Source organism: Aythya marila, assembly GCF_965140915.1.
Source record: "Aythya marila genome assembly, chromosome: 4".
Lineage (NCBI taxonomy): Eukaryota > Metazoa > Chordata > Aves > Anseriformes > Anatidae > Aythya > Aythya marila.
The window spans coordinates 47,071,693-47,143,531 of record NC_139045.1 but is presented as its reverse complement, the minus strand read 5'-3'; the positions used below and the strand labels follow the sequence as shown (position 1 = coordinate 47,143,531).

General features: G+C 39.9%; 3 protein-coding genes across 7 annotated transcripts; 2 read left to right on the top strand and 1 right to left on the bottom strand.

Moving 5' to 3' along the window:
• The first annotated feature begins 78 nt into the window (after positions 1-78).
• Positions 79-10,644, top strand: LOC309877628 (albumin). The gene is made up of 15 exons (XM_082759174.1): positions 79-217; positions 1,208-1,268; positions 1,991-2,123; positions 3,036-3,250; positions 3,791-3,923; positions 4,671-4,768; positions 5,531-5,660; positions 6,646-6,860; positions 7,387-7,519; positions 7,904-8,001; positions 8,158-8,296; positions 8,824-9,047; positions 9,557-9,689; positions 10,154-10,210; positions 10,451-10,644. Exons 1-14 carry the CDS (start codon positions 133-135, stop codon positions 10,202-10,204), a joined length of 1,848 nt encoding a protein of 615 aa, XP_082615300.1. The 5' UTR covers positions 79-132; the 3' UTR covers positions 10,205-10,210; positions 10,451-10,644.
• Positions 10,645-19,429: 8,785 nt separating this feature from the next.
• LOC309878017 (alpha-fetoprotein-like) lies at positions 19,430-37,891 on the top strand (the record flags this gene model as incomplete). Its single annotated transcript, XM_082760083.1, has 15 exons — positions 19,430-19,441; positions 25,131-25,259; positions 26,899-26,959; positions 27,206-27,341; positions 28,313-28,515; positions 29,061-29,208; positions 30,130-30,227; positions 30,911-31,040; positions 31,679-31,893; positions 32,703-32,835; positions 33,788-33,885; positions 35,088-35,226; positions 36,019-36,242; positions 36,883-37,015; positions 37,847-37,891. The coding sequence occupies exons 2-15, from the start codon at positions 25,175-25,177 to the stop codon at positions 37,889-37,891; spliced, it is 1,848 nt and encodes a 615-aa protein (XP_082616209.1). The 5' UTR covers positions 19,430-19,441; positions 25,131-25,174.
• A 2,518-nt stretch (positions 37,892-40,409) lies between these two features.
• Positions 40,410-68,767, bottom strand: RASSF6 (Ras association domain family member 6). Of its 5 annotated transcripts, none has more exons than XM_082759602.1 (11): positions 68,643-68,767; positions 56,318-56,407; positions 50,394-50,472; positions 49,016-49,167; positions 46,940-47,031; positions 46,334-46,518; positions 45,872-45,973; positions 44,955-45,006; positions 43,787-43,905; positions 43,602-43,699; positions 40,410-42,728 (listed from the first exon to the last, which is right to left on the bottom strand). In XM_082759602.1, exons 2-11 carry the CDS (start codon positions 56,386-56,388, stop codon positions 42,653-42,655), a joined length of 1,026 nt encoding a protein of 341 aa, XP_082615728.1. In that variant the 5' UTR covers positions 56,389-56,407; positions 68,643-68,767; the 3' UTR covers positions 40,410-42,652. The 5 variants fall into 5 exon arrangements, with proteins under 5 accessions (XP_082615728.1, XP_082615726.1, XP_082615727.1 ...); XM_082759600.1 differs by lacking the exon at positions 68,643-68,767 and adding an exon at positions 67,280-67,377; XM_082759601.1 differs by lacking the exon at positions 68,643-68,767 and adding an exon at positions 61,319-61,454.
• Between the last annotated feature and the right edge of the window lie 3,072 nt (positions 68,768-71,839).

Genomic DNA, 71,839 nt, shown 5'->3' with positions numbered 1-71,839 from the left:
GAAATCTCCAAATGCCAGCTCTATGGTTAATATTTTACAGAAACAGGTAGTAAAGAGGTATATAAGAAAATGCTTTCCCTTCAATCTTCCTAGCATTTCTGAATAATTTAGCCCACATCATAATCTGCAACCATGAAGTGGGTAACATTAATTTCATTTATTTTCCTCTTTAGTTCAGCAACATCCAGGAATCTGCAAAGAGTTGCTCGAGATGCAGGTAAGAAGGGATTAATTAATTGCCCTTATCGTCTTTGCTATATTGACTTAATGACTGCAATGCAATTTCGTGAACAAATCTCGTAAGCCTGATCCAAAGAGGGGGAAAAAAAAAAAAAAAAAAAAAAAAAAAGCGATTGACTTGAAAAGAAACTGAATTAAGAAATCTTGAGGAGATGGGTAGAATACTCCAGACAACCACTTAACTGAGCAAGTAGGTTTGGTGACGTGTCACTTTGTACCATGAATGAATTACATGAACAGATGTTGATCGTTACTGTGGCCACCTGCCTCAGTATCTGTTTGGAAAATCTTGTGGGAGTCTTCTTACCACAAACAAGCTATAACCACAATCTAGGTTTATTACTATCAGGACCAAGTGAAGGGTCTCATCTGTTTTCCTGCTCGTGATGAGCTCAGATGGTATGCATTCAGTGAAAAAATCATACATGTCTGCCCAGTTCAGAATTTTGTCTTTGAAGAAGGAAAAATCTACGAATGCTTAGTCTAATCAAACTGCAGCTGCATTTCTTTATTTGTAGATTAGATATGATCATGTTGGTTATGTAAAGTGCATGTGCTAACCACTAATAGGAAGTCACAGCAGTCATTTTGAATATAATTACAAAGGTGAATATTATATTAAAATAAAAAAAAATACACACTTGAGTGCCTTCAGAAAGATAGGCATGCATAAGAATTAAGTATTTGCAGACAAATGGTCATCTAAGACAACAAAGAATTCTAGATGGCCTGAAGAAACCTTTAGAATGACATACCTGGAATAGCTGTGCAGATTACACAGGATGGTATACCCAAAGATGGGAAGCACTCAGCATTAGCTTGGTCTGTTCCAAAATAATGATATGTGCAAGAGCTGGTTTAATGATGCACACTTCTGAAATCTGGCCTGAGGTGCCCAGAATGTATTCTTCAAGGGGGTCTAGCACAGCAAATGAACATCACTGTTCTTTTATTTTTTTTCCCATAGATCACAAGAGTGAGATTGCCCACCGCTACAATGATTTGAAGGAGGAGACATTTAAAGCAGTGTAAGTAAATGTTCTGCTTACATGTTCTGATTGTTTTCCATCTCTATTGATATTGAATTAAAAAGGGAAACTTAAACACTGTATGAGCTCATGAAGGGTGCATGGGTCTCATCAAACCATTGCATTGAATTAGCCTTCTTACTGTTAGTATGCAAAGCTTACAGGTGCTATAAGAGCTGCAAAAGTCATGATGACTTTCTTGCTCTCTGAGAGCACAACTCCTTGCATTATGAGGAAACCTGTGTTCCTCATGTGAAAAGAAAATACATGTAAATAATACAGTTTTGATAACCTTTGGGTGGAGAGAAGTTATTCTGGACTAAGACATTACCAAAAAAACCCACAACCTTCTAGCAAGTTTTCTGAGACAATTCAATGATTTCCTTTTGAAATGGGTTTTGGGAATGGCAGAAGGCCCTTATAAGAACATAATTATTTCTGGAAGAAGACACTGTGAAGACCATCATCTGTAACAATGGCAAAAGCAGCTTAGTTTATGGTAGTTAGGAATGTACTGGTTAAAGTGGCAGAAAATTCAAATCAATCTTTTCCATGTTAATTCTAGTCTATCATTTAAGGAGGTGAGAAGAGCAAGAATATGGGATCCAGTATTAATGATCTTTGTAGTACTCTATTTAAGTATTTGTGCATATTGTTTGAACAAGTAATTTTGAATCTTGTGTTCCTTATCTCCATATAGCAAAATTTGCTTTCTGTTTCAGTGCCATGATCACATTTGCCCAGTATCTCCAGAGGTGTTCTTATGATGGACTGTCTAAGCTTGTGAAGGATGTTGTAGATCTGGCACAAAAGTGTGTGGCCAATGAAGATGCTCCCGAGTGCTCAAAATCACTGGTAGGTAGCAAATCCTTTGGTATTATGTTTCTTCTCATTCTATGCAGCTACCAGAATCATCCTCATTGAGGATTTATACTTGTCATCAGTCAAGGTTCAGATTTTTATGTTGAAACAGAGAACTTGTTTTTGTCAGGTTCTGAAACTCTGCCTTTCAGAAGTGCCACAATGATGGGTGGAGTTATATATTGGAGCCCCAAAAGCAGACTTCAGTACATTAAGTATAGTGTTGTCCATAAATAAATGTTACCATTAGTACAAGTACCCTGTCTGCAAAATACAGGTCTAACTGTAGGAATTTAAGCAGCCATAGTGTGTGGGTTTTCATACAGGGTGACTTGAAAAAGATACCTGTCATAATTCAAGGTAAAAAGTTAAAAAACAAACAAACAACAACAACAACCTGCTCAGATCAGGTATCCTAAGATGTTTACAGGTACATAAGATCCCTGGATGCCTAGCAGGTTCAGCCAGGCCCCTGAGAAATTTAGGTGCTTGTGTTCTTGCCAGTTCTCACATTCAAACCAAATTACATGACTATATTAGTTCTCCCTAAAGGCTTCCCAAGCTGATCATCAAATAGAACACCAAATCCTGCTTCAATTCATCTGAGAATTCACTTTAGTCAGATTACAAGTAAAAGGAGACCACTGACTGGCATGGAGTATTTTAACTTATAATTTTTTTTTTAGTAGGGCATTGTAATTTTTGATATTGGACGACATAAAATAAAACTATGAAATTGTGTTGAAAGCAATGGATTATTCTGATTTATGGTCTAAATCTTCCCTGGTAAAATTTTACTTACTTTTGAGTTTGGGCTTTCTCTTACAGATAGATAGAAAGTACATTACACTACCTATACAACAGTATCTTTCTAACAATAATTTTAACTCATCGTGTCCCTTATAGCCCTCCATTTTCCTGGATGAAATCTGCCAAGTAGAAAAACTCCGTGACTCATACGGTGCAATGGCTGACTGCTGTGCTAAATCTGATCCTGAAAGAAATGAGTGTTTCCTGTCATTTAAAATTCCCCAACCAGACTTCGTTCAGCCGTACCAAAGACCAGCTTCTGATGTTATATGCAAGGAATACGAGGACAACAGAGTGTCATTTCTGGGACAGTAAGAAAAATGGCAATTTTGTACTGTTTAAATATTTAGTTGAGCGAACCCCAAGGCATAGTGAGTGTGTAAGGACATTTGAAGAGGCTGTAAGCATGCAATCAATTATCTGCATGTATAAAACAGCTGCTTAATGATTAAATATCCAAAGCTCTCATCAAATTCTTTTCATTCCATGCTGGAGCAGGCTTTTCCATTCAAAATGGGCCTTAAATGATCACATTTTGTAAATCTTTGGGGACATTTTGCAAAAAAAAAATTATTAGAAAAAACACAGTTTTTCCAACATTAATGTAGTAATTTACTTACTCCAGCTCTCCACTAACCCCATTCTAATCAGAAAGGATATGAAGAAAGGTAACAATAAAGAGAATAAAAAATGTCAATAAAATCCTGGGAAAATGGCCACAGATTAGTTTTTCACACTCAGAATTTTCAAATATTTCACAATGCAAAATCACAATGCAAAGCCTTAAGGCATTTGAGGCCATTTGCTGTTGTCATTGAAATATGTAACTTATGTTTTCCTTTTTCTTATAGTTTCATCTATTCTGTTGCAAGAAGAAACCCCTTCTTGTATGCCCCTACAATCCTTGGTGTGGCTGCTGATTATGAACACGCACTTAAGAGCTGTTGTAAAGAGAGTGATGTCGGTGCTTGCTTGGATGGCAAGGTAAAGCAAATCTTTCACTTTGCTTGAAAACGCTGTAGCTGGTCTGCAACATAAAGGTGAACCATAGCCAGAAGATATGCTACCAAAGAGGCTCTAGGGGAAGACAGATCTTTTTTGGCACCCTAACATTCAATTTCCACACCCAACAGATAGGTGCATGAGAGGTCTCTCCTATTCCTCCCCAGTTCCTTGCATGAGCAAAGGGAGGAGAAAGAGTGAGAAGTGGGTGGAATGCTCCTGGCTATGTAATTCTTTGTATGAAGAACTTGTAAAGAAGGGTCAAGATTAATCATGTGCTAGGACTTTGATCACTATCAGATGACTTCCACATAGAACCCTAGATTTTAAGTTAACTTTCAAGATTATTTGGCATGAGCCAAGTTCTCTCTCTGTCTCCAAACTCAGTTCCAATGACTTCCATGTGATCATTGTGGTGCTTTAGAAGAGAACTTACGCTCTTTTGGGGCCACAGAGTTTAAATGAAATTGAATATTTGGTTTTAAGAGCAGCTTATCATTAGGTGAATTGCACTATGCCATAAGGCATAGCGTGTAGGCTAGAAGTTAGATGCTGGACTGGGAACTGATTTAGGGCTGCCTAAGGAATTCTCAGTTTGCTTGGCTTTACATCAGTGCTAACTGGACAAGAACCTGTACTGTTTCTGAAGTGGGATTTTCAGATTTGCCTTCTGCTCAGTCCGTTAAATGTAATTAGCTTAATGTGACAATGCGCATCCTATTACTACAGGAAACTGCCATAAGAGAAAAAGTCAAGAAAATAAGTGTGAAGCAGCAGTATTCTTGTGGAATCCTCAAGAAGTTTGGAGATAGAATTTTCCAAGCAGAGTAAGTTCCAATCAGTGTTTTATAAAAAGTAGGCTTGTTGGCTTAAACCTGCAACTACTCATGAGGAAAATATCAACACACATAATTCACTTCTATATGCTGAGTTTGATAACTGTACTCACGGTACTTCCCAGTGTAACTTTGGCTGAGGAACACTGTCCAACACAATAGAGATTAGTGGGTCAGTCTTTCTGGACTACACCTGCAGTGATCTCTCAGCCTATTTTTTCAAGTGTAGAATTTAGTTCTGGTCAGGTTTCAGCATAAAGACTGGATGCAGAGGGGAACCTGTGTATTCCAAGTGGATAGTGAGTAGTAGTAAAAAGATCATCCATGTGAGTCACAAAGAAATGAAGCCATCCCTTGAACCAATACACAAGATATAGAGACCTGAGAGAGATCACTAGAACCAGATTCCAATGTGTTTAATCTATGTGTTTTCCAAAGTTGTGCCCTGTTCTGATTCCTGTACTGTGTCTGTGCTAATACAGAGATGCTTTACAGTCATTTGAGAGAGGGAATTCTAGGGTGTGATTCTTATATATACACCTCAGATCAGAAAATCCAAACTTCTTTCTTATCGTTCATTTTAAAGGAGAATTGGATTGCAGGTACAGGTGTCAATGCCTTTTTTTTTAGCCTTAAGTTAGGTGAGAAGAATGAATGTCATCAGTGATGTATAGCATAAGTGTTAGTGATTTGCAAGTTTTCTGTTCCATATGGAGCTTTGAATCAAGTGTATTTTTCTTATTCTCTGTCCAGTAAACTTGCTTTCCTGAGTCAAAAATATCCCAAGGCTTCATTCGCAGAAATCTCAAAACTTATCCATGATGTTAAGGATGTCTACAAAGAGTGCTGTGAAGGGGACATGGTGGAGTGCATGGATGACAGGGTAAGCTAAATATTCTTTAAAAATGTTTACATACATGAAAAACAGTAGGAAATTAAAAATTTCAGTAGCATGAATACCTGCTGAAGTTCACAGTCCTAGGAACTTCTATTCAACACTGCTGGAAGGTTTCTCAGCCACTCAAAACTTACAGTCAGCTCAGCTGACTGTTACCGGAACTAGGTTTTGGACCATGATCATGATGGCAAGGAGTTTTTATTGATACACACACACACACACACACACACATATATATACACATACATATATATATACATATGTATATACACACACATATAGTGTGTGTATGCGGTCAAAATCAAAATGTTCATCTGGGAGGGGGATTGTTTGATGGCATTTGATCAATTTAAGTCATTTGTAAACAAAGAAAAAGAAAGTGGAGGCAGAAAGAAATTCTTTGCAATCCTGCTGTGTGATTTTAATCACTATTAATCCAGTTTTTCTGTAGTCCCAATTAATTCTAAAGGACAGCTTGCATAGGAGGATTTGCAAAACTGCAATAATAACCGTATTTAAATATTGCCTGCCCAGCTGGAACTTAGACATACTTCTTATACTTATAAGCAGCTGGTGTGCTGGTTTGGCTTCATAAAACTACGGTTTTTAATGTTTTGTTTTCTATCAGAGCTGGACATGTGACAGGACTGAAAAGATTAATCAGGCATCCTTGTGACAGTCTCAGTGGTTTTAACTGCCTTTCCAGAGTTTGTCTCCTCAAAGATTCCAAGATCAGGGAGGGAAGCTGATTCTCCCCCATGCCTGTGAACATCTTGCTTAACACGTGCAGGAAATGCCAGTACCTCTGATTATTTCCTTTTGTATGGAGACAGCATTTCTTTAGGAAATCGCTAAGTAAATAAGTAACCTGAATTAAAAAAAAAAGTCTGAAACAGAGAAAAGAGTTGAATTGATCTATCTTTAAATTATTATTTCATAGCTTATCTGAAGCTTTATTTTAATTTTACAGGCAGAGCTTGTGAACTACATGTGCTCTAAACATGAGTCTTTCTCAAGTAAAATCAAAGACTGCTGTGAGAAGCCCATTGTGGAACGAAGCCAGTGCATTATGGAAGCAGAATTTGATGAAAAACCTGCAGATCTTCCTTCACTAGTTGAAAAATACATCCAAGATAAGGAAGTCTGTAAAAGCTTTGAGGCAGGCCATGATGCATTCATGTCAGAGTAAGTAGTACGAATAGTACGTGTGCTTGTCCTGTAAATGATCTGCTTTTGTTTCTGGGCTATGGCCTTTTGTATCACTGGAAAAAAAAAAATAATAAATCCTCTTGGATATTTCAAGTGTGTATGGAGGAAAGAGAGGACCACATAGAAGTCCAATGTGGCAGATGTAACTTCAGGCCTAGTTTCTCATTCACACTTTGTGGCTATTATCAAAGCTGAATTTGTCATTGCCTTTATTTATTTATTTATTTATTTATTTTGGTGCTGGTCCACATACATTGTCTGCTTGAGAAGCATTCTGTCCTGGGGAAACTATTTTGTTCCTCTTAAATTTGCCCTGTTGGCAGTCAGAAGAATGGCCAAAACCCAAAACATTTTACTAAAAAAAGCAGGGAACATTTCAAACTTACTGTCCACCTTACTTGATCTCATCTGAGGGACTGTCACTGTCAATTACTGTGTGGTGCATGAGGAAAGCAGCATGTTATTCAGGAGCTCTAATGCTGTCAGCTTGTGTGTCTTTCAGGTTTGTTTATGAATACTCACGAAGACACCCTGAGTTCTCCACTCAGCTGATTCTGAGAATTGCTAAAGGATATGAAACACTCCTGGAAAAGTGCTGCAAAACTGACAACCCTGCTGAGTGCTATGCAAATGCTGTAGGTGCAATGCTTTGTTTACTTGTGACTAGAATGCTTGGTTGGTACCAATCATGAAGCAATTCAGTTGAGGAGCAGACAAAAAGCATTTTGAGAGACTAATCCCAGAAGAAGTTAATATTCTGATGGGACATGAAGAAGTGCAAAGCCCATGATAAAGATATGAAATCATCTCAGCTTTTTTTTTACTGAATTTCTGTTAGAACTGAATGCTCATTTATGAATCAAGTCCCCTTTACTCCAGCTAGGCTAGAAGCAAAGAGTTGGCCTTTCAAAATGGATATCTTAGAGCTAGTAAGATTTAGAAGAGACCATAAGGTATATTTGCATGATCATGACCAGAATGTCCTGCTCTGTTACTGATAAATTTTAACTTGTTTGCAGCAAGATCAACTGAATGAACATATCAAAGAAACTCAGGATGTTGTAAAGACAAACTGTGATCTTCTCACTACCCATGGCGAGGCAGACTTCCTCAAGGCGTAAGTACTTTCTGATAAGTATTCTCCAGCATAAATGATGATTCTGGCAGCTTTGGGAATATGCATTTGAACTTGACTTCTATTTTCAGTTCACTAGTGTAGTTAAGCAGAGAATTCTTCAAAAGTGAGCAGTCATTTTTAATGCAATTTTTTCAGATTGCTGATCCGCTACACTAAGAAAATGCCTCAGGTATCAACTGAGACCTTGCTTGAAATTGGAAAGAAAATGACAGGCGTTGGCACCAAGTGCTGCAAGCTTCCTGAAGACAGACGCCTACCTTGTTCTGAGGGTTATGTGAGTACATTTGTTTATTCTTTTTATTCCTCTGAGAGATTTCTTCTGTTCTCAGAAACATGGAAATCTGGTGGGATAGTAAACTAACACTGATTTTTCATAGCCCTCAAGCTAATTAGCAACGTAACAGACTTGGAAGTCCATTCATTTTTAATGAACATGAGGACCTAAATAGCTCTCTCAGATGGCAGCTTGTGAAAATTGTAACTCAGCTTTGCTCTCCTTCAGAAAGCAAAAGTCAGATGATTGAGTCTTTAGGAGCTTGTGTTTAGAAAAAGAGCCTCTTAAAAGAAAACCGTTCTTATTGATTATAGTCTAATGGTCATACCATCAGCAGATTAAAAAACATCTGACTCCAGGAACACACATTCATTTTAAATTCTAAAACTGCCATTTCTGAGCAGCTGATTAGGTTGGATAGCTTCCACTTTCAGCTATGCTATAGTGACACAAACATCACACATTTCTTCTGTTATTGTAGAAGGTTTAACTCATGTTTGTACTTTTTTCCATCTATCTCTCACCAGCTGAGCATGGTGATTCAGGATATGTGCAGGAGACAGGAGACCTCACCTATAAATGACAATGTTTCACACTGCTGCAGTGACTCCTACGCTTACAGGAGACCATGTTTCAGTGCCATGGGAGTAGATACCAAATATGTTCCTCCACCGTTTGATCCTGAGGTGTTCAACTTCGATGAAAAATTGTGCAGTGCTCCTGCTGAAGAACGGGCAACAGGCCAGATGAAGTAAGCTAAATGAAATTCCTTGGAGAATAAACTCAAAAACGTAACACTTGAGCAGGGACAGAAGTAAGCTAACAAAAACCCTGATCTGTTGTCTGACTGGGACTTCACTGCTGACAGAGAAAACCAGATGGAACTATGTATTTGTACTGAGCTTGTCAGCATGTTACATCACATAGTTAGGAAGAGGCACAATAAGTTACTTTCTTCAAATGAAATTAATGTCTTAACTAAACGTGACCAGTTTCATATACTGTCTCAGACAGTGCAAGTCTTAGGATTTACTCAGTTAACGCAGCATACAGATCATTTCACTAAGTTCTTTCACACCAATAATCAGGATAACAAAAACCCAGCAAGTGATGGTGGTAGACAGGGAGTTTGGCAAAGACCTCTAACACATGACAAAAAGCCTCTTAAATGAACTGTATCTGCATAGAATGACATATTATGCATTGGCAAAACAAATGACAACAGGTAGCGTTAACTATGGCTTGGTGCTTTGTTTTCAGATTGCTCGTCAACCTCATTAAACGCAAGCCCCAGATGACAGAAGAACAAATAAAGACAATTGCTGATGGGTTCACTGCCATGGTAGACAAGTGCTGCAAGCAGTCAGATATCGAGACATGCTTTGGCGAAGAGGTATTTCCTAGCTCCTTTAAAAATAAAAATAAGCATACAGGAAACAGGGAACTCACTAGGAAACCAGCCACTAGGAAAGGTGTAGAAATGTCAGTTTCCAAAGAGCAATCTCTTTATCATGTGAAGCATTAATGGATCTGCATTATTGAGTGAATCCTTTTTTTTTAAAAAAAAATATTTATTATTTATAACCAAAGTATCGCATAGGTACATATATTAGGAAGACCTTAGAAGGAATTATTCTGTCTGTAATTCACTCTAAATGTTTATTTTCTACCTTCGCAAAATTGAAAGACACCCAGCACACAAGAACACACAGCTCCTAAACTTAGAAAGTACCATTAGAATTATCCTTTGAGCCATAACACAGACACAAGTTGAAGTTCATAGAAGTTCTTGCACAAGCACTGCGTACTGTGTTCCCTTTGTTTCTCTTTCACAACTGTTTGAATTCCTTTTTCTAGGGTGCTAATCTCATAGTCCAGAGCAGAGCCACATTAGGAATTGGTGCTTAAGACACGGTAGGTAAAAGAAATAACATTTATATAAAAAACAGGTAATCCCATCCCTGTCTCCCCATCTTTCTACCCATTTAACTTCAACTCATAAAGAGCATCTAGCTGCCCTTTAGCCACCATATGTTGGCTTTCTCAATGGGTAGTCAACCAACTACAATCATACAGCGTATGGAAGGTTGAAGTGCTACTAGAATGCTACTGCTTTGCAAAATAATATTATTATTTTTTTTTAATCCCATCTAGGCTGCCCAAGGAGAAAATATGAAGATAAAATGCTTCTGTGTAACTTCTCCTGCCCATTACCTTTTTTCCTTGGTATTGAATGACGGTTTCGTAAATCTTCATTTTTTTTGTCAAACCACATGCTTTTCCAGAAACTTTTCAATTCTATTACTTTGCAAAAAATGAATAGTAAATAAAATCGTTGTAAATCTGCATCTGCCCTGGTCTGCTGGTGACTGCTCTAAGGCAAAGATCTTACAGGCACTCGTTACACAAGATGGTTGTTACAGCAGTATTTATGGATAGGCACCCCATTGTTTTCTCTATTTCTTGCTCTTTTAAAATATTTATGTCCCACCAATCGGATAATATGAAAAGTGGTATGATTTTTAGCTAGACTTTAATAGGAACATTTGACTCCTCACGATTATAATTACACAGTAAGAGAATGTTCCAAACATTCTAAAGAAGTAAAGTCTATAGAAGATTGCTAGTAATGTTCTCTTAAAAATGAAAATAAGATTTTTATTTTTATTATTTTTATAGACACAGATCAAGCATCTCTTCTCTTGCAAAGAACTGCACAGTGAGCTGTTTTTAAACATGTCTATTTATGCCTTTAGTTCTTTATAAAAAAAACTTCTGACTTTAGAGATGCCTTTTAAGAAGCCAACAATCAAAATCATGCCCTTCATTGCAGTGCATTCCTAACAGAGACATTGTTAGGTTCCACACCACTAAAACACCATGATTTTCTATTACATACTTACTTTCGATCCACAAACAACAACAAAAAAGCACAAATCTTGTACAGTTGAATGTAGGATGGCATGGTCTTTTTTTTTGTTTGTTTTCCAGCTTAGAGCCCTTGCATAATAAAGCATTTTATGGGGGTAGTTTTCTTGGCCTTTAAACCCTTTGTGACTCTAGTTCATGAACCAAGAATCTTCTACAGAACCACATAAATACACTCAGAATGAAACAGAGACACGAGGTTGAAAATGTAAAGGGAAGAATTTGTCAATCTTGATACAATTGGAAGGTTTGAAATTTCAGTCAGTTAGACATAGTTACGCATTGTTTTAGAAGAATGTATGTGGCCTCAAGGTGTTCACAATCGTCTTATTACAGATGCAGGGCTTAGTGAATTTGAGCAAGAAACGTTCAGCAGCTGCAGTTAAACACCTTCCCTTCATTGCTCCATGTTCATGGCAAGGAGCACAAAAGTCATTATAAAGGCCATTCCCATTATCTAATTCACAGTCATTCACTGCAGCTGAGACTAACCTACTCTAGGACACTGTAGTTTAGTTGTAGTTAATTAGAACACATTAAGCTTGTCCAAGGAAAACGTTTAGGTAGGATTCTGAAGCAGAAAAATCAGGTCTAGCCCCACAAGACTATAAAGAAGTGGGGAATTCTCAGTAGTTTTCCAGTCTTTCATGAGCTGATTAGCTCACTGTAATGTCTGGTAGATCTTTTAAACAGCTACAATACCTACATATACAAAGTTAACAATTCCATTAAGGTTTAGAAATCCAGAATGTGTTTTTAATTACTGCTTGTGTAATTTTGCTGACTCCAAAGGGATACAAAATTCATATATATGATTTCCAGGCTGCATGTATAATTGCTGAAAAAAGTGATGTGTCAAGGGAACAGAGTAAAGTTGAATATCAATATACCAAAAAATCTGAAAGAAATGAACTGACACCCCTACCCAGTTTCTACAAGTCATAGAAATCCATCCATTTCACTCTTGTACATGAAAGCATCTTTCAGTTACAGAAAGAGCACCCTAGACAAGCTACAGCACTTAAAGGAGTATCTTAAGCCGCGGTAATGCTGTGGTTTCTAAAATTACATCTTAACAGCTTTTACTCCCATGCTGAGCAATTTTCCATGTATTCTTAAGGTCTCTTTTGGGCTGCGTTTTTCCAAAACTGATGCTTTTTGTCAATCCAGGTTCCTTTGTAATGAGGTAAATTTTCTTTTTTCCTTGTAGTGTCTGAGTTGTGTCTGAGTTCAAAAGGCAGAGGAATAAGCAGAGTTGCAGCTCTAGCTAAGACGACAGTGCAGAAATATTCTGTAACCACATAAGTGTCTCCTAAAGAGGTAGGGAAAACTCTCCTGGAACTTGGAACATATTTAAGCTTCTGCTACAAAACCTGAACCATGACTTCAAGTTTCAGAAAGGCCAACTGTTAAGATAACTCTTGGCATGACACCTATGACTTGTTTTCATACAGCAACATTTGTTAGGGTATTTCAACAGACTTTTTGCTTTGATACTTCTGTTTTAACTTCTAGTCCCTAGAACTCACTGAAAAATTACACAAGTATTCCTAAGTAGTCAAGTGGCAAATCAAAACACAAATCAGCACACACATTTGTACGCTGTGACGGGTTTTTGGAAGGCCTGTCTCATTGCCTGTGGACAACTGAGTTTGCAATAATATGCCAAACCAGCCAGAGCACAGAAGCACAGAATTTCTAGGTTGGAAGAGACCTCAAGATCATTGAGTCCAACCTCGATGAACTTGACCAAACCAGCACTGTTGTAAGCATCCATTTCTTGCAGTGTGACAATTCACTTGGCAGTTTTGCTAGTACATGGTGTGCCCTGGAGAGGCTAATGTTTGTTGTGTCTGTCTAGATAGAAAATAGCAATGCCTTCCCAGGGAGATGGTGTCTCAGGAAAGACTTAAGTCTTTTGACTTCAGTGCTGGGGAAGCTCATGGAGCAAATTATCTTGCGTGTCATCGCTCAGCACTTGCAGGGCAACCAGGCGATCAGGCCCAGTCAGTATGGGTTTATGAAAGGCAGGTCCTGCTTGACGAACCTGATCTCCTTCTATGACAAAGTGACGCGCTGGGTGGACGAGGGAAAGGCTGTGGATGTGGTCTACTTTGACTTCAGCAAGACTTTTGACACTGTTTCCCACAGCATTCTCCTTAAGAAACTGTCTGCCCATGGCTTGGACTGGCATACACTTTGTTGGGTTAAAAACTGGCTGGATAGCTGGGCCCAAAGAGTTGTGGTGAATAGAGACAGATCCAGTTGGAGGCTGGTCACTAGTGGAGTCCCCAAGGGCTCAGTACTGGGGCCAGTTCTCTTTAGTATCTTTATCAGTGATCTGGATGAGGGGATCGAGTGCACCCTTAGTTTACACACGACACCAAGTTAGGTGCATGTGTCGATCTGCTCGAGGGTAGGAAGGCTCTGCAGGAAGATCTGGATAGGCTGCACCGATGGGCTGAGGTCAACTGCATGAAGTTCAACGAGGCCAAGTGCCGGGTCCTGCACCTGGGGCACAATAACCCCAAGCAGAGCTACAGGCTGGGAGAGGAGTGGTTAGCTGAGAAGGACCTGGGAGTATTGGTTGATAGTCAGCTGAATATGAGCCAGCAGTGTGCTCAGGTGGCCAAGAAGGCCAACAACATCCCAGCTTGCATAAGAAACAGTGTGGGCAGCAGGTTTAGGGAAGTGATAGTCCCCCAGTACTTGGCTTTGGTGAGGCCGCACCTCGAGTACTGCATTCAGTTTTGGGCCCCTTGCTACAAGAGGGACATGGAGGTGCTCAAGTGAGTCCAGAAAAGAGCAACAAAGCTGGTGAGGGGTCTGGAGAACAAGTCTTACGAGGAGCAGCTGAGGGAGCTGGGCTTGTTCAGTCTGGAAAAGAGGAGGCTCAGGGGTGACCTTATCGCTCTTTTTAGGTACCTTAAAGGAGGCTGTAGCGAAGTGGGAGTTGGTCTGTTCTCCCACGTGCCTGGTGACAGGACGAGGGGGAATGGGCTAAAGTTGTGTCAGGGGCAGTTTAGGTTGGATGTTAGAAGAAACTTCTTTACCGAAAGGGTTGTTAGGCATTGAAATGGACTGCCCAGGGAAGCGGTTGAGTCACTATCCCTGGAGGTCTTTAAAAGACGTTTAGATGTAGAGCTTAGTGATATGGTTTAGTGGAGGACTTGTTAGTGTAGGTCAGAGATTGGACTAGGTGATCTTGGAGGTCTCTTCCAACCTAGATGATTCTGTGAACATGGTACTGCTGTAATACACAAGGATCTAAAAGAGTGAGATCTTGCAGTGCTGAGTATTCCAGAGAATTACAAAGCCTTGCACTCTGTTCCTGTTTGTATACCCTATTTGCCTATTCCTCCTCCTACAACAGCACAGTACAGCAAACCAATATTTAGCTGTAGTTTGTGATGTACTGTAGCTGCTCAGTAATATGCAAGCTAATTTTTACTTTCTCTATTATCACTTTTTTAATAGCTCATATCTCTTTTTCGTATACCCTCTCTGAAGGTTAATAAAACCATGACCAGTGAACCTCAAATATTCACAAAGACTACATCTGCAAATCAAGTTCTTCAGTCTTTGGAAAAAGCCTGATGTCAGCTACAAACCCATCCTTTACATGAAACACAGTTTTGACAGTATCATCCATTAACACTAGTTGATGGAAAACTCCTCTAAATTAACCTATTTGTTATATTTAGATTTCATATGCTAAACCAACAAAACAAACAAAGTCAAAATCCTTAATTCTTGCGCAAAACCTACCATTGCTGTGTGAAGAAGATGTCTGTACAGATTCCAGAGCTTCCAGAATAACAGCATGATCCAGAAGTTAGAAATGATGCTTTTCCCTTAGGTGATTAGAAAGCAAGATCTTTATCTGACTTCTCCAGGAGTAGAAGGGTAAGAAACCATATCCATTTCCTTCTGCCCTCTCCTTCAGTCTTTAATGCCTTCAGCTGACCACTCATCATCTGCATCCATCATACTCTTCTCCCACCTACCCAAAGCTTATTTTCTTCATCCCTGAATTAATCAGCTACCTCCTCCTGTCCATACCTGTACTATACTCTGAATTATGAAGTAACAGTTGTCTTGTGTGTTAGCAGAGTTTCCATTGTCTTTTAAAACACCAGGTATTGCTACTGGTATTTGTAAGAACATCCCCACAAGGTATTGTCATCTCCTGGCCATGGCATTTCCCTGTTACTGCTTGATTTCTCACAGTCCCTCTGAGGTTGATGAAATGCCACGCCCTCTTGGCCCCATTTGCTTTGCATTCAGTCTCAATATTTGGGAGCTCATGATTTTCGAGAGTCTCTTGTAAAGCCACCTGCTGCAGCTTTAATAAATGGGAATTCCTTTAATGCAGGCTTCAGCTTTCATTTGAACATTTGATAACATCCTGATCTTTGTATATCTTTGTATAATACTTATATACAGGTCATGAGAAAGAAAACAGCAAACTGATCAGTTAGCAAGAACGTTTTTCTAGCTCTCCATACCAGCGTATGATGCTAATCATGAAGAGCTCAGATTTTTTTTTTTTTTAAAAAAGTAAAGTATCTCCAGAGCTTGGCAATGGGTAGTGGCTCTGGACCAAGGCATGCTTCTAAGTTTACAGAAAATTCCTCTTGGTCAAACAGCAGCTTTTCTGTTCTCAGATACATGTCAGAAGATCTTTATGACTGTATGATATCAAAAATGTGCAAATTTTGGGTGCATCTTAAGATATACAAGAAAGTCTCCTACCATCATCATGTATCCCTTAGCACCATCAGGTATATTTCTTCATAATATAAATCTTTATGATCTTTTTGCCCAGGGGTTGTTCTCTGTTACCTCTTACTAAGGGTAGCACATGACTTACTGCTCAGCAGTGGGTGTGCTTTTTAAGTTAATTAAAATAAGTATAGCTTAGTAATCAGTGCTAAGTGACTATTTTCTTTCATGTTTTCTGATTCATGCTGTGTTAGTGTCTGGATCCAAAGACCTGGAAGTGACTTTTCTGCAACCAGGACTAGTAAGTTGAGTTTCAACCACGATAAAACTAGGACTAAACTTGTCACTAGGACTAATATTGAAACATTTCATTTGGCTTTGGTTGCTGAATCTCTCAAATTTAACTGCATATAGGTGTCGTACAAGACCTGTGAGAGCATGCTGTACCCTCTGCTCTTCTCTGGTGAAGAAAAAAAATGAAACTTCGTTTACTTCTTTTATTGGAAGCATATAAAACATGGAGAAGATGGGGGAAACTGTCCCTCAAGTTATGCAAAGTAATTGATACTCTGAATTAACTTCCTAATGATATGTAGTCCTAAGTGAAAAATAAAGGCAAATCTCCCCTCTGCCTGAGCCATTATTTGCCAATACCAATACAGACCAATTTTCAAGAAATATTGACAAAAGAAGTGGCTGCAGAGTTCGAGGATTACACCAAGTTATAATTTGCAGGAAAACTTGTTTCCCAATCTTTATTTACACTATTTCTTAAGTAGCTAGGCAAAGTAAAAATCTGAGTTTACAAGATACTTTCAAAATAGTCTGGCCAAAATCACAAACTTAATTAAATAATTTTGTCACACTTCTTTTCAGCAAGGTTGATTGTAGTTGGGAAGCCTCACTAAACTCTAATGGAAATTGACATTTGTGTAGTTAATTGTTTACAAGCATTCATTGATAACAGCATGTAAGTAATTTCATTGCTTCCAGTCTTCTTTGTTTTGAAGTTCCCCTGCATAGTCACATATAATCCACAATAACGAAGTGACTACCGGTTTGTTCTTTGATTTTTTCTTTTCCAATTTGCTATATGCAAAAGAATCAGAAAAGACTTGATCAACATATAGGTAGGAAAATCCTAGTAGAATTGTTTTCCTTAAGATGACCTTACATCTTTGCAACTGTGTCGGTAACTTTTTGGTAGTTTTTTTGCATAATTTCACAAAGAACATAAAGAGAAAAAGCTCATCTTCAGAATACATACAGAGACTGGTAACATCTGGACATGTCTATTAGGATGTGTGTTCTCCCAGTGCCTGGGAATCTTTTACATGGTCCAAGCAACATGTCCTTTGTAGTACTTGTGCAGGAAAAAGCAGTTGTTGTATTGCTCATCTTGGGAGTCATACTCTGTCTGAAAGAACATGGATTTTATAACTTTTTTTTTTTTATATCTTTTTTTAATTGGGTAATGAAGAAACTCTTGGGAAACCTATGTTATTCCAGTTGTTGGCTAATTCTGTAAAGTGAAAGCAAATTACACATGCACTGCAGAAGTGGCTTAATGCAAGAGTAGACATGGTAGAAATGAAAGCCATTGCTTCCTCACTCTTCGATATCCCTTCCTTAAAAAAACCTTACATACTTCAGTGTTGAACTGCAGCAAGAGTGACCTGTTCCATTGACTCATTTCTAGCAGGAGTCCAGAATGGTTGTCTTTCTATCTCTAGCATGGATTTCTGCCAGGTAGACATAATTCAATGGGGAGAGCAATTTTACATACCTTTTCCTCAAAAGAAAGAGGGGCAAGTCATGAGAAGTCTCTAGAATTCTAAGGCATTCTATACAACCGGCCTGCTTGTCTCATTCTTCAGACATGCAGAAGCTACAGAGAGTTGACTAAATTTAGTTGACTACAAGGTGGCATCTGACACCACTTGAGATACCCTAGGTACCCCCTCCTGGTCTTGATTAGTACTACTCCAGAAACTAACAGGAGTTTTCTGGGCAAAGTGCTATGCTAACCAACTGCCATGCCATATTTTAGCTATCCAGCAGCACACACAGGAGATACTATTCAGTGGACAACAGTCAAGTGTGATTGAAAAAGTAGGTTTACAAATGTTTAAGTAAAAACAAGCTTTATATATGAAATTAGCACTTAAGAGGGCTTCATGTCTACCTTTCAAAGTTGTTCATTCAACCGTAACACTTTTGCTGCATGAACAACCTAAAAATTGTCAGGAAAAGAATAAGATAATATAGGAGCCACTGGCCTTGAGAAATAAAAGGTCATAAGGCAGTATTCCACTGAGAAACAGGATCCTTTGCTAGAAGAACCATCGCAAATAGATTCCTGGTGGAACAGAAGTCAACAAACTTTCCACCTGCAAGTCAAAAATAACTGCTCTATGCACTTGTACCAAGGCAAGTCCTCATCCTTTTCAGGAAGTGATCTGTAAAAGCTGGCAGGATGGTTTTAAAAGGGTGTTTAGTCTTGACAGCTGTCACCACTCTGTGGGCCTGCTAGAACAGTCAGCCCTGAGGGTCAGGCTGTAAACCGAGTGGTGTTAGGAGTACAGGGGAGCAGAGAGGGCAGCAGTGGGAGGATGACTTGACCAGAAAAGAACCCCGGATAAGGCAATGCCATACACTGAGGAGTTAAAAGACAATTTGTACTCCAAAAGCTAAAACTCTTGTAGGTCCACAGTGAGCTGTACAACAGTCATTATCTTGAGAGCAGTCTTTTGCAGAGTAACCATAAGAAACTGTTCGGGGCCTTCTAAAGTGCATGCATTTTGTTTTGGTACCTGCAAGCAGGCATAGTAAGTTCCCCACCTTATCAAAAACGCTGTGTAAGCAGGTCACTGCAACCAAAGTTTGTGTTGTATTAAGATAACAGTGATTCTGTGCTATTAAGATAGCTTGTTTTGACATTCAGCAATGGTGTTTCACTTGGCTAGACCATCACGCCTACAGGTGCCAGATAAAGACAAGGACGAGTTGTAAATGTCACCCTTTGTACTTTGTTGTGTCCCATTCAGCTGTAAACAACCCCCTGTGGGATTTGGAACATACATAGATGTAGGAGCTTAGGAAATTAGGGAGAGAGGGAAGAAAAAAAAAAGAAGGAAAAGGATATTAACTTGAACGATAGCTTACTTCTTCCTTTCCAGATTTTGTGGGTTTGTCTTATGCTCTCACACTTAACTGGTATATGATTTCCTGCCCTACAAAAAGCATTTGTATTGTAACAAATGCAGCAACCTCAGCAGAAACAGCACTCATTTAAAGCTTGCATGCTAAATACCAGGCTGCAGATCCCACTTCTGATACCCACAATCCACCCATTATCAATGATTGCTTTTTCTATCCTTAGGGTGTGATAACCAATTCAGCCCAGAACCTCCAGAGGGACATTTTGTTGCAATGAGTAAGGAAAGTAGAAGAGCCTCTCATCAATGTGATCCTCAGGCAAAGCAAAACAAGGTAAGATCCAATAAGATCATCTCAATATGTCATGAAAGAAAAAGAAAGCATCCTGCAGAGCTAAAGCAGGCACTCAGTTCTCTTGGTGAATCCTTATTGGCACCAACACCACCCCCTTGAATGAAACCAGAACTTGCACTCCTGAATAGAGATGTCAGTCCTCCAAGTACAACATACATATCAATTTTCTGTCCTCTTTCTACAATCTAAAATGATGTCTGTTACCGAGATCCCCTCTGAGGTGAGTTGTAATCACTTTATTTACTCAATTATATCTTCTGTACTCTATAGGAAATGTGTATTTCATTGTTGACATGGCCCTGGAATGAAAGAGAAGGTGAGGAATAAAGCAAGATAGAAGTCCGAGTAGTAAGATTTGCAGGGTACTACTCAGTCCTTATGACATGGAAGTGACCAAATGTCCTTTTGGACAGAAACTTTACATCCTGTACCTGGAAAGACTCAAGTGGAAGGTTGTCTGTCTGCTAAAAAAAAATAAAAAAAATAAATAGGAACAGTGCCATGGAGCTCCAGCAGGCAGCAACAATGGGATGGTTGCTTTTTCCTTTTGTGCTCTTGTTGCAGCACGCCTGGGAGAAAGGCACAGCTTCATAGAACTGTAGCTGGGAGAATAGCTCTTCATATGGAGAAAACCCAAATTTCTTCTCAGAAGCTCAAGAATAATTTCCTCAAGAACAGGCTAATGAGGAATCCTTGATCACATATAAATAACAAACCATCTGTTAGGACAATGACGTGGCTGTATCAGCCACTGACTAAACCTCTTCAGTTTCCTCTTTAGGAATACTAAATGGCTGTGCCACCCTGGTAGCTACATGGTACTAGATGGCCTACAGAGTTATCCTGGACAGATCAGTCTGCCTTCAGCATCCCAGCAGTGTCACAGACAAAATGAATGGGAAGAGAAGTCCCAATGGAAGAATGGCTGTGAAATGTACGTGAATTTATGCTGCAAGGAGGGCTACAGAGTCTGAAGCTAATATATCCGATTTATGAAGGTGTTAATTTGTCTACTTGCTAACAGGCTTTGTTTCTTCTTGTTTCACTTGAAAGTACACCAGAAAATTTTACCAGAATTAAAAGAAACTGAAGACAGGGTAAGCTCCTTTCTGCATAGACATGCTAAGACTGCTACAGTACTAACACCCACACAAAGAAGTGCTCCTGGGACATGTCAATTTATGCCAAACACTGGGACCAAACAAAGCACCCAGTGCACTTTCCACCAACATGCCACTCTGACATAACACACTACAAATGTGTCCAAACGAGCCCAGAGACAAAGGGCATAGAGCACTGCCAGTAAAGTGGCGAGGAAGGTTGTTTCATTCCCAGCCAAGTGACTCAGAGGAACCAAAGGACAGAGGACATCTTTGCCAGCTTACGGCAGCAGGTAGGCGTGCGCGGCCTGGGCATGCTTCCACCTGTACTGCCAGAGGTTACCCAGTCTCCTGTGCAGACATGCTTACAACACCCACAGGGTGAACACTCCTTATGACAGGCACTCAAGGGAAAATTGTCAGATCATATCAAATCAAGGGGCCACACAAAGCACCCAAGTGTGACTGAAAAATGGGGAGAAGCCAGATATTACACACAAATCTTTTCATTCTCTAAAATTAATGGAATTTGAACGGAATCCTCTTAATGAGAAAAATGGTATGCATTACACCATCATGCATCTTTTTCAGCTTATATCAGCAATGAAGATACTTAAATCTGTAGTATAGAATACTTGAATTCCACATCAAACATTCCATGTTACTTATGAAACAAGTCATATTTCTCCACATGGTGAATAGACCATGAATTTAGACAGCTTTTTTTAAAAGGAATTACAACTGAACTATGTATGCAGTAAAAAAACAGTTGAGACATGCAGTTTTGGCAAAATATACCAATCCAGGAAGTTATCCAGGTCAAACAGAAGTTCACAAATGATAATCAGTCACTTTCACGACTGAAAAGAGTAAGTCTTTACCATCAGACTTCCTAACATTGCCAAATAACATGTTAAATCATTTGAAGAAATGAAGTTAACAACATGGGTTTCTTCCCTGTATTGCCTCCAGGTTTGCTACATACACTGGAAAAGATTTGCTCTTTAAAGAGCAAACCTTTACCTTTAAAAGGTAAATCTTTACTTTTAAAAGGTAAGAAAGTTCTTTATAATACATCCCATAAAGGCCTTATTGTTTGAGGCGTATATTCAGCAGTGAGTGTTAGCTGTCATATTGTCACAAGTGATCTTAAAGGAAAGTCTTCCACTCCCTTCAATCAGCTTCAAAGCAGATCCTAAGAAACAGACAGAAAAATAACTTAGTTCTCCTTCGGCAGCCCTCAAGCTCTAACATGCTTTCTCATTTGAATTAGTCTGGCTTTGGCCAATACTTCCATGGTATGCACAATAAGTTCAGTATGTTTTAGCAAGCAAGGCTGAGAACAATACTAGTTCAGAGCACTTAGAATGCTATTCACACATGTGTATCACAGCAGTAAGAGAACAGAGAACTGCTCACAGTTTTTTAGCTAAATATTTGCAGGAAAAACTCAAACACTTTCCAGGAAAACAAGCTTTCCTAAGGAACCTACAGATAATTAGCTGAACAACATCCATCCAAGAGAAATATAGTTTTTGTTTTCAATTGAAAATTCTATATGTTCAACCACAAAACAATTGTTGGAAGATGGGAAGAGAGAAGGGTTAGGATTTTCAATGACAAGGGGGTGTAAAAACAAAACAAGAACCCGCAAAAGCAAGCCAGGTTTTCTGTTTCAGTTTTTAACATATAAACCCATACTTCTATCCTTTCCTTCCTAGAGCTAACTATTACAAGTACTTGCCCTTCAGAGCAGAGAATTATTGCTTATTTCCAAGAGGGCAGGAAGTACCACTGGTAGGGGCAGAACAGGTGCTGCTAACCATCGTACTGTGGGCATTATTTGAATTTAGAACATATTACAAGTTATTTGAATAATGAGGGTTCAATAACCTGTAGGTTAACAAGATACATGCTGCACAGCCATCTAAGGAGACTGATCACAGAAGTTACAAAAATGTAACCAGCCTGCAGAGATCAGACATGTAGGACTGCTGATACCCCATTTACTGGCTCACCCAGAGCTAGCCCTGCACCAAGCCATGCAGAGGTTAGCTACCTGCAGTTTGCACCCTGGGATGAGAAACTTCTTTTATTACCTAAGAAGCTGATAAGGCCTGTGGAGATTTAGGCATGCAACAGAGACAAGCACTCAAAAGAGATAGCATGGGAGAAATCAAAACTTCATGGTTCATAACAGTTGCCGTAAAAAGTCTTCTGCAGGCAAAATACCCCAGTACCAGAACAAGACAGATTCCAAAACACCTAACCAGATTAAGCCTAGCTATCTTCCTTTTTTTTTTTTTTTTTTTTAAATCAGAGTCTAAAAATGTGAATATGAGTGATGTTTTCTTTACAAAAAGAGTTAAGAAAGTTCCAATGCAAGTTTTAGACAGCACATCAGACTAGTGGAAGTTATTTACATGGAAAATAACTCCAAATATCACATCAAAGCACCTTAGGATTTTGTAAAAACCAAGTATCTCACTATTCAGGAAGAAGTTTAATTAATCCATGTAGATTAACTTCCTACAAACATCACTCATTTTAGAATGAATGATCAAGATTTAGTAAGAATACTACTCTCCAAGTGCAATAAAGCAAGGGTATAATGGAATGATTTACATGTATTACTTACATTACCAGAAAGTACCAACATTGACTTTAAAGAAATGCAATGGATATATTGATACCAACATAAAAAAATTAAGGAAAAAAAATAAACTCACAAATTCTGCTCTCATTAGTAAGAAGAGAGACTAAATACTTCAGCTTTGGGGAGACATTCTTGCTCTTTGGGAGCCTACTTTGAGAATGCTAATCAATGACCAAAGTGCAGCATGAACAGAGAGCAGCACAAAACACAGGAACCTTCCCCTAAAACTAACAAACAACAAAGGAAAACAACCTACACAAACCAACTCACCTCTTTGCTTACAATAATACACAAAACAAAAACTTTGCAGCATAAGAGCTACCTGGGAATTTCAAGAATCTGCTGAGGACATTTCTCCCCCTTGCATGCAGCCATCCCCAGCTGATGGGAATTTATAGCTCCAAAAACCCTGACTGCAATCAGCTTGTTCTAGCTCTGCCTTGGCCTTTGCCAGATAGTTTTAAGAAGGCCTGGAGACAACTCTGGTCTCTATAGGTGTAAAACAGATTTTGTTGGCATGGTTTCTGTAGTTTGAAAAGCAAGAATTCTTGATTATTTTGGCTGTTTGACACACTCTTTCCTTCTGGTTAAATATTGTACACACATTTTCCTCCTGCAAATGAGAGAGTGTTCATTGTAGATAGATATATTGCTACCCTAATAGTGATTAAATATATAAAAATATTTAACCATCCTAAACATCGTGAACGTCAATATAAATTGAGTTTAAGGGTTTTAAATGCAGCAGCCAAGTACAGCTTCCTGAAATACTTAGGACAACATGTTACACATAAAAAAACTCTCAAACACACTCCTGCCATAAAAAACTTGCTATAAAAAAGTTTCTAACATCAGTGTCTCAGCTGTTTCCACAGTTTTTCTTCAAGCAAATACTCATCCCCCCACTTTCCTTAGTTTTAGAGCTTAGAGTAGCAAGGTTGTATTAGGGTACCATTCTGAAAATAAGAGGATCAATCTGCATCTCTCCCTGCTGATTCTAGGGGAAGTGATGTGGGATTGCAGTAGGTAGTCCCCAGATTGCCCCCATGCTCCCACCTTCATTCAGAATCTTTTTCCTTTTGATACTGTCTCATGTGATAACAAACAACCCTCATCATCTTTCTTCAGCATGGAACAAAGAATATTGCCAGTTTCTCACTAAAAAAAAATAAGAAGTTCTATCTTTGTTGCCTCCTTCAGACTGAATATACATATCCTTGCCCACCTGTCTCTTAGTTACAAATACCCATGGCTCTCTGAAGCCATTCTATCTCCAAAAATATGATGTTTTCATCATGATGATGATTACAGAATACTTTTTAAGAAGGCACTAAGTAACTTTATTATTTTTTCCATTCATTATAGTTTTGATTTTGTCTCAAGATTTCTGACATACTTTGATGCTAATTGTTAATGCTGCAAATACATTGCATGGGCATCTTAATTCACCTTTTTCACCATGCCAAGTGTGGGAGCCACCAAGTGTGGGAACAAGAGATAGCTTGCTCAGCAAGGAGGGATGCAAAAATCTCAGGGTAACTGATGAACTTGTGTTCTTTCAGTCAACAAAGGCATCTTCTGCACAGCAATCACCTTTGAACAAATCTGTAAGTAGAAGAGATCTACATTCATGATAAAAAGCACAAAGAATGTTTAAACTTCTTGTTTGAAGTGTGATAAGTTTAAAATGTCTATTTGTCTAAATTTCAGGGGAAAAAAAGAATCTACAAGGTTCCTTCTTTGCAACAAGCTGGTCGGTTCATCATACTAAGCAAATAATGTCATGTTTAATTATTGTGGGAATATTCTAAAAGGGTTAATGTTATATATGGCACTAAAAGGGTTTTGATTAACCAGAAATCATTTGGTAGAGTATATAAGATCATTCCTCTTAAATCTTTCTGCCTTTCAGAGATAAACCAAACCCATCTCAGGCGTCTGCCAAAGGCTGACATTATGAATTGGAGAACAGTAATTTATATAATTTTATTAGTAATCTTTACTGTAGTCAAAGCCCTGCCTAGAAGTTATTGGGACATAGGTAAGCATATATCTCGTATTTTTATTCTATTCTTTCACTTAATGCTGATAAATACAACTTGGCATGCATGGTTATTTGGTATCTCACTTTATCACTGCCAATTTTAGATAGTATTTTCTTAGCAGTGAAAGATATACGACAACACTGTAGCTGTATAACTTGTTTCTTGAGATCAACCATAGACACGATGCTTCTTAATGTCTTGAGAGTCCATGTAGTGGGACAGCCTGAACTTACTGAGAGGATGTGTACTGAAGGGTAATTTAATCTCTGGGGGAGTTATTCCACTGAATTTCAGGTACTCCAAGAACTGCTGAAGTAAAGACTGCAGTTGTTTTAGCTTCCCTCTATAGTCCATGGGAGAGTGACACAGTGAAGGCACAAGAGGGATGCTACCTCCAGATGCTATTCAGTAGCTAAGTTATTCAATTGCTCTTTATTATGCTTTGGAGGAATCTAAGTTGCTCTTCACTGACTCCTGGAGAGGCTTATGATGGCCCTGCCTTGTACTAAGGTCAAGTGTCAAAAATGAGGCAAATGAAAACCTCCTGTAGTGTGCAGTTCAGATGAGTCTTTCACTTTACATATTTCTATCAGTAGTCATTTTCTCATCTTCAGAACATCCAAATGCAGTAAATAGCCCAAGACCATAAAACAACTGCTATTTTTGTTATCTCTTCTTATCATTCCAATTCACACTTCCTAGTTACTTGGAGAAGCTGGCTTATTTCTTCACTTTGATCTTTTTATACTGCTCTCAGCCCTACTGACATGGATGTGAGCCAGTATCATCCTGATTCGGGAATATACCCACTATGTTGAAATTAATCTCTGAAAATATTCTCTAATGAATGAGGAACTCAAGAAACGATTAGGTTTAGGTTTTGCCATTAATAAATAATCCACTGACAGAAGAAAAATATTTGCACATAATCTTCAGGTAGATTGAGCACATTTGTTTTCCACTGGGCCAATGCAGAGCTTGTACAGAAGGATGTGGCTCTGTGAATTTTTGTGGAGCTTTGACTACCAATGTAGCCCTCAAATTATTCCATGCTTTCTACATAGAGAAGCCTTTATCTGCAACGAAACAGTAGTTAAGTACACCCTTAAATAGGGTGTACTTTTTAATAATAATATTTTAATAATTTTTGTTAATTAATTTAATAATATCTTTTAACCTTATTTTAACCTAAAATAAGGTTAAAAGATATTTTCTAATGAGTTTAATCACGTGACTTGCATCATCTAAGTAGCTGAACATCTTCTAGGTTTCAGCAAATTCACAGAATCACAGAATCACAGAATTTTCTAGGTTGGAAGAGACCTCAAGGTCATCGAGTCCATTCCTCCCACAACACTTGAATGAGGCAGGGGAACTATATTGGCCCTGTAGTTCAAAAACAAATTCACATCCTCATACTTAAGTCAGATAGGTAATATGAGCTTATGCCTTCCAAACCTAGTGCCACTACCTCAGGCACTGAATTATGTTTTTCTGAAACTCCTGTATATATATATATAGACACGTATATATATATATATATATACGTGTCTATATATATATATATAAAGCATTTGAAGAATTTACTTAACATTTTTTTATTATTGTTCAAAGACTAATTATCTTGTTTTTCAGAGGAAAAAACCAGCATTGGCCAGCGTTTTTCTCAGCTGCAGGAGAATAATTTTAAAGCCATGTAAGTTGTCCAGACAAAAAGTCTACTTGCAAATTTGCTGCCAATGAACATCCCTGTGGTATTTTGTGTCATTTGGAAATGAACGCATACAGTGAGTCAAACACTCACCTCTTCCACCAGCCCATGCAAACTCAGTCTGTGATGACAGAAATCACAGAATATGATCATCTTACTGTTTCACACTAAAAGTAATGTGATGAGTTTTTAGGCAGGCAGCAACATCTTTATCGCTCTGTGTTCTTGTAGTGCCATGATCATGTTTGCTCAGTACGTGCAAGGAAGCACATTCACCAAAGCGGTTAAAATGGCTGAAGCTGTAACAGATCTTGCCAAAAGGTGCGCTGCTGCAGATGGAGACAACCCAGATTGTTTGAAGCCTTTGGTAAGCTTGTCCATACTTCTAATATGGCACAGACTTTTAAAAGTGACTTATAATTTCAGAGTACTAGTACATATTTCTTCTGAAAAGGAACACATTATTAGGAGATGTGATTTATTTGTGTATAGATTTGCTTTTATTGACATTTTTCCCTTGCCATGCTCTCACCTATAAGGCATCTCAAGATGAGTGGAGGAAAAAAAAGTTCTGCCCCCACCATATATCACAGCAACTTTTGAATTACTTCATCTATATCTTTGTAAAAGATGGTTGGAAAGTTGTGCTTTTATGGCTAGTGTAAAAAAAATAAACCAGTAGAGCCTAATTAGATGTTTCTAGCAAATATGATGCTTATAGATGTTTGTTCTACTCCATTAACTCACACTGCTAGTTTTTGATGGTGTCTGCTCCAACACACTTTTGAGCTGGCAGATTCAATCACAAAACATGACTATCCGTCTGTGTTATGACACATTTCTATTTGTTAAACTTGGGTCTGAAGCAAATCCTGAATAAAAACAGTTCCCAGCTGACACATGACTGACAGCTGAACCTGAACATTGCTATTTTATGAACAAGAAACAAGGACTCATCAGCTGACTTTAATTAGAAAAGAATAGATCCTGCTATGTTAGAAACAACACTATGCAAATCTTCCCTATCATCTCAAATGTAATCAAGAAACAAGGGTCTGAATGTTGGTTTAAGTTCAGTGAAACATGGACAGTGTGTTCCAAAACCACTTCACTTCAAAGTCTATCTTGGCATAATAGTAGCTATCAGAGAGTGACATATCATTTATGTTTTAGAGGTCAGTCTGATATTCATTGCAGTCAAAGCAGGAGGAAAGAAAAAGAGAGAATCTATACATTTATGCAAGCGAGGGCTTGTTGGGTTAACAAGTCTCCCCAGAAAGCTCACAAGAGTAAAATGGAATGCTCACACGCATCAACTTTTTTTCTAATTTTTCACAGGACAAGATTTTCCTCGATACAATATGCCAGGAGGAAAATCTTCCAAGGTTTACTGACTGCTGTGCTAAAAAGGACCCTGAAAGAAACGATTGCTTCCTCTCCCTTAAAAATTCATCAAGAGCATTCATTTCTCCTTTTGAAAGGCCAAATGCTGAAGCTGCCTGCAAAAATTATTCACAGAATCAACATTCGTTAACAGGATAGTAAGTAAATAAATCATAGATTTGTTGCCTGGATATGATAATAACAAGCCTAGAGACCATAAATGCAGTACCAACCAAAAGTTCAATACGAGACTCTCTGTAATGCTATCCTCTTTTTCCTTCTTAATGAGAAACATTTGTATAATCCAGCCAGCTCTGATTATCCTTATGTGAACCTTGTTCGGCCACCTCCTGCTTTGAATATATGTCCAAATGATAAACAATCTGAACTATTTCATTGTAGTTTATCCAGAGAGCTCATCTGGAAACCAAGGACCTCCCTTCAGTCCTAAAAAGGCAAGCAGATGTTTTGCGACCTGTAGGCCAGGACCATCAGGATTTGAGCCCCTAATTTATAGGAAAATGCTAGCCCCATCAGACTTTTTCCAGGATAAACACTGCACTATACAGCTGATAGTTTTGACAGGAAAACAGTCACTTTTAGTAGCTATTATTTTAATGTACTGGCAGATGCTACAATAACACTGCAGTCCCCTGTATATGGGGGATTATTCTGAAAGTAAAGACATTGCTCTCTGTTTTAGTTTCATCTATGAGATTTCCAGAAGGCATCCTTTCCTCTATGCCCCAACAATCCTTTCTGTTGCTATCCATTATGATGAGATGATGAAGGACTGCTGTAGAAGTGCCGAAAACCCCACTCATAACCTGGAGGAATGCTTTCGGAGACAGGTATTACATTGCAGGGGTTTAGTTTAACAACATGTGAGCAGTGGCTTTCCCATAGCTAAACAAATGCCGAAGCAGGGCTATTGTCTGTTTCTTTTTCAGCATCTGCATCTGATGTTAGAATTCACCTTGTTAAGGATGGGCTGAAATTAGACTTAAATGCTCTCTGAAATTATAGTTTAAATTTTTACATGAAAATACCTGAATTGGGATGTTGGGTAGATGTATATGGAGCCACGGGCAGTCCCCACACCTGCCATGGTATCAGTTCTGCCTTTGCTATGTGCACAATGTTTGTTGTAAGGATGCCTGGAGAGGAAGTGGTAGTATGCAGAGTGCAGAAATCCGTGGTGTGGTGTTTTTGTTTGTTTGTTTTTCCCTGTTTATAGCCCCATAATGATAGCGCATCACCTGCTTGGCCAAGTGTTTGCACTGTAGAGGTATGCCCCACATGTAACTAGAGTCAGAAATTCACAGCAACTTACCTTAACAGTGGAAAATAAGCATGGGGAACCTGCCCTTACTGAATATGCCTTTCTTACGCTCTGGCTGGGTTGCCTGAGATGGCAGCTAATACCACTAACAAATGACAACTAACATTAGCTAATAGTAACACAAAGGCAGTCCTGTAGCTTCCAGGTGAAGATTTCTTCCCCACCCTAAAAATAGTAAACTACTCTCTAGAAGGGTTCTAGTTTCCTTTTGCAGAATACTTATTTAATACATGCTGATGAGTAAATAGCAGGCACAACACTTAGTTCAGATTGCAGCTTGGACAGTAAAAGTCTTTCTATCACTATTTAAAAATCCCTCCTTAAAAAAAAAAAAAAAAAAAAAAAAAAAAAAAAGTTGTCAGTAGTTTTACCCTAAAACATTGTCTTGTCTTCTGTTCTGTTTTCATGGCCTTTAACATCTTTCTACCAGGCACCAAAGGTAGTGAAGCCAGTCAGAGAAGATGGCTTGAGGCAGGAACACACATGTGGAATTCTGAAGAAGTTTGGAGAAAGGACCATAAAGGCTCTGTAAGTCTTCCCCCTGCTTGCCAAACAAGGCTTGGGTTTGTTTGCTTTGGCTACAGAACAGCCAAATTCATCACCAAGATGTAATGCTTTGCTACAGACACTCATTGCAATCCTTCCTGACTCCTTCTGTAAGCTCCAGTTGGCATACACATGTTAAAATAAAGCATGGCTGTCACACACTAGCTTAGAAGTGGATCCGCACCTGCACACAGTATGATGACCCTGAATACTGGCCACGTCATTTTTGTTTTCAGCTCACTAGCAAACATCTAACCAGGCGTACAGATTAAGAATACGAATTTATGCATCACAGCAGTCACTGTTTCCCTAAAAGCTGCCATTAGCTTTCAAAAATTGAAAAACAAAGTTTGAAATGAACCAAGCTCTTTGTGATGAAAGAGTGATCGTGAGCACAGTACAACCCAGCTCTAAAAACATAAGGTTATTCGTGTAATTTTATGTTCACCTACCACGTCTTTGTTATCTCACACTATATTTCACTCAGCATCCTCAGATAACTTTAAGTATCTCAGTTACCGGCTTCAAGGGACAATTTTTATCATCTTCAGTGAGAGCAGAAGCCGACCGTTTCCGACCAGTTTGCATAACGCCCTCTACAGGAAAGTGGTGTGAACTGTCAGTCTCACGTTAATATAAGCAATGTGTATTGTTTTTCATTCCAGGAAACTTGCTCAGATAAGCCAGAAATTTCCTAAAGCTGATTTTGTTACTGTTAGCAAACTTGTGATGGATGTTGCTAACATGCACAAGGACTGCTGTCGTGGAGATATGCTGGAGTGTATGCGCGATAGGGTAAAATTCATTTAACTTTTATATGGTTGGAAAAATTAAATGCCTTTTTTCTTGTTTTCTTTTTTTTTTATTATTTTATATTTTTTCTTTTTTTTTATTTTATTATTATTTTTTTTTCTCTCATGTGAGGTTCTGGTTGCTTGACAATCCTGGAGTTTGTTTCTTCAGTCTGAAAATCTGCTTGACTCTCTCATTTGATATTTCCAGCATCAAATCATCCAAAAGGGCAGAAAGAACCACTTTGTGCCTAAAATGACCTAACACTGCTTCAGTGCCATATATTTTCCATGCAACCTTCAGCAAAACATAATGTCTGCCTATCTGCTGTTCCTTTTCTTCTAACAAACCAATTCCGTTTATCTCACTACTTGTCTGTGCTGTCTAGCTAGAGAGTTAACTTCTCTGTTTAGGTGGTTACCTAGCACCTATCAAAGGGCAAGCAAGAGGCTTCAGCAAATACAGCAAGAGGACTTCAGTCTTCCTTGTTCTGTTAGGTGACTGTTGCATAGCATTGGCCAGCCACCTCCTTTCTTTGGGTGTCGCTCTCTCTGTATGTAAAACTGGGATAAGAATACTGATCAAAAAAATAGAGACCAAAACGTGATAACATTTCTTTCCTTTCTTTGTTTACATTTCAGGAAGAGATTCTACACTATGTCTGCACCAACCAAGACATCATATCAAGTAAAATTAAAAAGTGCTGTGAAAAGCCACTGTTACAAAGAAGTGAATGCATAATTAATGCAGAAAATGATGACAAACCTGCAAACTTGTCCCCCCACGTCAGGGAGTTTATAGAAGACAAAGGAATATGTGAACGTTTTGCTCAGGAAAAAGATACGCACTTAGCCAGGTAACACATCTTCCTCTACCCTTCAATTTTGCTGTTTTGCTACTTTGGTCAAAAGGAGCCAGTTTGAAAGTTTAAGTTCAGCTTATTAGTCTTAGATGCCTGCTCTGTGAGGACGTGGGTGTGTGATACTGTACAAGTTTACCTGAGAGAAATACCACTCAAACCTGGAGAATATGGAATAGCAACAAATGCTGAACAGGGCACAATGGTTATTTCAGAGAAAACTGAAGAAATGCATGTGAAAATTAGGCACTATCAGTTCTGATCTGAGGGTCAAAATATAGCTTTGATCCACTCTTAAATGAGAATTAAAAAACACTTATCTAAGTCAGGCTCATGTCTTGATCCAAACAGGTTTGATCTATTTCTGTTCTAGCCATGTTCCTTTGTGTGATGATGCCCCGATCCTATTAGTATTAAACTTGGGCAAAAAAAAAAAAAAAAGGCTGCAACAGAAACAGTATCAAGTCCCCAAGAAATAGATTGAGCACAACTACTCCAGGTGAGGTGACTGGTTTTAGTAGAGTTTTTTTTTTTTTTTTTTCCTTGTCTATTGATAAATGGCTTTGCTACTAGTAATTATTTCATCATCATTTAGGTAGGATTTAAAGAACAAAAATCCAAACCATACAAAGTCAGTCAGTTTTGTTTTGGTTGAATCCCAGGCTGTGATTCTGTGAAATTCTCCCCGTTACATGCAAGGTCAGATGAGACCATCCCAAAAGCACCCCGCTGTCCTTACCATCCCTGATCTCTTATGGGCAGTTTTATCTCTAATATCCACTACATACCTACTCCACATATTGCAGGTTTCTCTATGAATATTCCAGAAGACACCCTGAATTTTCTGCTCAAATGCTTTTAAGAATTGGTAAAGGATATGAGGACCTACTGGATGAGTGCTGCAAAACTGATTCTCCACAAGACTGCTGCAGCAGAGGGGTGGGTGCCATCATGCTTCACACAATACGTTGATGGTTACAGACACATGACCATAGGACTGGTTCTGGCTAAATAGTGACTATCCCTACTCCAGGTCTAGAGCAAGTATCCACAGTTCCTGTAGCAAACGTCGTGAGGCCCAAATGATTCCTGTACAGAAAAGCATCAGCAGAGCCATCACAGCCTTCAGTGACTGGAGGCAGATGAGGGTTGCTGGGGAAATGAACATGGCATTACAGAGAGTGGGAGCAGGATGCACCCCTGCAGCAGCACCTGGAGGGACTGGGTTCCTCAAGCAGCTCTCTGCTTTCCTCCCTTGGTATTAACCTCACCCTGGGGAGAAGGCTGGTAGATCAAGAGAGCTGGTAGGTGGGAAAGACTTCAGGCCCTCTGGGTCAAGACGACTTTTTTTTTTCCTGGGGACAGGACAAGAACCAACTCCTCTCTTGTTGCAAACATCAGCTAAGAGGTACCCAACCTCCTCTCCTTGAAGATGTTTTGTAAGAGACTGCATTGGTGCTCCAGTGGTACACCAGTAATTTATCAGAAATAGACAGACATGCTGGGGAGATGGGTGGAGCTGGCATTTCTGTGAGCCACTACCTACTCTTTTTTAGGCTCCCTTGCAGTACCAGTTGTCCTCTTGCAAATGTTTATTGTCTCAGATACAGACATTTAGCATCATACTTGTCTGCAGTTTGGAGCCACCCTGAGTTTCAGACCTAGCCTTCTGTCCATTATACAGAATTTAATGAAGTTGTTTCAATTGGACAATAGTCACATTCAGGCAGTTTAGAGGTTGTAGACAGATAAAGACTTCTCATGAAATTAAAAATAGGTGGTATGTATCAGGCGAGAGGCAGCCTTAGATATCAAGGCCTCACCATCAGGCAGTAGGGCATTCTGCATTCCCCCTGAGAAGTGACTCCTTAAACTAATTTATTTTCCTCAGGAAGAAGAACTGAAGAAACACATTTATGAAACGGAAAGTGTGATGAAAACAAGCTGTGACATTTACAAGGAGAAAGGAGACTACTATTTCCAAAACGAGTATTTATTGATTTTATTTTATGCGTATATTATTGCTGTACCAGCTGGCACAACTCAGGCTGGAGTAAATCCATGTATGGCAAAAAAGCTAGGCTAAATGACACCACTAGAATGTGTGGTCCAATACGTTAATTACTTTTAAGATTACGTTAAATACTTTTAAGACTTTTTTTTCTTTTCCAAAACAATGTTCTTGCTTCTTATGGGTTCTGTCCTTATCCAAACTCCTGAGGCAGTGAAATGACAACTTGTTCTATCTCTCACCTATGTTTCCTATGACTTTTTTTGCTTTATAGTTGCATTTTGAGCTATGAGCTCTAACTTAAGAGTTGTAATTTTGGCCAAAAGGCAGTTGCTGCATCTTTTGCAAAAGACTTTGCTCTCAATCTCCTGCAGCAGATGTAAATGTTAACAACTGTAAAAAGATTTAACTACAGGAGACAGAATGAAACCTGAGTAGCTTAAATGTATGCTGCGCTTAAATGCAACATGCAGGCACAAGCCTCTTGGAGGAACTCTGGCCCTGATTTGCAAGGTTAATGAGCACATGCCTAATGAAGTATGTAAGCAATCTCAATGAAATCTGTAAACTGCTTGCATACTTAAAGTTAGGCTTCTGCTGTCTTACTGTGGGGAGATAGAGTAGGCTATTTGTACTCCTGGGCGTTTGATCTTTAATAGACCTTAGGAGTTCCAGGGTTCCAATAAATCTGGTATGCTACTTCTGCCTATTTAACAGTTACTATGCTTCTCCTGGCCATGATGGCTAATAAACATATTTTTAAAGAAAAAAAAAAAAAAAGTGAACTTTTTTTGAGCTAATGTTCTGCCCTGATTTAGTCTGTCAGTAAGTCACTTGAGTTCAATTTGGCTTTTAAACAAGATCCCTACATTCAAAGGAAGTGAATAAGGAAGTGAGGACTGTTTTGTAAGAGGGCTCACCAACATATAAATGACCTTCTTACCATTAATTTTATTTAACCTGGTAAGAGATTGGTCAGAAGAAGGAGAGATCTCCAACTAACGGAGCATGCTTATACTTGCCTACAGGAGTTATAAACACCAGGCTCCGCCCTGCCCTTGTATGAATGAATGTTCTTCTGTGGGGTTTGGCTGGAGCTTTATTTATGTGAAGGCAGTGGCTTGCTCACTGCTGCCTGGTGGAATCAAAAGCACCAATATCAAATCAATTATTATTTCAGGCTTCTCATGAGCTTCACCAAGAAGATGCCTCAGCTAACATCTGCAGAGCTAATAAAATTCACCAAACAAATGACTACAATCGGCTCCAAATGCTGCCAATTAAGCCAGGACAAGCTATTGCCTTGTGCTGAAGAAAACGTGAGTAATTTTTTTCCTCCTCATCTTTGTCCTACTTTTTCTGTGACAATTCCTGCTACTAGCAGGGTCCAAGAACTTACAGTACCAGTAAATGAGCAAAATGTTGACTCAGGTACTGAGCTGCACTGAAGGTGTACTATCAGGTACACAGCTGAAGTAAGCATAATGCAGTGTCACTGAAGTTAATGCTTGAATGATGCTCTGTGAGGATCAGGAAATTGTCATGCCAGCGTTAAGCACTTAACAGTTTTGCAGTACAGGCAGACTGACCCTGTTCTCTCTGGAGCTAATGATCTCATCTGAGAGATGGTTATTTCTAGAGGAATCATCCTTTCCAGATGCCTGAAGCCATACTGCTCTATGAAAGCGATACATTTTGTGCAGCTCTTCCATAGAGTTCTCCAAGCCCATAAGTCAAAACACGTAAGCTTCAGCCTGTACCCAGCCATCATTTGTGAAACCTTATGTTTACGGGAACAGTAGAACATACCCACAAAACCTGCCGATCAATACACATCAAAAGGAAGCACCATTTTATGAAGAAATCACATAATATCTATGCACAAAGAACAGTCTCTAAAACTGCATATATATATTCTGATAAATCTGAACCAGTTTTGCACTAACAAAAGGCAGCATTCAGAAGAAACATAAACTTATATCTCATAGACAAAGCTTAATTTAAATTCTTGTTTATTATTTACAACTTTACTAAGAGTGGTTTCTTTCAGAGAAGAATAGAAAATAAAGCAATGACATGAGATTGTTTTTTTTTCACCTCTTTTGGAAAAGCTGGATCTTGTGCTTGGAGAAATATGTAGAAGACACCTAACCAACCCAATAAACCCCGGTGTTTGCCACTGCTGTAGTAGCTCCTATGCTCTTAGGAGGCCGTGCATGGGGAAACTAGAAATTGATGAGAATTATGTGCCCTTATCATTGACTCCTGGTCTGTTCACTTTCCATGAAGACTTGTGTACGACAGAAGAGGAAAAGTTACAGCACAAGAAGCAGGAGTAAGACATGCCTGTTTTACTGTTCCCCGTTTCTTATTCTCATCCTGGCAATGCACACCAACACGTTTTTCAAACTGTTTTGCTTTCCTCTCATGTTTATCGCGGTTTCTTTTCCTCTCTAGTTCAACCTATATTTACCTGCCTTTGATTAAAGAAAGTAATTTTCAGAGGTGTGAATCTGCACTGGTGTATACACCACCAGAATGGAAGCACCAGGTGCCTAAAGTTAATCCCTTGCACCGTCCTTTACAGGAGCTGCGCAAGACACAGTGTAAAAACATAAAAAAAGAAAAAAAAACTCTTTGAGCTCAACTTGTGCTATGGCAATCCCATACTGCCTCGGACCCTCTGGAGTGGTACACAACACAAACCAGCTGTATGTATTTATAGGCATTCACAGTGGAACAACTCCAAAAATGAGCATTGCCACTTTTTTTTTTCCACAGAAGAATGAGGCACATATTGACTCCCCACTGCAAATACCTACCTGAGTGGTGGGGGGAAAAAAAAAAAAAAAAAAAGCTATAGAAAGCAAGTGGGCAATAAGAAAGACAAGATTTTGCAGTAGTGTTTGAGAAGTCGTCCTAATCCGTGTGCCTACCCTTCCAGGTTCACAGTGCTTGCTTTGCTTTTCTTGCAGAATGCTCATCAACCTCATTAAATACAAGCCCCAGATCACACAGGAACAGCTGACCTCTGTCACTGCGGCTTTTACTGCCATGAGGGAACAGTGCTGCAAAGAAGAAAACCGTGAAGCATGTTTTGTGAAAGAGGTAATTTTTCTGTTTTCACCTTTATATTCTCAATCAAAGTGAAAATATACACAAAAGTGTAAATTTCTCCATTAAGCAACAAAAGCAAAGCCTGACTAGCCAGAATTCCTTTGGTTCTATTTCTAAAGACCAACTTTATTGCCTGCACAGGTAGATAGGCATGTCAGTTTAGCTGTGCATGACTGCTAGAGAACATAGTTAGTTATCCTTGTGTTTCTGTGTAGCAATTTATAGACACAGAACTCAGCTACATCTATTGCTACTGGGGAATCACTGGGACTTGGCACTTGTCTTTCCTATGTTATTTTAGCTTATTGACCTTCATAAATCAGAGCTACCATGGTTTCTCTCTGCCTTTCAGTAAACCTGCTTTTCCTTACTTCTCATCTCTGATATATTCCTTAAGATAAACTGAAATTTAACATGTTTCCCACAACCCTTGAGGCTTACTCCCTCTTTTCTAAGTCTTTGCATTACTTTGCTTCAAATGATCAAGTACAGAAAAACCTTACTTATGTAAAAAGTTTCCACCTCTACGTCCACCCAGCCTATCATCCAGAAAGAATCATACTTCTACTTAATAAAGCTGTATTTCAGTATTTTTATAACAAATGCCAAACCATCTAAGGCAACCTGAGCTGAGCAGTAAAAGCAAAATGTATATTAAACAGTGTCATATGTATATACACACTGTATATACAGTGCTTGTACACAACTTGCAGAGATTATAAAACATTAATGAATTGACTTATTGCTCTTGTACACATGTAACTTGTTCACAAGTACGTTACCTTCCCAATTTCATTGATAATATTCACTTTTTTTTTTCAGGGTCCAGAACTTATAAAAAGAAGTGAAAAAATGTTGTCAGCATAAAGAGCTCACATAGCATATTGGAAGGTATTTGCTGAAGGTTACGGAGTCGCACAAATTTAACCGTGAGCATATCTTTTCTAAATATTCATGAGGTATAAACAGGAACATAGGAGTTGTTATAGTGGAGAATACTGTGTTGTGGCTCTTTACTCACAAACCTAACAAAGTCACGATAATTTAGACCTGCTACAGTTCTGCCAGTTTGATTTTCCACTGTGAACAAGATAAAAAGGGTGCCTCAAGTAAAATATCAAATTTCAGAAAGAATATGATGAGATAAAATTGTAAATCTCACCTGCCTGCAGAGCTCAGCTTAACTGAAAATTAAGTATATCAATTTCATTCAGATGGGGGAGAAATTCCTGTTCAAGCTTCATACCTGGCTCATAACACTTTGATTCGAAATAATTGAGGTTATGTAAAACCAAAACAAGTAAATTAAAACTAAATTAAGTCTAAAAAGAAGCATCATGTTAAAGAAATTTACTAAAAGTTAACTGGATGGAAATTGTGGTTTTAAATTTCTCCATCATCCTATGCTAAAAGATACTATTTTTCTTGTATGAAATAGTAACAGGAAAAAAAAAAAAAAAGTTTCAAATCTTACACAGCATAAAGACAAAAGTTTGCAAAAATCTGTCTGTAACCATTTTTCAACTGTCTGTGAAACACAAAATAATTGTTTTGGCATTTTAAAAGCAACGTCTTTGAAATACAACACATTCATTCATTAACTCTGCTGTATGGGAATTGTAAAATTGCTTTTAAGCACAGAAATATGTTATCTTGGGCATCTCAAACAGAAAGGAAGAGGACAGATGAGCAAAAAGTCATGGAAAAAGAACATGAAATGCTGAAACTTAGTTAGCAGACAAGTACTTAGAGAAAGCACTGGAAAAATGAAAAACTTACATTTGAGGTGATTTTACATTCAAACAGCATTTGAGTTTTTACCTTCCTTTTGCTTAAAAAGAAATAAGAGGGCATGTTAAAAATCCAAAGTCAAAACAGTATTAAAAGAAATAAATTTTTCTGGAAACCTTGGTCTTGAAGCAAGAGATTACCGTATAGGAGATCCTTTTCATGAACAAAAGAATTAGAAGTAGTTATCAAATGAGCATCTGAAAAGGTTAGTAAAATAAAGAAACATTAACCAAACATATTTTTTAAAATGCAAACCTAAAATACAGAGATTGACCAAATGATGTCCCATCAGAATCCATCCTATATAAACTCCAGACAATATTTTCCTTAATGACACAATAAAAGGGAAACTAATCATTTAATTTGTGTCTGACAACAGGGTGTACAGAGATGGTTGCAAATCCCTTTGCAATGATTTTCATGTCAAAATCATCTTGGCAAATTACAGCAATAGCCTAGAAAAATAACAGCTATGTTCTACGAGGACAAATTTATCATGACAAAAGTATGATTAAGCAACCACACTAGCACAGAACAGGTAAAATACACATTAGGGATTTGCATAGATAACAATGCAGTTAACAACAAATCACAAGCTGACCAAGAGACACTGATATCTTGTGGCTAACTGAAGTCTAATGTTGTGCTTGCATAGTAGGAGCATAAACAGTAACAACAGAAAAAACAGACAAATAAGATACATAACATACACATCATATTTTTGTTTTCCTCATGCTTGGTAAGGACTTTGCTGGAGTACATGTATTAGAACAAGTCTTGGGTCTCTCACTTGTAGAGTGATATATAATGGTTAAACAATGGAAAATAATGGAAAATAATGGTTAGCAGTCAAAGATCCGGAAAGAATGTAAAAGAAAAGACAGAATAGATTGGAGTTTTGTAGTTTAATAAGAAAGGCTGCAAGAACTTGAAAAATACATCAAAAAACTCAGGTCCCAGGACAAAGAAAAGCCAGTCATCAGCACCCAGTACAAAGAACAAATATAATTGACATTCTGAGAAAAGTGGGATGCTCCGAAGGAAAGTGACATACTTACCATACACAATTCAAGTGCCAATGATATCTTCAGTCAAAAAAAAAAAAACAAACAAAAAAAAAAAAACAAAACAAAACAAAAAAAAAAAAACAATAGACAATAGACAACCATTTTAAGTTTCTTGTAGTGTAGTTTTCTCGGGGAGTTAACGTTCCGATAAAGATCAGTCTTCTGGAAATTTGGGGGGTGGCTTAGGGTGGTTGCTTTTGTATTCCTCCTCAAGGACTGGACTCATTCACTGACTTAGGTCCAGTGATGACTTAAGATTTTTCTCACTGGCTAGCTTAGTAGTACTAAAATCACATCATTTTTTTTTAATTGTTGTCCTTTTTGATGATGTCTTAGACCCCAAATTAAACATAAAAACCACACGCATATTTCCTCCATCATGTTTCTTATTGCCATTACCTTGAATATCCAGTACTGCTTTGGAATAAATTCTTCTGCTGTTCTTGTCTGTGTTTGTCAGAAACAATTCATTAAAATGGACACAGTATTCACAAAACTCACACCACTGCAATGTAGCTTTATTTTACTAGTGCTTAAAATCCAACAATTTACAGGTAATCTGTGCTAGGTTTCATTGTTATTTTTTCAGTATCTTTTAGTCCCAATTCAGCAAGACAAGTGACCTCAATGGGATCCTAGTATCTAACACCAGATGACTACAGAAATGGTTCCACTTAGGAAATGTGTACATACAGACAGGATTGGAGAATCTGTTCGCAAACACTTTTCCACATGGTCAGTGCACTGATCCTATTTTTACACATCTCAGACCAAGTAGTTATATTCATAAAACTACAAGCATTTACCAAGTGAAACACCTAACAGAAATAGCCTATTTACATAAAAACCTTAAATACTTTTTTTTTTTTTTTTTCTGGTTAAAATGATGAGCAGGTACAGCAGTGCAGGCAGAGGGGTCTGCATCACTCACAGTTCCATGAGAGCAGGTTAGACTTTCCCTGCCCATTAATTTGAGCTACCTGAATATTGCTCTGTATGTGATTTCTGACTTGTTCCTTAGAGTAAGTTAGGTAGAACAAAGCCTGAAATCCAGACCAAGAGGTCTGCTCCTGTGCTGATTTTGGCGCCATTGCTAGTGTCTCAGTATGGCCAGCTGGTGCCAAAATACACCAAAACCACCTCAGTGCATGACTCAACTCAGACTACCAACACCTGCTTGGTTTTGGATGAGAACAATACTTGACTGTGGACTAGTTTAGATGTCATTGAAATTCGAGCTTACCTTGCAAGTCCAACCTGTGATGTTTTATGGTCAGCTTCCTATCCCCCATAATTTGGCTAATCAATATTTGAATGGTTTGCTTGGGTAATTTCAGTGACATTTGTGTATATACATCTGTTGCTGCAAGGAACTGACATTTGCACAACTAGGGCAACTCTTTATACCATGCATCTTGACTACAGAATTATTTTTATTTCTCCTCTCAGTCATTTTTCTGGGCAGGATTATAATAGATTGTACATTAAAGTAGGTATCTGCCCCAAGCACAAAAGCTTAATTAGCAAATTGATGTCTCATTTTTGACTTATCATCCAAGTAACATCACCTCAAGTGGAGTACAGCTTTTCATTCTTGATTTATTCCACATGATTTCTGGACAACACATTCTGCACACCAGTTCTCTCAAAGTGTTTATGCTGTTACCTGCATAAGCCCAGCGCAGCTGATGTAAAATACAGGCACCACGTAAAAAAGAAGCTACTACAGGAAGGCACTTAATTGTGCACAAATTGGATTTTATTTACACCTCTACAATTTGAACTTTACCATTCAGCGTGACTCAAACAGACAGGACCCAACAGGTGACTGCTGTATGCTTGAGCAACAACCAGACAGTCCACAAATTGCATCTGCAGAAAGATGCCAACCCCATCCTATCATGGCTGTGACATTCAGCCTCTCTCACTTAACTCTTTTTCTTTCTATCTTTGAATCAAAACAGCAAATAACATGGAATAATTTGTCTCATAAAAAAAAAAAAAAACACTGGGGTACATTCTAGCACCCAGTCAAGCAGATACCACAGCACTTAGTGAGAGTTCTTACTCTGCAGCTTAAGATGGACACCAGAGATACATTCACTCATACATTTAAGAGCTGAGTACCAATAAATAGGGAGAGCTTCTCATTGTATTTTTAAAACTTGTGCTCAAAGTTTATATGAGTTAGGTATCTACCAGTCTGAAGCCAGGGGACTATCAGGTCTCTCTTGTGTAGGTGTTTTTGTAAGCTAAGTGAAATGCCTAGCTGCAATCTTAGATACATAAATACCTTTTTCCATTTAACTCTACTGAACAGCTTCCTTCTAATAAAATTTAACATTTCTGTAATAGAAGGAAAGCCGCTTTAATTTTTCACTATTTTCATTTTTTTCATTTTTTGTTATGATTAGCAGATTAGTTACTGCAACACTTTGCATGTATACTAGCCTCTCAGCAATGGTTTGGAAATTACTAGGTGGTAAATAAAGCCTTGTGCTTTCCAGGATGGGATTTTTTCCCTATCTGAAGTTTCAAGTTAGATTCAGCATTTGCCTTTTGGACGATTTAGTGCATCTTCTTAGGTGGTTCCCAACTTGTATTCCAGAGCCATACTGGAGCATATGCAGTTTCAGTTGCATGATTGTCAAAAGAAACACTTTGCACATCCGTGTGCTCTATGTCTTCTTCAGTCACGGCACATTCAAGAAAGCACACAGACTTTCCTTTGCCAACAGCAGTGGGTGGTATTTGCAATACGCCACGTGCATCAAACAGTAGTCTCTGTTTTTTTAACAGTTCGATTTTGAAGGTGCTGTCTTATCAATTGCTTCTCTTTAAGGTATCTGGGGGAGAGAGGGAGAGAGAATGCATTTACTGACAGAATGCATCAAAAATTAAACCCCAATTTTAACATGCCAGTTGAACAGGTGAAAAAGTTGGAATGAAAGCATTTCTGATAGAAAATGGCAATTGCTATCTATTTTTTTCTTTTCATTCCCTGGCGATTTTGATTCAAAATGATTTGATGGTCATTTGGTAACAGATCCACAGCTGGTAGACTCACATTGCTTTTGACCTCTGGTCTCATATGTTTAGGAATACTGGTATATTTCCAACCCATACCCATTGTGAATTTTGAGCTACCTTCAGAAGAACTCATACAATTTTTTGGAAATTCGGTTCTAGACAGACATTAAGAGTTTCACACCTATCTGAAGTGAATGCTGTACCACTTAAAGAGTACCACATTATTTGCTGCATTGATACATTCTAGAGAACTACACAGCAGCAAGCAGAAACTGAAGAAGTAGTCTAAGGCTCAGAAGACAGAATCACAGAATCATCTAGGTTGGAAGTGACCTCCAAGATCACTTAGCCCAACCTCTGACCTAACACTAACAAGTCCTCCACCAAACCACGTCACTAAGACATTTCACAAAATACAACAAAGCTACCCTGGGGCTCCTAATTTTCCGGAAAGCTCCCACCTTCTACATATAGTCTGGTATACGCTCTAGAAACTTCAACAGCAACAGCTCATTTAGGGATGCAGGATACAGAAATGATTACAATTCTCACAAAGTTTTGTGTAAGCAGTCAGAGCACAGCGTTCTGACTGCACGCTGCTACATAAATGCATTTGTCTATTGAGCCAACCCATGATTGCAAATATTCTCCTGGACTTAAAGTGACCCTCTAATTTTACTTCTGTTTACCTTGCAATAGTTTGTTGAATCTCTTGTTGTTCTTCTTCATTTATTCTGTGCAGGATTGATTCCAAAAATGGAAGATGAAATTGAATATACTGAGCAACCTATCAAGAAGATGACAAGAAATGCACATTAGTGAGTACACTACTGGAGAAAAACATTGTGAACTGTTGGAATGGTGATATACGTACATCGCCGCTGACCTCTTCCACACGCCTGTCCATGAGAAAAAACTTGGCAATCTTCTCTGAGGGCCCCTGCAGAAGTCTGTGCACTAAGGGAATGTCTCCACTCCTCAACTGCTTCTTCTCTGGGATTTAAAAGTAATGCGATGATGTACAGAACATACAACAGTGCTTCTAAAACCTCATGCAATCAGACGTCTTCTTTCTTGGCAAAGATCCTATCCTTGTCTGATGTGCAATTACTACAGATAGAGCGAGTCTCTAACATATTTTCAAGAGGATGTGGTAACTAAATTTGAGCTATGCATTTTGAAAGATGTTGGCACATACAACACTAAGGAGTTGCAACTTACGTAGCCAAGTACACATTTAAGAGACTGGCTCCAGGCCAGAGAGCTTGTCAATGACTAACACATAAAATCTACTTCATAATTTTCAAATATCCTTTCAAATTTCTATTTTGACATTTAAGGCACATGCTCCTCAGTTGTCTCTCCCATTCTTTTAGGTATTGCTTTTAAGAAAAAAAAAAAACAAAACATGTTTTTCATTAAGTAATAGAGTTGGACTACATTGTATAAGCGTATATTTTCCAATAAATTTTGCATACTTTCAGTTAGGCATTTGGGGGAACCAAGACTATGTTTAAAATTGTGAAGTCCAAATGAATTATGTTTAGCCAGTCTGATTTTCATCGGATTAACATTTCAAAGACAGTCTGGGTATCTCCTAGCACTCTCTAAAAGCCTTGTACCACTTTTTCAATTAAAATATCCCCTAACACCGCCAGCTGGAGCCCGGCATCCCAAGACTGCCATGCAGCCATACAGAACAGAAGTTACAGCAGAAGAGCATTCTAAACAGCCTTTAATTACAGGATAGTAATAGTAATATTACATTAAATTAAATAGTAATTACATTACTATTTAGCTGAAGGAGTTGTACTTGCAGTACTCTGAAAGCACTCAGGACACAATTATTCAGGTTTTCCTCTCCATCAGAGAAGCGCACATATCTAAGGGGTCCCAAGAAAAGCCAAAATGCCACACTGCCTAGGCACTCTGAGCAAGGGCAGTTGCCTGTGATGGATCTTGTTGCTCCAAGATCAGCAGCCCCCACACATACGCAGAGGATAATTACAGATGAAATGATCACACAATGATGCCTGGCTTACCTCCGGATGCATGGATAATATAAAGTGCAAATTCATGTGGACTGTTTTCTATCTGTAAACACAAAACCAAAGGCTATTCAGATTGACCAATGTATCCCCTGAGCACTGCATCATCAGCAGATATAGCCTGCTTCTCAACTCAAATGTTTAAATCAAAGCCTGTAATTAGGATACTGTCTATGGATGAGTTAAAAGATACTGGATTTGGGTAAGATCTAAAGCTAGGCTGCATTTTCTTTGTCCCTGTACCCCCGCTACCTTATCCTTACTAACACTACCACATTGCCCAAAGCAGCAACATAGCATCTTAGAAAACAAAAGATCTTTCCAGAGCATCTGTAACGTTTTAGTTTTTACAAATCACAAGGAAAATAATAAATAAATAAAAAGGACAAACTGGCCTTGAGTACTATTTTAACTGTGGCATTTTGGAGCTTTGTATGTGCCTGTGTCCAAGATAATGTGTATTCCAGGCACTCGGGTTAGATGAAAGCTCTCTTTTCTTCTAAGAAAAATCTAATTACTAGGGCCTGTCACTAGAGGGAAGCACAGCTACGTCCATTAAACGTCCTTTGTGCTGGGTAACGCTGAAGGTGCTGCAGCATTTTCCCCTTCTTTCCAAGAAGGTATAAAGAAGCCATTCCCCGGTTCTTTCTTCACTGCAAGCTGTACACCTGATATGCCTTTTCTAGACGAAGAGCCACGAAGCATTTGGAAAGTAACAGCAACTTTCTCCTTAAAAACTGTCTTTTGTTGTGCTTTGTGTTGCAAAATGTGCTTTTTCTAAGCTGTTTCGTACTCTGTACTTCCAGTTATTTCCTGCCTGTCACACAGTGCTGGTGGGACACCACTCAAGTGAGTTAAGTTAATATTTCTAGAACACAGCTGTAGTGGCTTCTACAAGCACGCAGAGTTACCTTGAACTTTCGAAGCAATTGTTCTATTACTTCTCTTGTTCTCATATAGCTGTTAATTCGTATTTTGGTTTCTGATCCAAAAGCTGGAGTAAAAACTGATGTCTAGGAAACAAAACCAACAGCAAAGGGCATGAATTTGAGGACTCCTGTACTTAGTGGCTGGGATTCCAGAAGATCTAACACAGCACAGCTCTAGGATAAAGCAAGCTGGCAGGTATGTTGCCATAGTTAGTGTACAGCAAAGGGCACACGGTATCCCCAGGAGAAGGGAAGGCCTCCCCATGGGAAGGAAGGACCACTGTGACCCTCCAAAGCCCAAGGCCTGGCCACACACAGGGGACTAAGGGGGGAGCACCTCTCTTGTCTGAGGGAGTGCAGGAGAGGTCCAGAAGCTCACTGGAGGCTTTATTCTGCTCCAGTGCCCAACTTCAGGGGAAGAAGGACCAGCATCTATATCTGTACCTCATAGTTGTAGAAGTGGCCGTTAATAGAAAACCTGTGCGTTTCCACTTCTGTTCTTGCTATCATGGGGAACTTGGTCCTCTTCCTTACAGCTGCACCATCGCTGACCGCCCTGGGCAGGGTAGCACAGTCATGTTCCTGCTCGCTCTTGGACTTCAGAGTGCTGCTTTCATAACATGAATAACCTGGACAAAATGAAACAAATGAAACCGCATCAGCATATTGTACAGCTGCACCACCCTCCTTGCCAACACCAACACAGGAAGAAGGTTAGTGGTGGAGGAATTTATTTTATTTTATATTTTTGTGGAGGAGTTGGGCATGGGCACATGACAAAAAGCCAGCGGACACAGGCAAGAGTTTGCTATTTTGCTTACTTCTTGAGATTTTTTTCTTTTGTAAAAGACAACCTGTAAGCACCAGTCATTTAAAAATTTATCTGTACAACCATGCTTTCACTAGGCAATCATGTCACTATTTCACTAGCACGTAGTAGATGGAGATAACAGAGACGGAGAAGCATTTCCCTTTGCTAAGAGGGGAGACCTAGTATATCAAATTATTATTGCAAAATTTCTTAGTGAACATCAGAGCACAGACACTAACTTTTCTCAGGGTTCAGCTTTTCTTCATTAGATTTCAATGTCTCCCCGCTAATATGATGTAGATCATCAAATTCTCCCCAGCGTGTCATTCCGCTGAAACATAAAACATATATTTACAGTTAATTATTCCTCATTAACTCAGTGAATTCAATTTATCTAGTAGCCTGGCTTCATGTAATACATTCCTATCCCCGTTCAAAACCTAACAGAACACAACTGCAGTCTTCAATGTGGAATACAGAGCAAGTAATTTTAGTTCACGTCCTAATAAATTACTGCTCGTAAAATGTGGCATGACAAGGGATCCCAAACGTAACAAAACCCCATTTAGAGCCTGTTGAATGTTGAGCATGATGTCCTTTAAATCAGGTGAAGAATTACTGCAAATAAAGCACAGCAATGCCATGGATTGATCACAGGTAGGAAAACACACGGGCATACAGAAAAACGCTGTCATTCAGTCACAGGCCATGTAATTTCTGTTACACAGACAGGGACAGGAAAGATTATAGTAGCATACACCGCCCTCTTGAGATTTCCAAACCATTTGTGTAGGAGGAGCAGGGAATTCAACCCAGCTCCAGAGATGAATACCTATTTTTAAGTCAACTTTATGCATAACATTAATTGCATAATTCATTGAATAAAGTCTCTAGCCAGTTACTGCTCTGACCAAGAATAAAACAATTTGTAGGAAAAAAGTAAAAAAAAAAAAAAAAAAGACAGAAATGATTTCCTATATACAGTCACAACAATATTCGTCTAACTCCAATGAGCACGCCAAACAACTATTTCAGCTTTGTTCCATGTGTTTAGAAAGTTCATTTAAGATCAAACAGTCAAGCTGTTCTGCATACCTTAAAGCATGTCAGGGCAGTTTCACATCTGTGTGATCATGAATTAATATTTACCTTCAGATTCACATCTGCTACCAGTCGTATATTTTTGAAGGAATAAAAGGCAAAGAGAAATTGAACTGCCAGACTGGACCATATCATACAGGCCACATGCACTGACCATCAGCAGACCTACTGAAGGTCAGCCAAGAGAACCAGATCTGCCTCAGACTCAAGTTCTTTGCTGGTTACTCCTTGTGGGGTTACCCATTAATTTCAACAGCAAGAGGTAGGGAAAAGACTGCCCCTGGTTTTATCAGGGCTACACAGCTGCAACAATGGGAGAATTAAATCCACAATTCAAACATGTATCACATGCAAACTACGATGACAAATAACTAAGAAAAGGAGCTCTTAAATACAGAATTTATCAGGGATTCAATCACGGTAAACATTGGCTCAGCCTCCATATTGCAAATTGCTCAACTTCAGTTTGTCAGATGTAATTCCAAATTCACCAACCAAGGCTCTGGAAATCATCTTAAAAACAGAAAAAAAAATATTCTAAGCACCTAAACCAATTATAAAGATCTGGGCAATCTAGCAGGGCTCAGATCAACACAGAATACTCTGATATAAAAATCTGATAGGCAGCTGCCTGAAGGCACAACTCGTCTGTGTATATTTCTGATGTGTTTTAACATCAGATTTTACACAGAGTAAGTATTTTGTTTCCTGAATGTAACTTAGCCATGAGAAGCAATGATGACAGACTTGAAGTATCTGGTAAGATAACCTGGGACAGATGACCACTTGGCACTAACCTACCAGCTTTTTGCTTCATGCTGTAGAATGTGTACCAACAGAAGATCTTTCAGGGGCTGCATATGTTATTGGGTGTATATATGTATATATGCATACTTTTTTTTTTTTTTTTTTTTTTTTTTAATAATTTCCGATGTACATAATTTTCCCGGTATTTGCATGGGAATTATCAGTATAGACAAGAGCAGCCTCCTCCTTGACTGTTCTTAAGCTAGAAGCCAGATGAATCTTTCTGCCCAACAGGAGCTGGTGAAAGGCCTGATCAGTTACACCTGACACTGATTATTGCTGTGCTATCAACCACCACAGCCTTTAAGGAATTTGGGATATGAAATCAGCTACAGCCATTGAAGCTACCTAAATGAGGTGTCTTGAAATGTCAGCCTGCCTCCTTCTTATGGAATTTAATACATTACCTCCTACCGGGGAGCAAACCCACATTCTCTGTTGACTTCAAGGTTACAAAAGAAGGTAGCTGCTTCTCATCATGAATTTTTAATCGGATAGGATGTCGGAGTCCCCAAAATATTGACAAGATTCCTTCAATAAATGGTACACTTCCTTCTCGCTGGGGAAAAAAAAAAAAAAAAAAAAAAAAAAAGGAAGAAAAATTAATGCTGCTCAGTAATCAATGTGGAGAAGCAAGTTCCCCTCAAAGAAACAGGAATATACTGAAATCACTGAGGCTAGCACCTGGAACAGGTGGTGGAATCGCTCTCCTTAGCGATTTCCAAAACTCAGCTAAAGCCACAGCTGACCTGGTCTTGTGTCAGCATTATTCCAAATTTGAACAGGAGGCTGGACTACACGACCCCTCCAGAGGCGCTTCCCTACCAATGTTTCCATAATTTCATGCAATTAGAAACCAAATCCTATTTGTTCCGCTTTGGATGACCAGCTCTTCTGGAACCAGGGTGATAAGAAGTCGGTAAAGGGGAAGAACAAGCAGTGGCAAGGAAGGAAGGCAAAGTTAATGAAGTCATCCTCACCAATACATGGCACTGCATCAGTCCAAAGCGTTACCAGAGCCCATTCTTGGTGACATCAAATTTGGTCACTAAGCCTTTGTCCCAGCAGAAAGAGCTGGGAAAGACAGCTGGAAACTGCCCATTTTCAGACCATTTCTGCCCAGAATTACTCTATGTCCTTTCAGTCCTGATATAGGTAAAACAACAGAGACACAGCTTGTGAAGCTAAAGAACATTCAGACTGCTAAACCAGGGACTCTGGTATCAGAGACATGACTCAGGCCCCCATCAGTCCTTCAGCCATGTGGGCTCTTCTGGTCTCCACAGAAGGGGAACGCCTGGTCTGTGGTTACAAGCACGTTCTCTGTACTAAATGTTCACATTTGAGGAGAGACTGGTAGTCTGTAAAATGACCCGAGTGACGGCAGTGCTGCCATTACAGGCAGCTGGTTCAGGCTGAAGGGGCAGGGGAGGAACTGCACGCTGCAGAAAGCTTTGCAGTTCTGCTCCCTCCCTACTAATGATGTAAGACTTGAGAGGTCAACCCAAAGAATAATTTCCTGTGAATGGGACAGCAAGCAGATCGCAATTCATAATCTTAAATTCCCACTTGTCTTAACACACCTGTTTCTGCTCTCTTCTCCTCATACATTTGGCTCTATCATGGCTGCGGTGCTTTGATTCCAGTGACGTATTTCAGCTAACATATTAACATGCAACGTGTATCCCATATAGCTCAGTCCAACTGCATTAAGCATCAGCAGCCATTAGTGCTTTTCCTGCTATTACTTTATGCTGTTTGTATTATATTTGCACAAATTCTTACCTGATTAAGTGACAGTTGCAGATTTTGTTGATCAGAATAGTAAGAGTTATAGGTCTTCAGGAGAGAACTGAGCTGCTCTCTAGAATAAAAGATCCCAATTAAAAAAAATAATCATTTTAAAACATGTATATTGCTGTAAAATCCAGGACTTAGGTATGAGAATAACACCCTGTATCTGTGTTACCCAGTGAATCTGTAAAGGTCTGTTAATAATGCACCATTTTCCACAAGTAAAATTCCATCAGAAGACTGGGTTGCCTATAAGTTACTTCTTTAGAGACCTAATACACAGAGGAAATAAGTTAGACTTAGGTGACATTAACAACACTGCTGTAGAATAACTTGTACTTTGGACTTCTGTTAGAGCTGCGAGGGGAAAGCAAACAGGAACAACACTCCCATACACAAGAGTTGCAGATTTCATTTAGGTTACAATTTGTTTCCTCCATGACATAGTTTTCAATGTTCTTTTGTTTCTACACTTCTTCTGACTTCAAAATGCCTACAGTGTGCCTAGACAAAACACTTCAGTTTCCTTCTGCATGCAACATTACAGTTTTGTGCTAAATCTTTGCTCAGAAGAGAAAGGATGGATATGAAGAGAACATCTGCCAACAAGCAAGAATTAATAACAAGCCCATCATCTCAGATTTCAAACAGAAATCCACACTGCAATTAAAAAAAAAAAAAAAGGCAGCACAACCTTCTGCTGTGAAAAAAAATGCACAGAAGGCAGTGTGAGGCCCACAGGTGCTAATGAGACTTGAAGTTTAATATTAAGAGAAACCGTAGCAGAAAATGCCCATCTCCATCCTTGATAACTTCACAACGCTGCAGAAGAGGGATTCAGAAAACTTCTCAAATTTGATAGCTTTTCAAAACAATGAAATTAGAACTGCTGAACATCAATATTTCTAGGCCTAAGCCACTGCCTGCTCCCTTTTGGGACTTGGTCTGGGAAGAAATAACTCCAGCTACTGGATTTTAAGTACGTGCTTTCTAAAGCACAGGGCAGGGGCGATGCCAGCTCTGCACTGACATCTGGTGCAAAAGCTGCTCCCACCTGTGCTAACAGCAGCCACGCAGCAGCCAACCCACATCACTCACACTGCTGCCACAGGGCCTTGAAGCAGGGAAGAAGCCATAAAAGCTACATTGCACAAACACAGCACAGGGTGCGATTGCTTGGATTACTCTGGAAAAGCACCTGCTGGTCACTGGTAAGCACCAGTGGGTCTCGAGGGCACAATGCCATGCTGCTGGGTAAAAAGTAACCACCGCACAGCAGGTGCTCATGGCAACACCCTCATCAGAGCAAATTTGCTTGAATTACAGCTCAAGATTGAGTTTGGTTAAGGTACTCTGCTTTTCAGCACAGCTTTTGAAGGAGGATACACACCACGCAATCCAAAGGAGAACATGTGGAGTGGTAAGTGGTATGAGACAATATCACCAATAAATAAGCACCCTTCCCCACACCAATTCCAATTAAAGATTATTTAGACTATAATTCAAGGAGGTAATTTCCACCAGCATGGGTAATTAAGCATAGGAAACAATTGCATGGAAAGGTACAAATTCTGCCTCACTGACAATCTTTAAGAACTAAATGAGATCACTAACAATCAAGATAGTTTAAAGCACCGTCTTTCAGTCATAAATGAAGATACCAAGTTTATTTCCTACTAGAGTCTGGTATTTCCATGTTTCGTTTAGTATGAAATATTGCAACAGCCCAACCATCAGCAAAACAAACGGCATCTGAAAGCTCCTCTCACCGTAAAGTCCCACAGAGACTTAGAGAAATTATTCAAGACCCATGTACTGACAAAAGTGCTGTTACAACTCCGACACCAGTTTTGAGTGTAAGCAGAAATACTGCAGAACTGACTGACAGCAGTGTCACTGAAACACATCACACACTGGAACGATTTATAAGAGAAATTGCATTTTGAGTATTGCAACAGTCAGAGTTCACCAAGAAAATCAAATAAAGGAACCTTGCAGGTGCAGGACTACACTGACAAAGACCTTATGCAAAGCATTAAACAACTGCTTGTGTGAGAAATACATTTAATGAGGGAGTTAATGATACAACCTTGGGGAATAGGAAACACTGGCACAAAGAGTTTCAGGAGAATTTTTAATGTTTGTTTTCCTGTATCGGTCACAGCACAGCCACGTCCCAGAACACACAGGGACGTTATCAATGGTGACAGCAGCGCCCTTATCAGAGATGACAAGCCTAAGAGTAATCTCTGCTAGGAGTGTGCCCAGGCTCTCAGTCATTGCAGGGCAGTTAGGAAGGCCGTTTTCAGGGATCAAATGAGTATTAGTTCATAGCATCTCTATGATCAGGTTGTGACGTCAATAAGTGCAATAAAAGACAGCATTGCTCAGGGTATCGCACCTAAGAATGTAAGAAATCCAAGAAATTAGTACAAGAAACTAGAAGAATTATGGTTTATACAAAGAAATACATGCAGGTAGAAACTGGTGCATGTGATTTGAAATGACAACAGCTAGACAACAAAAGCATCTTCTCCTGCGACTCCATGATACAGTCCGACTCCAAGGGCATACATCACCCTCTCCTGTGGCTTGCGACACCTGCCCTCTTCTTCCATCCTCAGCCTCTGCTGTCCACGGTCTCCGTGAGAGCTCAAAGCAGCTGCCTAGCGTCTCAATCACCTCTCACCATTTGTGTATCCAAAGCATCCGGACAAGAGTGTCTCTGAACAGCACGACGTGGAGCTCTGTCCCGGCGCATCTCCACCGGGGACACAGAGCTGTAGCACCCGCCTCTCCCTTCAGTGGATGGGGCAGTGCTCACACAGGTAAACTCCCGAAACTTACTGAAACAGAGCGCTGGTGGTGGGACCAGTGCATGCCACTGTCTGCAAGCCCAGGGGAGCATGGCCTTCCCCAGCCAGACTGCTGAATCACAGCATGGTTTGGGCTCTACGGGACCTTAAATCATCCAATTCCACCCCCCTGCCATGGGCAGGGACACCTCTCATTAGGCCAGGCTGCTGACACACCACAGAGCAAGCTGGGGGGAGCAGGGGAAATGGTTAACGTGTGTGTGTTTGGAATGGGGCAGCAAGCATGTGAATATCTTTCCTGTTACAGCTTATCTCCTGCTCGCTCCACTTAATAAGTTGAACTTGTCTGTGCCCTGCTGCTTGGTGATCCTTTTCCATCCCTGTGGGAGGGAGGGAAAAGAAAAGCGAAACAGGGCTTTTGTTCAGCAGGTCATATGAGGGCAAGGTCTGCACCACCGAACTCAGCAAGGTTAACTGCATTCCCTTCTGAGACTGGATGTAAATTATTTACTTCATTAACTTACTACAACTTCCAAAATATATTTGGAAGTGGCTTTATCAATCCTGTTGGCCCCTAAAGCAGCATTTTCAACATCTTCAAGTCACTTCAATTTTAAATCCTATAAATACGGGTGGTGGAGGACCTTCTTTCCATTGTGTTGGAACAACTCATTCCTCATTCTGTGAGCTGTGGGGGATTATATTCAGGCCATCCCTCTGAAATGGAAAGTTGCCACACACTTCGATATGAATCAGGTGCAAGCAAAATTCTCCTCACACTGGCTAGAGGTAAGCAAGATTAAGCACATCTTGGCCTCATACACAGGCAGAATCCAGATGCAACGCAAGATGAAGGTCCAAGTATGAGATCCATATTTTTGATTGACAGATGTTGTGATAGATCTGCTGATCCTGCTTTCAAGATGCTGAAAACTTAAATCTTTTTATACTTCACAGCCTAACATCTTGGGCAATCATTTTTCTGACAGCTGTTATTTAGCAAGCTTTTTCCAAGTGGAAAGTTGTAGAAGTCAGTTCCCCAAGGACAGATGAGGGAATAGCTAAGGGCTTGAGTCTGCCTCTGAGGCCCATCTCTTAGGCCATGTCAGCTGCAAAGGCAATTAAAGTCCCAGGCGAAAAGCAGAGCGACGTGGTAAGGGTAATCTGCGGGACAGGCTCTGTTCAACCTTTAGCAGAGCGAGCTCTGAGATTTTTTCTTTCTTGCCTTCCTATTAACTTCCACAGAAGTTTGCATAAACAAATCTTCCGGGTTTCACTCTTGCATTAGTGCAACAGACGGTGACAAACCAGGCAAGCCATTAGAAAAGCCCCGAGGGAGAGATTTGACAGTAACCCACACAGACCTCTTTGTCCTTGTGTATCGAAGAGACAAGGCTATTTTCTTCTTTTAGCCCCAGAAAGAATTACCACACCTACCAGTCTGCTGGTTCCACAGTGAGTCTCAGCACAGCCCATCTTCACTAAGGACTGCCCTAACGGAGGCAGATGGCCATCCCCTCCGAGTTACACTGCCAGAAAAATCAGTGGCTCCCTTGTGTTGCAATACAGTTCCTCAGAGCATGCCTTCACGACAATAGCCAAACACAGCGATTAATGAAGCCAAAGCTAAGTAACTGGAAAAACTTCTTACTGCCAAACCCCCAAAAGGTAGCATTTACTGCAGCCTCACCAGTTTCTTCAGTAATGAAGGCAGGACACAAGGGAGCAGTAAGGTCAAGTGCCCTTGTGGTGAACCACAAGAGAAAGTATCATATGTTCACTCCAAACACTAATCCCAGACAATTCACTTGTGTCCTCCTCTCACCTGAGACCTACGCATTTACCCCTGGATATTTATAGCGGTTGTGCTCAGACACATGATGTTTTAGTCAGCCAAGCCTTGGTCTCCCTTTTGATCCGGCCATTCTGCAATCCTCAAACAGCAGGCTGGCCACATCAGCACGATTTGCATGGTACAGCTGGAAGAGGAGCTGCATGACAGCCAGTTCAAGGTGGAGAAGGACAAGAGTCTGCAAATTGCAATGGAAGGGAGTTTAAAGTTTGAGTGCACACGGAATACCTAGAAGTATGAAGACTGCTTCATCTGGAACATGTCCAAATGCTTTTGTATACCAAGCATATGAATATTAACACAGACTAATTACCTGAAACCATGGTATGACATGAAACCAGCATGTGCCAAAGCAGTAGCAGCATAAAGGGACCAAGCATTTAGGAGAAATAGGCTGCACTTACTGCCTGGCAGAGCTCTGATGACCTTCTTTAAAAAGGGAGAAATCAACAGCACTTCACATAACCCGTATAAGAGTATCAAAGTTCAGATGAAAATATTTAGTGCAGTTAGAGAAATTCTACCACAGGCCCCATCCCTGGGTGCATTTAATTAGCTGCTCCCATGCTCCCACAGTAATGTCAAGAGGCATAGAAATGATGTGAGAAAACTGCCATTTATTCCAGCTCCTGTGCTCTGGACAACAGGGGAAAAAGCCATTCCCTAACAAGGTGATGGAACCATACACCAGGAGGCTCAGGGTATATAGCAACATTAGGAAACATTCCTAACAGACAGATTTAACTGTGGAAAAGTATCCCATGAAATACAGTTCGTGTACAGTTCCAAGCCTCTTCTAAACAGTTTCAAGAACTTCTGCTCACCACAGAACAGAACTGGCAGCCTGATACATCTTTCTCCGCAAAGAAACCTTGCCACCAGGTGCTCGAAACCAAGCCCCATGCTTCAAACTAGCAGAACTCATGCTCAACACTGGAATCCACATTCCATTTCAATAAATTTCCAAGACATGAAGGTCGTCTTCCCTAATTTGAAATTTTATTTCAGTACCTTTGAAAGTGCTGTTCTACCTAATAAACACAATCCACAGACCAAAGGGTTTAGTGCTCTGGTTTTTGAAATCAATATAAAAGGCCACTTTGTTCTATAGACACTTCCCAGGAACCAAGCTGCAGGCATTGCTGCTGGAGCTGCTCTTCTGGATGGGCAATTAATGAATTAATGTAGAGTAACTTGAGTAGAGCAAAATCACTACTTTATTATTATTATTTTTTATAATAATTTACCTGGTTATAAACTTCTCCTCATTGATGGCAACAGAAGGTAGATGCTGTGCTTTCATAGTCACTTTCTTCATTTATTCAGAGGAGATGAAACTAAACAAAAGGAAAAAAAAAATTACAGCCACTATTGTCACTAAGAAAGACTGAATGGTAAAAACAAAAATGACACCTTAGCTTGCAAAGCAAAACAGACCCAGACTCTCAAGCAATGGGCTTAAATACACATATTTCAGCTGTTTTCTATTTATCCTTAGTATCCAAATATTTCCCACTCCTAGTAAAAAAGCTATAAGCCATTCCCACCAAGCATATCGCAGTGGTTTAAATCCCAAGTCCTACATACGCCCTGACTTCTTCCAGGAGTTTTAGGATTACCCTTAAACTCCATCACAATGATTCAGTACTTAGTAGACTGAAACCCATTTACTGCTTAGGATTCATTTGTTAATTATGGATAGAGCATTGCCCAGGGTCACCAAAAAAAAAGTGACTCAGCAAACCACCCTTAACCAGGTTAGTAGGACTAGGCAAGAGAAGAAGCGTTGCTCACTGGCAGCGTCCTGCAGCACACAAAGAAGCCAGCTGCAATATTAAAGCAAGAACAAGGCTATAATTAAAGTGATGTAGCAATACAATTTACAGATCTCCACACAGAGATTTCAGCATATTGTGTAGGCAAAAAGCCAGGCTCATGAGACTCCAACAGTACATTCTTGAATACGCTTAATTATGGAGTCTTGGCTGCTTTCATCCACCCTCAGGTATTAGAAGAAAAGGCAGACAGAGCAAAGGAACCAAAGAGACTCAGAGACTCAAGATTGACAACTGATACTGCACTGAAAAAAAAAAAACAGCCCTAGAAGTGGCAAACAGGGAAAGGCGAATCGCATCACAAGCAGTAGAATCTCCAAGGACTGTACTGCAAGTCAATGACTCCACTTTTATTTCTCTCTTACTCGGGTGCTGCGACAGAGGAATTTGCCCAGCAGCACTTGATGTCCATTCGCACTTATTCCATGAGACTGGCTTAAGTCTGGTGTCAGCCTGCATGGGGCAGCCCACTAAAAGCCATCTGAAAATCCGTTCATTGTCAACAGTACCAATGGCAAGTAGAATCCAGGAAATCCATTTAGAAAGGAAATTAAAGCTTAAGAAGATCACAGCTAGCTGAAAAAGGGAATAGTTTATGTAAAAATGACTCTACACCAGTGCGCTGCTTTTTTAAAGTTACATATCAAAGTTCAAAGATGCATGTCTTATGAAAAAAATGTGGACAAATTAGATGATCTGCATAAAAATACATTGTCTCGCACCTACAAAACATGTAGAAGATTTCTGTCAGAAGCCATTTCACAACCCCTAAAATCCAAGTGCACTACCGAAACGAACCTTACATGAGCAGATGGGGGTTCAAACAATGCTTGAGCAAAGGCTCATTGAAAACAGTGTGACGGACCCCATAAACCCACTGTGCTTTGGGTGATTTCACATAAAGGTGAAATCCATCTGAGTGGGCCCAAGGACTTCTGTCCAGAGATGAGTTTGTATATACAAAAAAGACTGCTGCACCTCAGACTAATAATGTTGTTTCTTGGCCTCTCAACTGAGCGCAGTAACCACTGGCCACACCTTGAAATCTGCTTTTACACGATTTACTAATACCTCTAGCTGAATCAACTGCCCATGCCAACCTCATTTCAAAATGGTTTTAAAAGATGCAGAGGAGTTTGTGTACATTGGCACCTGAATAACTGGATACAGGCTCGAGTGTCCTGCCATCGGTCAGGAAACCACTCGTGAAGAAGAGCAGGTAGCCGGGCGGCTAGTGGCCAGAGCAGTGACTCCAGCCCCACTGCTCAGAGCTGCATACTTCTCTGTAGAAATTTGACCATAAAATGATTCATAAGAAGGAAAAAGCTTATCTCTATGGACTAAGAGGAGTGATCTTTACACAAAAATTACTGCTAAGGATTACTGCTAAACTGCCTATTCTGCTCGGTAGTGCCAGGTTCTTAACTAAATTTGCCTTAGGAATCCTTGAGCATACCTTAAGTCTGCTGGTTGCCACTGAAGCACTGACACTGAAACCAAAGTGGATTTGGTGATGGCAATGGTTGATCACTAACACCTCCCCCTTTTCCTTCCCTCACTGGCTGATAGCCCTGGACAAAACCAGGCCTTTTCCCAATGGCTGGTGCAGAAGCCCAGCAAACACTCATTCCACCTTCCTCACTCTTCTGAGCACTGCTGCTCATCAGGATGGTCCAGCACATTTCTACCTGCACACCCTAGAGCTAACAAGCTTCCCCTCCACATGCCCTTCCCACCAGCACGTTTCAGCTGGTGCTCAGAAGTTGAATGACACGGGACCTCCAAACCAGGAGCTCACCCCTGGAGCTGGCTCCTTGGCAGCAGCAGGATTGAAGGGACAGCCCTGCCCAAAAAGCCAGGGGGCTTCCCTGGCAGCTGACTGAATTCGTGCATTGCCTTCTGAGTTACACATGACACGCTCCCATCACAGAGAAGGAGTTCCCCAAGGGATCAGCATGAGTCTGCGAGCTATGTTTATTCACTTGGTGCTTTATGCAAGGTATTAGCATCATTTAAGCAAATAAATGTCATTAAAACATCCTACAGCCCTGATTTGTAACTATCCCGGAAACCTGTGGCTTGAGAGCGTGCAGTGACTTCCCCAGCACAGTTATATGGCACCGCAGCTGACAGCATATTTACACTTGCACTCCCTAAATCCACAGGGCTGTCACATTTTCTGTCACTGCCTGGTGTTTCTTTTTGTTGTTGTTGTTGTTGTTTTTCTTACATGTCACTTCCCTGCAGCTATTTGAGGAAGCAAACTGAAGAGATGAGGGGGATTTTTTTTTCCATTGTTCCCTTCAATATGAAATAATCAAAAAGTGCTGACTTTCCAGCTCTTCCAACAGTGTGAGACCATGGCCATCTATCCAACTGTATCTCCTGACTTGCTTCATATCAAACAGGTCTCCACGTTACGTTAAATTGGACTGGAACCACAAGATCCCTTCAGATAGGCAACGCCTTAGTGTCAGACCCCAGCTGGGCCAACCTCATGGCCTAAGACTTAACTAAGGGGAAATTTCACACATGGAGGAAGCCTGAAACCTAAAATACAACTGGAAGGAAATGAAAGAAACAGAGGGAAAACAGGAGTGAGAGGTGAGGCAGATGCAAATTCAGACATCAAAGATTGCCACTATCAGAGAAATCTAGGTAAATAAGGAAAAGCAGACTACTACACAATCCCAAAGCTGTGAGAGGATCAACAGCCTCATTAGGTACACGACAAATCTAACAACTACACTAAAGGAAAATCCCATACAAGATTTGTCTCACTGGAAATGTTTCTTCCCAAGAAAAAGTCCAACTGTTACTGGAAGGGAAGATGACAAGTCTTGTTTCGTGTTATTAAATGCAGTGATTCTAAAGTCTTTTGCTTCAGGGGACAGCACAGGGACAGGACAGTGACTCAGTGACAAAGCAAAGGTAAGAGCAAGCATCCACGCAGATACACAAGGATAAAAGGAGGTGGCTGCAGCAGGAGGGCTGGTAGGAGAGGGCCACCCGACCCCCAGAGGTAAGCCAAGGAGGAGCAGCAAAGCAGCATTTGGATTTGTATGCAATAGCCTAGGGAAGAGGCTGGATGCTCCTGCCTGGATGTGCTTTTTGGCACATCTATATGTTAAGATGGGGACTGCAGAGCCATCAGCGTGCTATACAGCACTCCTACCACTGTTAAAAAAAAGTAAACCCACAAAAACATCTGCAGATTTCTATGTCTTTTGACCCTGTGCTTCCCAAAGGCATTCCAAGAATACAGGATGTCAGGACGGTGTGAGCACTCTCACTTTCTCATATAGAAACCAAAAGTCTCAGCTATCTATTTACTTAGCTATCAGCCAAACATACAAACAACGTTTTGTACGGCACATGCTTTGCTCTGCAGGCATGACGGCACATACAAATACCCAAGTCATCTTCTACACTCTGTGGTGCCTGTTACTTAGCATATTTTTGAACCATTATATCTTAAAAAAAATAAAATAAAATATGAGCTTAGGGTTTATTCATGTGCATAAGACATTCAGTATCAGCAGAATAAGGTCTTTACCTAGCCACAGCTCTAACTCTACAAGCCTTTATGCTTTTGAGTTTTTTTTTCCTTTATTTTTTTCTTCTGAAATTACATGGCTTTACCCCAAAGCAAAGGTCTAACCAAAAGAAACTTATTCCCAACACTTGCATTTTTCCCAGCTGAAAACAAGTTTTTTTAATCTTCCAGACTTTTTTACACTTCAATTAAAAAACATACTGTTACAGCACAGAACCCTGCACTACCCCAACACACAAAACAGTGCAACCCCTCTGCTCAGGCACGCTCAGAACTGTCTTGGATTATGGAAACCCAGAGTCAGTTGTTGTTTATCAGGGAACGCGGCCCCTCAGCATTCAGGGGGAGAGATCCACAGGCTCCCTCCCTTTGCACCAGCAAGGATTACACAGCAGGGCTTGCACCAAACGGATTTCAAACCCGAAGCACCCGTTACTACGAAGTTACTTGCTATTTCAGGTCCCTTAGGAAACGTAGCTTCTACTCACTCTAAAGAGCAGACAAGGTGACTGCCGTAACCTTTACAGTCCCTCTGGCGACTGAGCGACGGGCGGCGAAGGCTCGTGCCCACGTACGCAGCGAGCAGCAGCACTGCCTATTATCCACCTATTTTATCACAAGTGACTCATGCCTTGAGATTTCGGAACTTTTTATGAGAATTTCTGAGCGACTGCACATTTCTCCTTCCCTCCGGCACCCTAATTACCTGAAAGGAATTTGACTCGAGTTCTGGATGACTGCGAAGGACCTTGCTTTCTACTGACGCTGCAGGTTACACAGCGAGCAGAACAGCTCCAGCTTCGCGTTTCGCTTACCTGCATGCGTGAGCAGAGGAGGAGCAGAGGGGTTTCACGTACCTTGCGCTGAGCCCTGGGAGAGGCATGACAGCATGGCACCAGCTGACAGCCGCCTCTGCTACCTTGTGGAGCCCACAGAGCTGGTAATTACTATTTTGCTCAACAAACTGAGAGTGCTGGCAACCCAGGACACTCCCCACACCTCGGTGCATGTCGGGAGCATTTACCTACCCGCTTTCCTTCCTCCCAGCTGCTGACAGGAGTGCTCCCTGAGTCACGGTTACACCTACGGGGAGGCTCCGGTTAACGCTTTAATCACTAACTTTATAATGAGAGGCAACCTGCTGACTCTTAGTAATTATTTGCTGACAGAGTTCACCCTGAAACATCCTGTGCTGAAAGCACTATCATGCTTTAAACTCTTGTCATGTCAGTTTTCTAATCCATTGGATAAAGTGGTCGTTCCTTCTCTGGCTATGCTTAAGTCTCTAGTGTTTAGTGGAGTAACAAAAGCATACAATTAGGTGATGTCTAAGTACATGGGTTTATAACATTATGACAAAAATTGTGTCAACATAGCTTGATCACTTAATCACACTCAGCTATAAACTCAATTTCTTGCTTAAGATACCTTATGTTATTCACTGGGCAAGAGTTGAGTCTGTAGGAGAGAAAGCACCGCTACTCAGCTTAATTGCTAAGCAACTAATCATATAAACAGATGTTTGAGCTGTAAAATTAAAAAAAAAAAAAGAAAAAAAAAAAAAGAAAAGAACACAGACCTTTGAAATTTCCACTGTTTGCCCATCCATTTTTAGCAAGCAATTTATTCAAAGGATCAAGCCTAAAACTGAGTATCACTGGGCCACAGAGAGAAGAGCATGACAAATACTGAACCTGAATTTGCCTTCATATCAGTCCTACTATACCATGATTAACATTGAGTTACTTCTGGCTCGTATCATCTCATGTTAGAGACAGATAGAACAGACCCATTAATATTTGATCTCTACTCATATCCTTATCCTCTGGTGTACTCCTCTCAAGGGCTAGACTCGCAGCTGTATATGCAACAAAACGGACTTGGTATTTGGGATCATAGTCTATGCTGTAGAGCTTCTAGCCCTACACCTGGAAAAAAATGTTTAAATAAGGATTTTATTGGTTTGTATAATAAAGAAGTTTCTCAAAACACAAAAAGGGGTGAACATAAAGGGATTTTTGCTCAATTCACAAGAGCAAAGCAGCTCCATGTTGCAGTGAGCTTGGCACTTCACATCAAGCTCCACTTCTGGAGCTGCTCCAGCTTTTCCACAATGATTGAGCACAAACCTCTACAACTTCAACTTGTTTAAATCCAGAAGTGTGATTTTTTTTTTTCCTGTCAACAGCTTCAGACCCCTGAGCACTCTCCCTGACAGTCCCAGATTAGAGCAGAAAGACAGCACAGCCTTCTTTCAAATTCCTAAAACCAGATGAAGTCAAATCAATCTGTAGCTGACAATTAGGCCACCCTGCTGACATCATGAAGCTGGCCAGTGCCAAGAGGTAACCACGTATTTTGAGAACTGAGGGGCAGGTCAGCAGCTTATAACTGAGCAATGTGAGGTTACCCCATTGGTGTTCATCCTGATAACCAATATTTAAAGTGTTTGGTGGTGGTGGTTTTTTTTGTTTGATTGTTTTTTGTTGTTGTTGTTTTTTTGTTTGTTTTAAATAAAAAAGATTCAAATAAATGAGCAGGGGGGTCGAAACCAGATGATCTTTAAGGTCCTTTTCAACCCCAACCATTCTATGAAATTGTTATAGATATATTAACATTTACAAGTAAGTTTTGAAATCCCTATGTAGTAATTACTTCAGTTCATGCAAAAAAATGTCTGTAATATACTAGAGCCATAAGAGAAAATATTGTAATAAAGGGCTATAGTCCTCACTTCCACTTAAAGCAGATGGCTTGATTTTCATATTGGCTTGGTGAACGTGTCTCAGGCTTGTGTCTAGTTTTTATTCTCACACTTAGTTTCTTGTACCCACGTCCCACTTCTGATCTCTTTACATGCAATTAAGTGCTAGCTACTTCATGGAGAATCATCAGTGCAGACTGGGAATAAGCGTTACATAGGAAAAAGATATCTTTAGGACTACAAAGCAATGGTTAGTTTACAGTCAGTTACAAGAAGGAGGAGAGAATGTTCCTATTCTTCTCAGGAGAAATAAGTCATCACACGCAGAGCAAGCATTGTTGCTCATCCTTCTTAGTAACTGCAGTTCATGTGCCTTGGATAACTAACAATGTCATAACTTGGAAATATTATTTCAGCTCTTAAATCAAAGGGTAATCATGATTTTTCTTCTGAACAGACAGGTAATATAGCGATCCTTGAGTCCTTAGTGCTTTGTTACTTTTCTGGTTCCTTGCATGATTAATGCAAATAATTTTAAGTTAGTAAATAATTGGAGGTTGGAGTTCCAGCTGTCTTATAACCTGGACTCAGATCATTAACTGTCCAATTGCTCAAACTAGAAGAGCATCTCCAACAGTGGGGAAAAATAAAAATTAAAAAAAAAGAAGTTTATTCTCCTGCTTTTACAGGATGCAATCAGAGTAAACAAGCTGGCCACGACAAGATCACGCAGGTATGCTGGACTTCAGTGGCAGTGTTCTGAAAATGCAATAGGATATGCATGAGATCACAAGAGATCTCTCTGCTTCACAATGAAAAAGAAAGTCACCTGTATCATTTGCTAACAGCTGTTCCTGGACAGCTTCAGACCAGCATTGATCCCAGTTGGGGAAAATACTCCTTGGACCTCTTGAGCAAGACACTACAAGGCAAAGACGTAGCTTCCAATGACAAGATCAGAGTTTCACATGAATCAACAGGTATCAGTTCAAAAAAATGCTTTGCTTCACATTACAGAAATTACCATGAGGATTGCACTGATAATAGCAATAAACCAAGGAATTCAGAACAAGTGGGTTTGCCCTGCAAAGGGCCTCCTGTTCTTTAACAATATTATCTTCTGTCATCACACCCTACTGCCAACAGCAATATTCCTGTGCCAGGACATGTCTCACTGGCACAGCTGATAAGCATGGCCCAGAGCAGAAACTAGGAAACAGATGATTAGCTCAAATCACTAAATATGCAACACACACATCCACTAGAAGGCTATCTCCTGTGAGCCATAATCCCTCCTGCATACCATTAGATGACTTTTGAGGGCCAGAAGTTCTTGATCTCAAAAATAGCACAGAGAAGGAAGAGCAGACCTGCTGTTTGTGGTAGTACATGTACCAACAGCAACAGCTTTCTACCCAGATAAGAAAGCAGGAATGTTTGGGGCACTAACCCTTGGGTGAGTAAAAAGCTACCTGCCTTTGCCCTCATGAGCCAGGGCAGGTCCAACTTCAGAGACTAAACCGTCTTTAGTCATGCATCATAACTTGATCCTACATCCTATGAAGTCATTCATTCGATAACACAGTCTCATAAAGCCATACACATGTTCTCATTGCTTGGAGCTAAACAATATTGTTAAGGGCTGCCACACAAAAGAGCAGCAGTCACATAGCTTCTCACTACATTACAGCCCACTGGGAGAAAAAACCCCAGCCCACTCTCACAGTGCTTCTAAACTCAATTCTTTACTCTCAAGATTTCCTGTTCTAAGCCAAAATAAACTACAGAGTTTTCTATAAAACACTACTTTCTCTGATTTATTCTTAACTATCTTTTTATTTATGAAGGTCTTCTACCTTCAAATTAAGGCCCTCACTATCTGCCCTCCACCCCCTTAGTTCTGTAATCAAGACCTTACATACTCCCCAGCCCTTAAAACAATACCAACCCTTCCTCATGTGCCCCTTATAGGATGCTTTTATGCTCTGGTCACTCCTCCGTAACGATCATTTGAGGGTCATCTGACTATAGCACCTGACTCCCATTTCCAATATGCTAATAAGTTTTCTTTAGTTACTTCTTTGTTAAAGAAGCTGAGTCATAATGTGGACTGTCCTTTCTTTTCTGCTCGTTTTAAAAATACCCTGAGCACACACAGGTCTCTGGCAAATTTCACAGAAGAGCTCAGCAGCAATTTTTTTTTCTCTGTAAAATGCAAGATATATTTGAAAGTAAACTGCATTTCACAAGTGTCACTATTATATGCTGTACTACAGAGATATAGTGCAGCATACTACTAAAATAAGATAAATATTGCTGCTTCATAGTGATTGAAGCTGAACTATACTTATGAATCAAAAAACCTCCAAATGTTTAATTAGTTTAATGCTAGGCTGGATATGGGTGAGAGAGCATTCGTGTAAACACCTTGTCATCATTTATGTAAACATTTTAGTGGTTAAAAAAAGGCGTCCAGATTTCTAGACATACTTGTCAACAGAAAATATATTTTCTGCAGGCATTCTGCATAGGGACACCAAGTGGAAGCAACATGAATGAAGACTGACATCCTTGCTACCCAGCATTGTAAGAACATACAAACTTCAAGAAAATCACAGAATCATAGAAACGGGGTTGGAAAGGACCTACAAGATCATCTAGTCCAACCGTCCTAGTATCACCAATACTACCCACTAAGCTACTAAATCATATTTTGTATCAACTTGTCCAGGCACTTGTTGAACACCATGAGGGACGGTGACTCTGCCACCTCCCTGGGCAGGCCATTCCTGTGCCTGACCACTCTTTGAGAGAAAAAGTTTTTCCTGATATCTAATCTAAATCTCCCCAGGTGCAACTTGAGGCCATTCCTCTTGTCCTATTACTAGGTATCTGGTGAGGACAAAACAAGATGGGGAAACTGACATTATAAATTAATTTTATTAAAAATGTGATATAAAGGTATTTTTTATCTCCTCCATTTACATGACTGTAATTTACTCAACTAAATTTCCTGATGGCATAAAATGATGAAACTTCATCAATACTGAAGGAAAATAACCTCCTAGTAGACACAATGTCATTAGGAGATCTAGGAGATTGAACCACAAGTCACCTAGAAAGAGATCAGCTACCCCACTGTCTTCTCAGGTCAGGTACCCTGATAAAAAGTATGAAGAACATGCTGACACTTCTTATAAGTCATTTGTTCAAGCACCTGTTCTAGAAGCAAGTCAGATTTTCTTAAAGAGCCATTACACACTACACCTTCTGTACAGATGAGGACAGAGTTTGCTGTTGCAGCAAAGCACACTGAAGCGAGTTTCAGATAGCCTAATATACATGTACATAATAACACCTTGTGCAATGGAAGAGTCCAGGCTGAAAAGGAAGAGCATGGCAAGTAGCTCTCTCACATGGAGGGAATGCACAGCAATCACAGCCCGCCTCTGAGTCTGAGCAGCCCACGCTCCTTTGCTCAGTGCTGCTGTGCAGCGCAGGCATTCTTCACATTGCGTCCTGGGGTCTCTGCACAGTTCTTCATTGTGTGCCGCTAAGCACAAGCAACTTGAATGATACACCAAGCTGCTGGGAAGCTACCGTGTGAAATGTGAGACTTAAAGGCTTTCATTTTCATACTGACCATTGATTTCATAATCCCTGAAGTACACCATAAAAACTGTTTGGAGAAAGAACCAACTTTTTACCTTTTGTACCGCATTAGATATCTAAACAGACAGTAAAACAGATGAACTATAAGCATCTGTCACCTTTATTTATTATTTTACTCTTTAAAATCTTGCATGAGCACAGAGAGCACTGTGAAGGGCAGAGTGCAAAGCAAAACAGATGAGGCTGACTCTGTGAAGTTCTGCCTCATGTCTGGTGGCCTGAAGAGACCTCTGTGACTCCTTTAAGAAACTCTTCCCTCTGACACTAAGACATTCCTCACCTTTACTCACTCTTCTTGCAGAAAATCACATAGTAGACACCATAACTGCTTGTTGGAAATCCCTTCTGTTCTTCTGTCTTTGCACAATTCTGCTTTTTGATTACAATGCCAAATAACCATTCTAGCATCCTTTGCAAAGCATAAATACATTTACATACTTACTGTGTCATTTCATATTCTTCCAAGTGTTTGACCTTATGGATCATATTTTTCTTCTCGTTCAGCTATCCAGGGCTCAAACTCTTCTAAGTAGGGTCCTGGAGCACAGTGAGCGCTGTGTGCTACAGCAGGCAGTTACGTGCCAGCTCTACAGCAGAGGCGGTGGCATTTCGGTGGTGTTGGATGACACAATAGTGTTTCTAACTCTGAAGTGCTAGATCTCAGTGCACGGCTAACGTGTTTACAACCCATGCTAGGATTTCACAGGAATTAACAAGGCTAAAATTTGATCTCATTGTTGAGGACGTGTGAATATCTTTCTGGTTGATAGGTGCTTTGGAACAATAAAGCCAGGTGACAATGGAGGCAGATGGAACACAGCAGCATGTAAAATTACTGTCCGATTTGGACTATGAACTATGCTCCTGTGTAAAGCAACATAAACAAATCAATAGCCATTCAGGAAACGCTGAAATTCTGGAAAGATTCTTCCCTACACAGTTGTTCAGAGGGTGTGTCTTCCAGTCTGGAATTTGATCCATCTGGAACTGTCACTCAGCCCTGAGGGCAATCCCTTGCTTCCAGCTAGTACACATGTCCCTGCAAGTGAAAAATCTGAACAAGCTGCCCACTGGAAATGCAAATTCAGACTCTGGGACCGTGCTGTCCCAGCTTTCGCTGTGCACTCCACACCAGAAAAATGTATCACGCTTGCAGGAGGCAGTTCTCACCTCAGGAAACCATGGGCTGCTGGGGGACAGAGGCAGCGCCCTACTAGATAAAGCTTGATCAGCTAGAGAGAAAAATCAAAAAGCTATAGAGAAACGTGAGTGTCTTTAGGACTGTAAGTTGCATGGTATGCTCCCCCTGCTTTGTGCAGAAAGCACAGGTTCAAACAGGTGCAGGAATGGAAGCAATTTCAGGCGTGAAATTTTATGCAAAAGATATTGAAGAAACGGAAACCGCATCTGAGCGGCAAGTGTCCGGCATTACTGGAGGCATGTAAATGGGAAGCAGAATGCTTACAGAGCACCCTGTAGCTGCACAGGTCCTCTTGGGTCCCTGTGTGCTTCTCTTGCAGTCAGCCTGGCAGTGCGGTAGGAGCTGGCACTAAGTTTTTACGCCTTTGCTTTACAGCAATAAATGTCAGAATTTCAGAGACCTTTGTGAGAAATGAAGGAATATCTACTAAAATACTCTGAAATTAAGGACTCACAAACCAATGGTCTTGTCTACAATAGTCACCTGAGTGTTCAGCCTGGTATCACTGTCTTGGCATAGGACATCATCAATTTGCACTTAAATAACAACAGTGTCTTTGAAAAGGGAGAGTGCTGTGCTGTTCACAGACAGCTGCCTTTGTTACCTGAAATGTCATTAGTGGTGATATTCTTCTGGGGCTGGATCCTTCTGCTTTGTCCACTCCACAGCAATGGGCAAGGCCCTGCCTGGTTCAGAATATACCTTTTGCCAACATGATGGACTCTGCACAGCAAACACATGCATAACTCCACACTGCAAAATGAAAAGTATGATCTCGTTCAGTATTAGGGGTCTAACAGCAACAATTGGCCTTAATGACCCTGATCTGCCTCACCTGGGATCTCCCCACCCCTGATCCCTGACCATTGGTCCAAGACTCTATTTAAGATCAAATTGAGGTGCCTTTGTTCTTTTTTTTGCTGAGCTATGTTATAGGAGGGTTTGTCTCTGTCTTGGTCATAGTAATGTTTGTATTTAGCTGTGGATTCTATTGACTGTGATATGCAAACTAAACTCCTTTGATGCTGTTATAGACTTAAGTGACCAATTGCTACATGACCTGATTTTGACCTGTGTGGATTTTTCAGACTTGCATCATCACTGTAATCTTGTCTGGTAACTGGATGCATGGTTCAACATGGCTACAATCTGTGGTTCTGTCTGGCTTGTTATGCTAAGGTACAAGGGGACTTGCTTTGCAGCTGAGGTGACCAAGAGGTGTAGTGAGCCCAAATCAGTGTCAGGGAAGCAGTGGGGCAGGGTGTCTGATACTGTTAGCTGGGCTTGTGCTGCAGGCAACCTGCAGCCCCATAGGGTGAGCTTGCACTGGCCTCTTGTGGTTTCTACAGCAAAATGTGCACCTGGGATTTGCAGGAGTCATTGCTCTCGCTCTGCTCCATCTTCTAGGGTGACTGGGACATAACATCCGTGGTGTATTCATTTAAAGGACTTAACTCTACCTGTGCTTTTTGCCTTCTTATCACAAAATACAAGCATAGCATTAAATGTAGTTAAAAGTGGCTGAGCTAAGACACTCAAATCAAGGAATTACAATTTCTTTGTACCCTGGAGCTTAAATCTGTGGTCATTGTGCACATATCTGCAATACTTATATAAGCTGATGGGGCTCTGCATTACTGTGTAATAGTAATTTTGATCATTTGCTGTAAAAGCATGTTCAGAAGGGATATATTTTCTTGGTCTGAATACAGTATCCATGCAAACATATATTTGGATTTAAAATGTTTGAACTTGAAGTTTCTCTTGTAAAATGAATACAAGTGTAACGTAGAATCACTGGAACAGGCTGCCCAGGGAAGTGGTGGAGTCACCATCCCTGGAAGTCTTCAAAAGACGTTTAGATGTAGAGCTTAGGGATATGGTTTAGTGGAGGGCTGTTAGCGTTAGGTTGAAGGTTGGACTCGATGACCTTGAGGTCTCTTCCAACCTAGAAATTCTGTGATTCTGTGATTCTGTAGCAGCCAGATAAGGGAAAAAAAAGACACTTTTGTCAGAGGTTCTTGTGAAATTCAAAGTTTCTGTCAGTTCTTACTTAGGTTGTTTACCATTCTGCTTTCTGATTTTTTTCTGCTTTCATTCAAGTTCTTTTTGAGAAAGATATTTTATTGCAAGTCTTCTTTAGATATATTAACTCAGAAAATGATATTGAATTCAAAAGATTAATCTAAGTGCTATATACTAACAAAAATAATGTGATATGCTAACTACTTTCCTACATTGGGCTTGTTTCTTATTTCTTCATTTTATTCACTCTTCAGATGATGAAAGCTCCTGATATATATTTGAGCCTTCGTGCTGGTCTCTAAAGAAACAGAAATGCCATTCCAATGTAAGTACTAATACTAACCATCTTATCTAATTTCTGTCAACAAAATAACACAGGGAAACACCTATGAGCTTTTGAGTAACACCTGTCCTGTAACCCTTGGTTAATAAAGATGCAGTGGAGTGAAAACACCACCAGGTGGTGCGGCCCCGAGGATGCTACTTGGCTGATTGAGTTATTCTTGACAGAAGCTTGTATTTCACTTGGCAAAGCTGCAATAAAATTGCTCTCTTGCTGGTTGAGGGGTTGTCAGGCCTGTCAGCATCTGTGTATCAGAGTAAAAGGCACTGCTGAGAATGCTCTAGTGGCTCTTTGTAGTTCAGGGAAAAATAAGTTGTTTGTGTTGGGAAGACCTTTTAAAAGCCTGTGTAATTAAACTGTTAATGAGGCTATTAGACCTTTCTAAAAGTAGCTTTCAAAATTTAAAGAAACATCAAATACAGAAAAGATGAAAGGAATAGGAAGTTTGGTATATGAAATGTGTAGATACAACCCCAGATGCCAGAACCCTCACTTAAACCTGTCTTGGTTTAACCAGATTTGAAAATGGTAGCTAGAAGCCCATTTTGAAAGCTAAGTCTTCTGTGAGTATGGGAAATTACAGATGTTTAAGTCATTTACCTGGATGAGGCAAATAATTAAAAATAAATAAATAAATAAAAAAGGAATGAAGATGAGTCAGTGAATTGGGGGCTAAACCTAGAACATGGACAAAGGGTTAACAAAGCTTTTGTCTGGGAAAGCTGTGGACTGGGACCTCCTCGGGTGTCAGCATAAATTGGTGGGTGGGCAGGCAGAGGACCAGGTGATATGGGTACTTTTTCTGATATTTTCCCAGAGGAAAGCAGTGTCCACCACATATTCCTCAGTAAAGGAGAAGAGAAAGGGCTGATACAGAAGAATAAAATATTAGAAACAGAAGGCAGGATGCAGAAGTCTCTTTTCTTATCGAAGAGCTGGTCTGAGTTCCACAGCTCTACTTGGGGGCATGTGCTCATTGACCAGAAGTCCATAAGGAAAATGAAAACTTCCATTTCAAGAAGCTAAGTTGCATGCTGTAAGTACTTTACAGCATGTATCAATTAAGTCTTGCATCAGTGGCCTTTTGAGGATATAGGATCAGATCTAATAACAGTAATGTGATGACAGCTGGGGATAATGGTGGGGAACAACTACAGTCACAACAGCCACAGCTTTCACGGCAAGAGCAAAATCTTGCACACAAATAATAGCCAGGTGGAATGAACTCAACGTGCTAGAAAAGTGCATGGTTGGACTAAGATTTTGGGCTTGGTGTTGGTCTGCTCCTTACCAGTAAGGGCAAGCTCTGAACGTCGGTGACAAAAGGCTGCTGTGTCCGACTTGGCCTCAAGGTGGAACTGTGCGCCTGCCTGTCCCACAGGGAGGGTAAAGGAAGGACGGAAAGGGCTACCCGCGTTTCTCCTGCGGTGTAA

Bases quoted from the DNA above. Each gene is read 5' to 3' on its own strand.
- LOC309877628 (XM_082759174.1), top strand. From the start codon at position 133: ATGAAGTGGGTAACATTAATTTCATTTATTTTCCTCTTTAGTTCAGCA. The intron at 1,269-1,990 runs GTAAGTAAATGT...TTTCTGTTTCAG, and splicing joins GAGGAGACATTTAAAGCAGT to TGCCATGATCACATTTGCCC. The intron at 4,769-5,530 runs GTAAGTTCCAAT...TTCTCTGTCCAG, and splicing joins GATAGAATTTTCCAAGCAGA to TAAACTTGCTTTCCTGAGTC.
- RASSF6 (XM_082759602.1), bottom strand. From the start codon at position 56,388: ATGAAGAAAGTGACTATGAAAGCACAGCATCTACCTTCTGTTGCCATC. The intron at 49,168-50,393 runs GTAAGAATTTGT...TTTTTTCCCCAG, and splicing joins TGCAACTGTCACTTAATCAG to CGAGAAGGAAGTGTACCATT. The intron at 43,700-43,786 runs GTACGTATATCA...TCTTCTTGATAG, and splicing joins TGGAAGAGGTCAGCGGCGAT to GTTGCTCAGTATATTCAATT.